The sequence below is a fragment of the Lissotriton helveticus genome, chromosome 11 (genome assembly GCF_964261635.1).
Source record: "Lissotriton helveticus chromosome 11, aLisHel1.1, whole genome shotgun sequence".
Lineage (NCBI taxonomy): Eukaryota > Metazoa > Chordata > Amphibia > Caudata > Salamandridae > Lissotriton > Lissotriton helveticus.
Genome location: NC_136072.1, coordinates 699,484,447 through 699,556,535, shown reverse-complemented (window position 1 = coordinate 699,556,535; position 72,089 = coordinate 699,484,447).

Genomic DNA, 72,089 nt, shown 5'->3' with positions numbered 1-72,089 from the left:
ACCGCTATTTTGGCGTATTTCAAGAATTGCCCTGATCCCAACTCAAAGGAGTCTACCACTTCTTGATATGTTATGAAGCGTAGTTCTGGCTAGAGGTCTGACAGCATAAGACAGCCTCCTACCTTCCATTTGTCGGTAGACATGACCCGCGCAATGAGCATGAAAGGCGGCATCAGCCAAAAATCTGCCTCCGGGGCAAACGGTCACACCTGGATAAGTCTTCTAACCACCTTGGCCCAGATGGCAGCCAACAGTCCACCCAGTGGAGGACATTGTTCCTGTCGCCCTTTCGTGTGCCATAGGAGCGCGCCCAACTGTCGATCCCCATATGTGCCCACCAGGAGCGATTGTTCCCAAGAATGGTCTGTATCGAGCCAGGCCACTGCGTGCTGTAAATGGGATGCAAAATAATAAAGTTCAAGGTCAGGGATTTCCAAACCGCCCCTACCCTAAGTGCGTTTCATGATTTCTAGGCTCACCGGACAGCGTTTTCCATTCCACAGTAGTTGTATAAGCATTGCATCGAGGTACTTGAATACTTGGTGGGGGAGTTCAAACAAGGAGCCCTGGATTGTGTAGAGACATCGAGGCAGCACCACAATCAAGGCAATCTTCCCCATCAATGAGAGCCTGAGCGTGTTCCAGAAGAAATACTGCCTCGGAGACCTCTAAGTATCCTCCCCATAATATGGTGATAAAAAACTTCTCTGTCCCTACTTATCCAGATCCCGAGATAGCGTAACGTATCTGACACCCATGGAAGCCCCATCTCTGGGAGTTGGACCTCGCCCCTCTCAGCCTCCCTCCCAACCAGATATAGTTGTGATTTAGTATTATTGACTTAAATTCCAGAGGCCTCGGCAAACTGACCCAGAGCTGCCAGCAATATCGGAAGCGAGTGGGTTGGCTCCCGCAGATACACCAGTGCATCATCTGCATACAGTGATACAATATGTTCCAAGGCCCCGATTTGAATACCCTGCCTCTGGAGGACCCTACAGAGATAGCACGCTAATGGCTCCATCGCCAGGGCGAACAGCAAGGGGGAAAGCGGACACCCCCGTCGCATCCCCCATGGCTATTGACATCGCATCTGAGACATAGCATCCTGTGCGGACCCTTGCCACCGGCCGAGTATAGAGGAGTCTCACCCAGTTCACAAACCCCTCACTGATCCCCATTTTTAGTAGCACCTGCCATTGATATTCCCATCTGAGCGAGTCGAATGCCTGTTCGATATCTAGGAATACCAAGGTATTCTGCTCGGCTCTGCCCTCTAGTGATTGTATGAAATGGACCAGACGGCGGATATTCTGCAGTGCGTTTCTTCCTGGAATAAAACCAGATTGGTCGTCATGCACCAATCTCCTGAGATACGGAAGTAATCTGTTTGCCAATACCTCACTAAAGATCTTAAGGTCGACATTGAGCATAGAGTTTGGCCTGTAGGAGGCAGGGAGTAAAGGGTCCTTCCCCGGTTTGGGGATCATCACAATCAGCGCTTCACGCATGGGGGCAGGTAATAGGCCCCTCTCACCGGCCTCCATAACACTGTCCAGGATCCTAGGAACCAGGACTCCCCCAAATTCTTTATATAGCTCCGCCGCTAGGCCATCTATCCCAGGGGATTTAGCTGTTTTCAAATGAGCTATTGCCACTCTCACCTCCTCCCCTCTAAAGGGTGCCCCAGGGATTCCTGACTTTCCATGTCTAGGCAAGGTAGATCCATCTCAGCAAGGTAGGCTTCCAAAGCCTGTGGGGCAACATTGGGCTTGGGCTCGAAATATATTTTTTGGAGGTGTGTGGCGAATATCACGTTAATCTCATGCTAGGTATAAACCAATCGACCCTGATCAGATTTAAGGGCCAGTATTGGGGTAGGCTGAGTCTCCTCCTTAATCAAGCGTGCCAGCAGGTGTCCGACTTTATCACCCTCAGTGTACCAACAACGTTTACTCGTGGACCTATTGTATTTGCCCAGTGACTCCCATAGATCCCCTATCCTTTGTCGGTGCTCCGTCCATTTGGCCGGTCCCCCTGGGTCCGTAGGAAGTTCTGCCGCTAGGATCTTTAAGCGTTCCTCCTGTTTTTTTAGGTCCCGCTCTATTACTCTCCTCACCCTCACCTCAGTGGACATACATATTCCCCTCAACACCACTTTCATTGCATCCCATTCGAACGCCCTCAAGCTGGCCGTGTTCCAGTTCACCTCAAAATAGCCTTCCTACCCTGCCGAGATCGTCTCTTTATAAACCGGGTCTGTCAAAGCCTCGGTGTTAAGTCTCCACAACGGTATTTTGAAGCGTATGTGGCCCAAAGTGTAGGCCACCATCAGTGGGGAGTGGTCGGACAGATATCGGGCCAGGTACTGTGTCTCTAGAATCCGACCGCTGCCGTTTCCTGTATAAAACAATAGTCCAGCCTGCTATATGTATTAGCTGCCAGAGTATTACAGGAGTATACCCGACTATCAGGGTTGCGGTGCTGCCATATATCCAGCAAGTGATAGTTGCTAATCATCTGTTGCAGGGCTTCCCGTGTCTTGGGTTTAGCATCCACTTTTGGAGGTGCCTGTCCTGTTCCCCATCAAAGGCACAATTAAAGTCTCCTGCTATATTCAGTTTCACGTCAGGTGCCAAGTCTAATTTTCCCAGGGCCGTACCCAAAAATTACCCATCGTCGGTGTTTGGGGCATAAATGTTCACTAAACACGTGTCTCCCATCCAATGTCCCCTCTACCACTACGTATAGCCCATCTGAGTCAGTACTATATTTTAAAACTTTAAAGGGGACTCCAGGCGCCACCCATATAAGTGCCCCCCTGGCAAACCCCGGAGGTCGCGAAAATCAGGCCCCTCCACCGCCATTGGACATATTTCAGGCAATCCCCCCAGAGATGTGTCTCTTGTAAAAAGGCCACACTTAACTTATAACGCCTAAGATATGTTGCTACCCGAATCTGTTTGACCCTGTTGTTGAGCCCCCTAACATTCCATGTTATAAGTTTATAGGTCTGTTGATCACCTGCCATAAGTAGAGAATTCTGGGTGACCACGATCCCTGATGTAGAAGTGGGCTGAACTGCAAGGTGTAGTGTTGGGAACCCCCCATTTCCCTCTGAAAGCTTTCATGACCTCTGGTGACCCGGCATAAAACATTCCCATCATAGAACAGTAAAACAAAACAATGTGAACATTCCCCCCTAACCCTCAGGCAGTAGAACCTCATTCTCGCAGCCCACCCTTGGTCTGAGGACTCAGGAATCCGCCCCATAGCCGCCACCCTCCCTTTAAAACCCCCCCGCAACATTGTAAGCAACAATGACAATCAGCAAAAAGCAAACTCCAGTCCTTGTTATACAACCAAGCTGCCTGGCACTGCGCAGCACCGCCCAACCAACTGCCTAACCAGGCCGACACAGTGCACTACAGTTGGAGTGTCTAAACTGCAGTGTGGCTGAATCACGCCCGCCCCATCAGCTACGCTCCCACTCACTCCTATCGTCCCTGAAATTGAGGACCCCCCCTCAGGCGCTTCGCAGTACAGTCAGGTTGCAGTACCGTTGAGGTCCGTACTTCCAACGTCTTGTGCAGCCCTGCTGACCAAAATCCCCCCAAATGGCAGTCCCCTTACTTGTATATAGATGGCTCACAAGCCACCAGCGAATGGGCCGGCACTGCCTTCCAGTTCCGATTGAGTTTCTTGGATGAGGCACAATGGGGAAAACTGGTTTTGTATCAGTATGCCCCCCAATTCTTCTATCTGCGTACCATCCGGCCCCACCATGATGCGACCTCCGTATTTTATATTGAGATCTCTCAGCCTTGACCCTCAGGAAGTTGTTCCGTAAGTCTGGTCCCTTTTTCATGTAGCCTGGGTAGATATGGATCTCTTGGTTTTAGAACCTGGGTGGACCGTTCTTGCGGATGAACTGCAGGATCATGTCCCGGTCCTAGTCCCTTAAATTAAACAAGTGGGAGATCAGAGTTCGAGGTGGCGTCCCTGGTTTCGGAGCGGACCAAGGGAGTGTTGAGCCCAATCCACCGCAAACATCTTGGATGGTCGAAGACCCGGGAGGGCGGAACCGATCCATTCCTCCAGGAATAGGTTCACCGCCGGACCCTCCGCCTTCTCCGGAAAGCCTAAAAAGTAAGGTTGTTCCTCCTCGAGCACACCTCAGCGTCTTCCGCCCTGTCCTCGAGATTAGAGGTGTGCTCCTTGAGTACAGACACCGTCGCTTGCAAGTGTTGGACCTCCGTCTGCAAGGAGGCCAGGTCCCCATCCGTGGTAGTGACTCGATCCGCCACCTTCCGTAGGTCCAGGCGCAGATGATTTATGTGCATGGCCATATATCCATTTTTGATTCCATTGCCGCTCGTGAGCCTCTAATGCCTTATCCTGGGCCGCCGATCTCCGCGGCAGTCCCTGTTCAGGGTTCGGTCCGATGCGCTCCGCCGACGTTGGGCCAGGCACTGTATACTGCATAATCTTGTTTGCTTGTGCTCCTCTAAGGGGCCTATTTCTCGACATTTCCAGTGCGGGCCTGCCAAGGCTGTCCCCGGGGCCCTCCACTCCGCTACCCCAGGCTCAGAAAACTGGCACGGGTCAATCTGAGCCCAGGAGGTATGTGTGTGGGTCCTTCACTGCACCCTAGTTTACTGGTCAGCTGAGTGTCATCTGTAGAAGTGTCCCACAGAGCTCTTCATGCCAGACTCTAAGGCAACCGAGGGCCGTCTCAGGAGTTGTAGTCCAGCAGGGGTCCACCTGTGGCCCCCCGAGTCTTCCCACCGTGAATACAGGGTGATTTCTTCACCAATCTCCAGGGCGCCTCCCTTTACCAACGGCTGTCTTTGGAGTTTATGGATCGGCCACCTTTGGGAGTGCGCCCTCAAGTAGAGGTCCAAACCCCTTTGCCCAGCAGCCTGCCCATGAGGACCGTCCAGCGCCATCAACGGTCCTCCCAGACGGGAACACAGCCAGAGTAGGCTAGGACCCGCCCTTCTGATGTGGAGTGCGCTCCCGGGTGTCGCCAGCCGCAACCCCTCGGATTTCAAACACCTCCGGACCCCCCACTCCACAAGGCAGGTGTCCTTGCCTTTGTCGGCTCCTCAGCGTAGGTGTCTCCAGCAGGGCATTGCCCCTGCCGCCGTCCGCCATCTCGAAGGGTAAGGCTCAGGCTTCTCTGTAAGTGGGCCCCCTGTAGGTATTCAGGCTTTACTTCACCAGAGTTCGCACTTGCGGACCATGCCACGATGTCCCCAGACCTCGCAGGGAGGAGCTCAGTCCAAGCCGGCCTACCTCTGCCTTCCCGAAGCCCCGAGGTCATGTGGTACTTGCCCCCCGTCACTCCGTCAGGAAGCAGCAGGCAGGTTTTTGCGGCACCTCTCGTCCGGGTCAGAGTCCTCCGAGGGCCCTTGTCGATGTGGCAGGAGTTCCGGCCCTCCACTCCGCTACCCCAGGCTCAGAAAACTGGCACGGGTCAATCTGAGCCCAGGAGGTATGTGTGTGGGTCCTTCACTGCACCCTAGTTTACTGGTCAGCTGAGTGTCATCTGTAGAAGTGTCCCAGAGAGCTCTTCATGCCAGACTCTAAGGCAACCGAGGGCCGTCTCAGGAGTTGTAGTCCAGCAGGGGTCCACCTGTGGCCCCCGAGTCTTCCCACCGTGAATACAGGGTGATTTCTTCACCAATCTCCAGGGCGCCTCCCTCCACCAACGGCTGTCTTTGGAGTTTATGGATCGGCCACCTTTGGGAGTGCGCCCTCAAGTAGAGGTCCAAACCCCTTTGCCCAGCAGCCTGCCCATGAGGACCGTCCAGCGCCATCAACGGTCCTCCCAGACGGGAACACAGCCAGAGTAGGCTAGGACCCGCCCTTCTGATGTGGAGTGCGCTCCCGGGTGTCGCCAGCCGCAACCCCTCGGATTTCAAACCCCTCCGGACCCCCCACTCCACAAGGCAGGTGTCCTTGCCTTTGTCGGCTCCTCAGCGTAGGTGTCTCCAGCAGGGCATTGCCCCTGCCGCCGTCCGCCATCTCGAGGGGTAAGGCTCAGGCTTCTCTGTAAGTGGGCCCCCTGTAGGTATTCAGGCTTTACTTCACCAGAGTTCGCACTTGCGGACCATGCCACGATGTCCCCAGACCTCGCAGGGAGGAGCTCAGTCCAAGCCGGCCTACCTCTGCCTTCCCGAAGCCCCGAGGTCATGTGGTACTTGCCCCCCGTCACTCCGTCAGGAAGCAGCAGGCAGGTTTTTGCGGCACCTCTCGTCCGGGTCAGAGTCCTCCGAGGGCCCTTGTCGATGTGGCAGGAGTTCCGGACCGCAATTGGCTCCTCAGTACGGGTCCCCACAGCAAGGCCGACCCAGAACAGGCGTCCGGAGGCTGTCAATGAGGCAGTCGCGGTCCGCGCCGCCATTTTACATGAAGGGAAGCTGCTGTCGCTCCAGGGGAGAAAGGTTGGCTTCCCGGTCCGCTGGCAAGCGGAACCGCACTCGGCCTGGATTCTCGGGGCCAGGGGGGGTTCCGACTCCCGATTGTAGTAGAATGGGCATGATTCAGCCAGGATACAGGTAGGATTATGCCTTACAGGGCAGGAGCTGCACTGACCAGCGACTAGCCCACCATGCATCCAAGCCACACCCCCAACTGGTAGAACTGTTATTTCTGCACCGCCTTCCTTTTTCTTTTGTGGAAGGAGTGGGATTCTTAGAATTTGTGGCAGCCATTTGCCCAAAATCAAATCTTCCAAATCAGACCTATTTTGCCAGAGTTGCTGTTCCAGTACTGCATCATGATGTGCTGCAATGGGTTGGACAAACTTTGCAGCAAAGTGTTGTTCACAATATCCACCTGACAAATGACATGTGGACCAGTTGTCAGGTGACTGATTACATTGGCATCACTTTACACTGGATCTCTTGCAGGGGTAAAGCAAAAGAGATCTACAGGTCTTGTCCCTGAAGAAATTTGTAAGAGTGTTCAGCAGCATGCAACAGTGATTAGATGTTGATACAACGCAAACCAATACTTCGTATGATTTTACAACAAAGTGTTTTTTACCAAATACCATTAAAACGCAAATTCAAGTTCACATACATTTATTTTGCAACTGCATAGAAATGCATTTAAATACTTTTACAATGTACTCATAAACAACGTGTACTTTTGCAACGCATTTTTTGTTCGTAATAACTATATATATTTTTTTAAATAACCTACCCACTGGAACGGAATGTTGGGGAAATAGGGGTTTAGGGTGGGGAGTAAATTAAATGTATTACTCGGGTATTACATTTATTACTCAGGTATTACATTTATTACTCGCGTCTTTTTAAAAATACCCCGGTAATACAATTATTGCTCCATTTTAATTGGTCTAGCATACTTTTAATAAATAATACCTCCAAAGTATGAATTAAAACCATTTACTTTGACACTAATATAGAGAAGTAAAAAAATATATATATTGGATATATTACTAGTCAAACAAATGAATCTTCGTTAATGCTATGTATACATTTTCAACGTAAAGATTATTCTCAAAGCATATTGACATATGATAAAAATCCAGTCTTTCAACTATTTTTACTAAACCTCATTAACCAATCAGAACACAAAATGGCTGACATTCCATGTGACAAAGGAATAAAAATAACATTTCACTCACTAAAATTAAATTATACATTTAGTCATAAAATTAATCGCATTTAAAAGCGGATTTCGAAACATATTTTACTTTAATTTTACCATTCCTCCCCAAATACATATAAAACCAGCCGTCCACTATTGTGATTTCAGTAGGAGTGGCATAGCTGCCAAGGTTTCAGATTACTATGTGTGACATTTTCAAAATTTCAGTGTAATTATGAGTGACATTTCAAGGACTATGAGTGACACTTTCACATGTGCAAAATCAAGCAATGAAGATGAGGGAATCATATAGATAGCAGAAATTATACCCATTTGAGTATAGCTGCTAATGTTTCAGATTCCTTATGTGACATTTTCATACATTCCGTGGATTTATGAGAGTCATTCAATGACTAAACGTGTGCCACTTTCTTACGACCAAAATCATGCAATGAAGTCCATGGAAATAGACAAATATCAGAAATCACACTCATTTGAGCAACAAGAAATTAGAACTGTGCAGTAGGTGCTTTTAAAGCTATTTTTTAATTTCTTAAAAAATCAGCACCCCCCACCACCTCAGCTTCAGGTGTGGCTGAACCACATGTAACAAATGGATCTCTCTGACAAAAGCTGCAAAGCTGCAACTCACTGAGCTATCTACATATAATACAGTTCAATAAAATACAATATGCTGGTAGACTTTCTTTGCTGTAAGCATATTAACCCTCTGGGCTACTTAATGGTTAGGGTGAAAACTGAAAGTGCCCCTCGATAAAACTCTGACCTCTCTCCAGCGGAACATTAATCACCTGACTTATCTCTGACATAACGAGTCTCCCTGCACTGTGAAAATAAAGGCTGCTGCTTCATTGCGCCAAACTGTCAAGCAAGGATATTAAACTTTGCTCTAATAAATCATAAAAGCTGCTAGTTTAGACAAAGCTTCCACCTTAGACGGCCCTACATTTACAGCAGACAGGCAACGTTAGTGTGCCCATTTCTAAGGCGCTATGCCCTCTCCCCATTCTCGTAACAAACATACCAAATGTCATCAGTAGAAGATTAATAAATTAATATCAGACTTGCCTGAATCTCTTGACGGCTGTCTGAATGATCCACGCAGAGGTGCTGGTGGGCTGGCACCGCTTGGATCTCTAGCCTGTCTCCTCTTCAGAGAGTGAGCGAGCCATGCTGACTGACGTGCCTCAGTCTGTGCCACCGGCTCTCACTATGAGACTCATGCTGGCGTGCTGAGTCTGGGGCACAAGTTGGGCTCTGCCTGGGCAGGGCACAGCAACAGAACATGTCACGGTCAGGGGGAAGTGAAGACCTGTAACTCTGGGCCCGGCTGGCAGGCAGAACATTCAACATCCTGCCACAGAATGCGCGCCGACCGGACACGGCTCCTCTGCAACAATGTGTCGATGTGGGACACCTGACCCCACCCGAGGAACTATAGCAGAAAGCAGGTTTGGCTGCGGTAGTTTAAAGAGTGTCTTAGTATAATAGAGAAAGCTTTCTATAATGCCACAAAAAACAGATCGGGTGTTTGATGTATTTCATTAGGAAGATAGATGTCTTTGCAGAGAGCAGGTAGAGAGGAGGTTGCAGCGTCACTCCTCAATATAGCATTGTCCGGGCACCGACCCTCCTGCAAGGAGAGAGTACTGGAAGTGTTTGAATCCTCAATCCGCCGCCCTTGCTTGCCCCTGATAACATGTCATTTCTATATTGAAAGCAATATGCTGCACTGACTATTTCACTACCTGGAAGTGCTGCACTTTTCCCAATCAAACGAGGGCACTAAAGCAGGCACAATCAATATTACCAGAGGAGCAGTGATAACATAAGGATGGGTGTCTGTCACTAAGTCGCGCCGTGATATCATTTACATCAATTATGTTGAGCGCGTGAATTTCTGTTACACACTGTAGCAGCTTATAGCTGCAGACTCGCCCCCAAGTCTGCCTGAAGCAGAGTGCACGGCACGCTGGCGTCAATCCGAGACTGTCACAGAAATTAAACAGTTACTGACACTGTCCTTGATCTGGCCTCCCCGCCAGTACGGCAACGCGAGGGGTGGGGGTGGGGGGGGGGGTTATTCTATGTGCAGACTAAGACAGTCAGCAACACAGGGAGAAGTTTGACTCTCAGATTGAGTCCCCTGCCGCTGCTAACCTACCTCACTCACTTGACGACGAGACACTAATTATGGTCACATCCAGATTTAATCCGGGCCCTCATGGTGTGCCGCAGCTAGTAGTAGCACCATGAGAGCAGGCGCCCCCTCTCTTGATAATTGGAGCAGTTCAGTCAGTCTCCGTGCTTTCTGAAAGCAACGCGGCGCCGCGGCCGGCGCAGGAAATATGCAGCCAAGCAAGAGAGGCTGTCTCCCGGTCAGATTTGTTACTTTGTACACTCACAGGCAATCTTGAGCTGAGAGTAGAAATTCAACTGTTAACTTACTGAGCCCAGATGCAGCTGGCAGCACGTCTGGCGGGAACAGTAGAGCCTGAACAGCACGCGCTGGCACCCTGCCTAGCCAGAGTTTCAGAGTGGCATGAATGCGTGACAATGCATTTCAGTGCGGTGATGCGGAACACCGCACTGAAATGTGTGAGCGTCACACCTCATGCGTGATACTTGACAGGCCTGGAGTGGGCGGAATTTGCATAGTCGTACTACATAAAGCTCCGCGAAACGGTAAAGTGGAGTACTGACTTTCACAGTGTTCACAAGCATTTTTGATGCAAGAGCGACATCAACCAGTCTGCAAGTTAAACTGTGCCATCTTCAGTCTAAAGTAAGTAACACCAAAATAAATACAAGAAAGACATTACATAAACTCGCTTGGTAAAAATAAGGTAAATACATATTTTATAATGTTTCTTAATTTTACATGGTTTGTCTGTAAGATCAGATGAAAAACAGCTGATTTACATAGGATTAGCCAAAAGACAAAACAACTAATCATTAAGTTAGTCAAGATAGTTCTTTTTATGATTCTATAAAAAAAAATGACACATTATAAATGCGTCTTGTTAATTTCTGGATATTGGGTATTTAAAGAAAAAGTCTTCTAAAATATCCAAATGATGAGCAGACAGAAGGTGATGGTTTCTGTTTTGAGTTAAACATCCGGGCCTCATTTATGAGGCCTTGCGTCACTTTTATGCCGCCGGTGCATCACTTTTTGTGACGCACCAGCAGCGTAAAAAATGTGCCTTGTTGCATCATATTTACAAAGTGACGCATCTAGGTAGATGCGTCACTTTGTAAACCCCTGTGCCACATTATACCTGCGCCAAGTATAATGTATGCAGGGAGGGCGTTCCATCGCAAGAAAGGGTCGTAGAAGTGGCGCAGTAAAATCTATAACATTTCACTGAGCCACTTCTAGGACACAAATGCGTCAATATTTTACGCCTGCCTCACAGCAGGCCTGAGACTGATGCAAGCCCTTTCACATTGGGCTTGCCCCATCTGAAAGGACACATTGCTGGAGTTGCGTCACTTTTGCGCCGTACAGATACGTCAGAAATACTGACGTGTCAGTAGCTCCTTGCGACATGATGCATCATATACTAAATATGACGCATCAATCATGTCACAAGGAGGGCGCACTGAGAAGTGACGCATCACTGCTTTCACACAGTGATGCGTCACTTCTCATAAGTGAGACCACCGATTTTTTGCAAACTTTAAAAGTGGATTTTTGGATCCCCAAAAATATAAAATATTTTAAAATCTAACCTTACCCATGGTACAGGATGCAAGGCAATTTGTTGAAGAGGGTAGACATCTAAATTACAATGCGTGTATTATAATCATTATTCATTTTAGAATTTTAATACCCAGCTATTACCTATCAAAACTCTTGCAGGTGTAGACGAGAAGGTAAACTGCAGAATGGTGGGGGGAAGGAAGGGGTGGGGAGTAGGGTGTGGGGGTTCAAAAAGAAACTCCATTTCCGACATATGTAGGGCACAGGTAAAGTGCTGGTATGTGTATGCTGTCAAAATTAGGAACCTAAATCCAACAGGCGTAGGACATAGAGAAAGTGCAGGATGGTTTAGAGGGATTTTAATTTGATATCCAAGTCCCACATGTGTTGAGCACAGGGAATCCGCTTGATGGATGGGGGACACACATTTACAATTGTAACTCACACAGTAGTGGCCCACAGGGAAAGTGCAGGATGGTGGGAAGGTGCTCAAAATTAAAACTTCCAATCTCCGAGAGGAGTTGGTCACAGTGAAAGAGCTGGATGGTGGTGGCGTGTGGTGTCAATCTGTCGCCAAATAGAATGTAATGGTTGTAAGTTGGTATTTAAAAATACAAATTCTAAATAATACATCTCTTTGCCATAAGGAAAGTGCTAGATGGTGGAGAGAGTATAATTTACATTTAACACCTCTACAGGTGTAGGGGACAATGAAAGTGGTATATCGCGGCTTGTTTGGGGGGGGTGAATAGTAAAAGTGTTTTACTATTCCTTATGCAACATCAGTTTGCAATAGTCAACATTGTGAATGGTGTTAGCGCATAAATAACCTGTTGCTCGTTGAGTCGATTATTATTATATTTACAAGCTAAGACATATCTCTTTTTTCACATTTAATATGGTTAGATAAACACAAATTTTAACATAATTTTTCTTGTTCTAAACAGAACACCAAAAGAAGAGTATAATCCCATTTCACAATAACCAAACCAGCCTTTCTATTTGTTCAAACATACCCAACCAAAAAAAAAGGTCATCTGATTCTATCTTTAGTTTTTCAAGTAAAAGATGGTAACATATCAATATATGCAAAAACTTCATTTACATTTTCTAAACATCTTAAAATGCTGCACACCAAGTGGACACAAATCTATTTGTCTCTCCAGAAAAGCAAACAAGAATAAAGGTAATACAACTAATTAAAAAAATTAAATACATTTTTAAATAAAACTATCAACTACATCATAGTAATTTTAATGTGCAAAGGAAATCTTTTTTCAACAACAAAAGCAATCACAAACAAGCTTAACAATTATCAAAAGTGGATCTTTTTTTATCATGTTGAAAAAAGGAAAATGGTAGTGTGTGTCCCCCAAAAAACAATTGGAACCACAACAGGTGTTTGTTACAGGGACAGTCCATGTTGATTTTAGGACTTTAAACTACTATTCCTACTCCGACTGGAGTAGGACACATACAAAGAGCATGAGGAAGGTTTTTGTAAAGTGCACAATGGTGAAGGGGTGATGTAAATTACTTTTCCTTCAACAACATGTATTGGCAACAGGGAAAGTACTGGATGGTGGAGGGGGTAAAAATTACTAATCTAGCTCCAACAGGTGTTGTCCAAAGGCAAAGTGCTGCATAGTGGTGAATTGTGAAATTACTATTCTTTCTCAAACATGTGTTAGGCACAGGAAAAGTGCTGGATGGTGGAGGTTGCAAAAATTACTATTCTATCTACAACAGGTGTTTTCCACAGAGAAAGTGCTGGATGTTGGAGGGGTAAAAATTACTATTCCATCTCCAACAGGTGTTGTGCACAGGTAAAGTGCTAGATGGTGGTGGTTGAAAAATATACAATTCAAACTCCAACAGGTGGTGGCCACAGGGAAAGTGCTGGATAGTGGTGGTTTTTAAAATTACTATTCTTTCTCCAACATATGTTGGGCACAGGGAAGTGCTGGATGGTGGAGGTTGCAAAAACTACTATTCTATCACCAACATGTGTTGGGCACAGAAACAAAACACCAGCGCACAACACATATAGTCTCTTGTATCCTTGTGCAGTCAAGACTTTTCTTCAATTCGTATTCTCGTAGAAACACTCCTTTCCAATCCAAGAGAGTCACGTTGTGTAGGAAATTAAAGGCATTCACAATGTATTGAGCACATTTGTCATTGAAGCACAGGTTTGCCAATGTACGAGATTCTTTGTACAAGATTCACCAAACTGTAATCAAATGTATCCGAGCAATTGAAATGAAAATTAGTCTAATCCTCTTTGTTTTCTATAGTCGTGGAGTCATGATAAGTTCCATCAAAAGCACCCGAAACCTGGTCACATCTCCATATCCGGCTTCAATATGAATTCATGTTGAATCTTGTACAAAGAATCTCATACATTGGCAAACCTGTGCTTCAATGACTATAGTGCTCAATACATTGTGAATAAGCCTTGAGGAAGCCCGCAAAGGGCAAAACGCGCGTCGGCTGTGGAGTATTGTGTTTTAAAAGAAATAAAATCTTACTTTTCTACACAACGTGACTCTCTTGGATTAGAAAGGAGTGTTTCTATGAGAATACGAATTGAAGAAAAGTGCTGACTGCACAAGGATAAAAGTGACTATATGTGATGTGCGCTGGTGTTTTGTTTCTGTTGTTGTGACATTCTGCCATGCTGTTGGTGGGCGGAAAGTCTTTTTTGATGCTTGAGGTGGACAAGCATCCAACACCAAAGTGGCACTCAATACTCAATACTTTGAACTTCGTATTCAAATGATTTTTTCTATAACAAGGGGACATGATTTGATGTGCAGATTTTTAATAGCAAATCCACCTTTCTTTGTTTATTATATTATGTGTTTGGCACAGGGAAAGTGCTGGTTGGTGGATGGGGTAAAAAGTACTAATCCAACTCCAACAGGTGTTGTCCACAGGCAAAGTGCTGGATGGTGCAGGGGGTAAACATTACTAACCTAACTCCAAACAGGTTTTGGCCACAGGGAAAGTGCTTGATGGTGGATGGGGCATACAATAACTATTCCAATTCAAACAGGTGTTGTCCACAAGGAAAGTGTTGGATGGTGGACGTTGCAAAAATACCTATTCTATCACCAACATGTGTTGGGTACAGAGAAAGTGCTGGATGGCGGAGGGGTAAAATTACTATTCCGACTCCATCAGGTGTTGTCCACAGGCAAAGTGCTGGATAGTGGAGGGGGTGAATATTACTAATCTAACTCCAGCAGGTGTTTTCCACAGGAAAAGTGCTGAATGGTGGAGGGGTACAAAATTACTATTCCAACTCCAACAGGTGTTGTCCACAGGTAAAGTACTGGATGGTGGTGGTTGAAAAATATACAATTCAAACTCCAACAGGTGGTGGCCAGAGGGAAAGTGCTGGATAGTGGTGGTTTTTAAAATTACTATTCTTTCTCCAACATATGTTGGGCACAGGGCAGTGCTGGATGGTGGAGGCTGCGAAAACTACTATTCTATCACCAACATGTGTTGGGCACAGAAACAAAACACCAGCGCACAACACATATAGTCTCTTGTATCCTTGTGCAGTCAAGACTTTTCTTCAATTCGTATTCTCGTAGAAACACTCCTTTCCAATCCAAGAGAGTCACGTTGTGTAGGAAATTAAAGGCATTCACAATGTATTGAGCACTTTTGTCATCGAAGCACAGGTTTGCCAATGCACGAGATTCTTTGTACAAGATTCACCAAACTGTAATCAGATGTATCCGAGCAATTGAAATGAAAATTAGTCTAATCCTCTTTGTTTTCTATAGTCGTGGAGTCATGATAAGTTCCATCAAAAGCACCCGAAACCTGGTCACATCTCCATATCCGGCTTCAATATGAATTCATGTTGAATCTTGTACAAAGAATCTTATACATTGGCAAACCTGTGCTTCAATGACTATAGTGCTCAATACATTGTGAATAAGTCTTGAGGAAGCCCGCAAAGGGCAAAACGCGCGTCGGCTGTGGAGTATTGTGTTTTAAAAGAAATAAAATCTTAATTTTCTACACAACGTGACTCTCTTGGATTGGAAAGGAGTGTTTCTACGAGAATACGAATTGAAGAAAAGTGCTGACTGCACAAGGATAAAAGTGACTATATGTGATGTGCGCTGGTGTTTTGTTTCTGTTGATGTGACATTCTGCCATGCTGTTGGTGGGCGGAAAGTCTTTTTTGATGCTTGAGGTGGACAAGCATCCAACACCAAAGTGGCACTCAATACTCAATACTTTGAACTTCGTATTCAAATGTTTTTTTTCTATAATAAGGGGACATGATTTGATGTGCAGATCTTTAATAGCAAATCCACCTTGCTTTGTTTATTATATTATGTGTTTGGCACAGGGAAAGTGCTGGTTGGTGGATGGGGTAAAAAGTACTAATCCAACTCCAACAGGTGTTGTCCACAGGCAAAGTGCTGGATGGTGGAGGGGGTAAACATTACTAACCTAACTCCAACAGGTTTTGGCCACAGGGTAAGCGCTTGATGGTGGGGGGTATACAATAACTATTCCAATTCAAACAGGTGTTGTCCACAAGGAAAGTGTTGGATGGTGGACGTTGCAAAAATACCTATTCTATCACCAACATGTGTTGGGTACAGAGAAAGTGCTGGATGGCGGAGGGGTAAAATTACTATTCCGACTCCAACAGGTGTTGTCCACAGGCAAAGTGCTGGATAGTGGAGGGGGTGAATATTACTAATCTAACTCCAGCAGGTGTTGTCCACAGGATAAGTGCTGAATGGTGGAGGGGTACAAAATTACTATTCCAACTCCAACAGGTGTTGTCCACAGGTAAAGTGCTGGATGGTGGTGGTTGAAAAATATACAATTCAAACTCCAACAGGTGGTTGCCAGAGGGAAAGTGCTGGATAGTGGTGGTTTTTAAAATTACTATTCTTTCTCCAACATATGTTGGGCACAGGGAAGTGCTGGATGGTGGAGGTTGCAAAAACTACTATTCTATCACCAACATGTGTTGGGCACAGAAACAAAACACCAGCGCACAACACATATAGTCTCTTGTATCCTTGTGCAGTCAAGACTTTTCTTCAATTTGTATTCTCGTAGAAACACTCCTTTCCAATCCAAGAGAGTCACGTTGTGTAGGAAATTAAAGGCATTCACAATGTATTGAGCACTTTTGTCATTGAAGCACAGGTTTGCCAATGTACGAGATTCTTTGTACAAGATTCACCAAACTGTAATCAAATTTATCCGAGCAATTGAAATGAAAATTAGTCTAATCCTCTTTGTTTTCTATAGTCGTGGAGTCATGATAAGTTCCATCAAAAGCACCCGAAACCTGGCCACATCTCCATATCCGGCTTCAATATGAATTCATGTTGAATCTTGTACAAAGAATTTCATACATTGGCAAACCTGTGCTTCAATGACTATAGTACTCAATACATTGTGAATAAGCCTTGAGGAAGCCCGCAAAGGGCAAAACGCGCGTCGGCTATGGAGTATTGTGTTTTAAAAGAAATAAAATCTGAATTTTCTACACAACGTGACTCTCTTGGATTGGAAAGGAGTGTTTCTACGAGAATACGAATTGAAGAAAAGTGCTGACTGCACAAGGATAAAAGTGACTATATGTGATGTGCGCTGGTGTTTTGTTTCTGTTGATGTGACATTCTGCCATGCTGTTGGTGGGCGGAAAGTCTTTTTTGATGCTTGAGGTGGACAAGCATCCAACACCAAAGTGGCACTCAATACTCAATACTTTGAACTTCGTATTCAAATGTTTTTTTTCTATAATAAGGGGACATGATTTGATGTGCAGATCTTTAATAGCAAATCCACCTTGCTTTGTTTATTATATTATGTGTTTGGCACAGGGAAAGTGCTGGTTGGTGGATGGGGTAAAAAGTACTAATCCAACTCCAACAGGTGTTGTCCACAGGCAAAGTGCTGGATGGTGGAGGGGGTAAACATTACTAACCTAACTCCAACAGGTTTTGGCCACAGGGTAAGCGCTTGATGGTGGGGGGTATACAATAACTATTCCAATTCAAACAGGTGTTGTCCACAAGGAAAGTGTTGGATGGTGGACGTTGCAAAAATACCTATTCTATCACCAACATGTGTTGGGTACAGAGAAAGTGCTGGATGGCGGAGGGGTAAAATTACTATTCCGACTCCAACAGGTGTTGTCCACAGGCAAAGTGCTGGATAGTGGAGGGGGTGAATATTACTAATCTAACTCCAGCAGGTGTTGTCCACAGGATAAGTGCTGAATGGTGGAGGGGTACAAAATTACTATTCCAACTCCAACAGGTGTTGTCCACAGGTAAAGTGCTGGATGGTGGTGGTTGAAAAATATACAATTCAAACTCCAACAGGTGGTTGCCAGAGGGAAAGTGCTGGATAGTGGTGGTTTTTAAAATTACTATTCTTTCTCCAACATATGTTGGGCACAGGGAAGTGCTGGATGGTGGAGGTTGCAAAAACTACTATTCTATCACCAACATGTGTTGGGCACAGAAACAAAACACCAGCGCACAACACATATAGTCTCTTGTATCCTTGTGCAGTCAAGACTTTTCTTCAATTTGTATTCTCGTAGAAACACTCCTTTCCAATCCAAGAGAGTCACGTTGTGTAGGAAATTAAAGGCATTCACAATGTATTGAGCACTTTTGTCATTGAAGCACAGGTTTGCCAATGTACGAGATTCTTTGTACAAGATTCACCAAACTGTAATCAAATTTATCCGAGCAATTGAAATGAAAATTAGTCTAATCCTCTTTGTTTTCTATAGTCGTGGAGTCATGATAAGTTCCATCAAAAGCACCCGAAACCTGGCCACATCTCCATATCCGGCTTCAATATGAATTCATGTTGAATCTTGTACAAAGAATTTCATACATTGGCAAACCTGTGCTTCAATGACTATAGTACTCAATACATTGTGAATAAGCCTTGAGGAAGCCCGCAAAGGGCAAAACGCGCGTCGGCTATGGAGTATTGTGTTTTAAAAGAAATAAAATCTGAATTTTCTACACAACGTGACTCTCTTGGATTGGAAAGGAGTGTTTCTACGAGAATACGAATTGAAGAAAAGTGCTGACTGCACAAGGATAAAAGTGACTATATGTGATGTGCGCTGGTGTTTTGTTTCTGTTGATGTGACATTCTGCCATGCTGTTGGTGGGCGGAAAGTCTTTTTTGATGCTTGAGGTGGACAAGCATCCAACACCAAAGTGGCACTCAATACTCAATACTTTGAACTTCGTATTCAAATGTTTTTTTTCTATAATAAGGGGACATGATTTGATGTGCAGATCTTTAATAGCAAATCCACCTTGCTTTGTTTATTATATTATGTGTTTGGCACAGGGAAAGTGCTGGTTGGTGGATGGGGTAAAAAGTACTAATCCAACTCCAACAGGTGTTGTCCACAGGCAAAGTGCTGGATGGTGGAGGGGGTAAACATTACTAACCTAACTCCAACAGGTTTTGGCCACAGGGTAAGCGCTTGATGGTGGGGGGTATACAATAACTATTCCAATTCAAACAGGTGTTGTCCACAAGGAAAGTGTTGGATGGTGGACGTTGCAAAAATACCTATTCTATCACCAACATGTGTTGGGTACAGAGAAAGTGCTGGATGGCGGAGGGGTAAAATTACTATTCCGACTCCAACAGGTGTTGTCCACAGGCAAAGTGCTGGATAGTGGAGGGGGTGAATATTACTAATCTAACTCCAGCAGGTGTTGTCCACAGGATAAGTGCTGAATGGTGGAGGGGTACAAAATTACTATTCCAACTCCAACAGGTGTTGTCCACAGGTAAAGTGCTGGATGGTGGTGGTTGAAAAATATACAATTCAAACTCCAACAGGTGGTTGCCAGAGGGAAAGTGCTGGATAGTGGTGGTTTTTAAAATTACTATTCTTTCTCCAACATATGTTGGGCACAGGGAAGTGCTGGATGGTGGAGGTTGCAAAAACTACTATTCTATCACCAACATGTGTTGGGCACAGAAACAAAACACCAGCGCACAACACATATAGTCTCTTGTATCCTTGTGCAGTCAAGACTTTTCTTCAATTCGTATTCTCGTACAAACACTCCTTTCCAATCCAAGAGAGTCACGTTGTGTAGGAAATTAAAGGCATTCACAATGTATTGAGCACTTTTGTCATCGAAGCACAGGTTTGCCAATGCACGAGATTCTTTGTACAAGATTCACCAAACTGTAATCAGATGTATCCGAGCAATTGAAATGAAAATTAGTCTAATCCTCTTTGTTTTCTATAGTCGTGGAGTCATGATAAGTTCCATCAAAAGCACCCGAAACCTGGTCACATCTCCATATCCGGCTTCAATATGAATTCATGTTGAATCTTGTACAAAGAATCTTATACATTGGCAAACCTGTGCTTCAATGACTATAGTGCTCAATACATTGTGAATAAGTCTTGAGGAAGCCCGCAAAGGGCAAAACGCGCGTCGGCTGTGGAGTATTGTGTTTTAAAAGAAATAAAATCTTAATTTTCTACACAACGTGACTCTCTTGGATTGGAAAGGAGTGTTTCTACGAGAATACGAATTGAAGAAAAGTGCTGACTGCACAAGGATAAAAGTGACTATATGTGATGTGCGCTGGTGTTTTGTTTCTGTTGATGTGACATTCTGCCATGCTGTTGGTGGGCGGAAAGTCTTTTTTGATGCTTGAGGTGGACAAGCATCCAACACCAAAGTGGCACTCAATACTCAATACTTTGAACTTCGTATTCAAATGTTTTTTTTCTATAATAAGGGGACATGATTTGATGTGCAGATCTTTAATAGCAAATCCACCTTGCTTTGTTTATTATATTATGTGTTTGGCACAGGGAAAGTGCTGGTTGGTGGATGGGGTAAAAAGTACTAATCCAACTCCAACAGGTGTTGTCCACAGGCAAAGTGCTGGATGGTGGAGGGGGTAAACATTACTAACCTAACTCCAACAGGTTTTGGCCACAGGGTAAGCGCTTGATGGTGGGGGGTATACAATAACTATTCCAATTCAAACAGGTGTTGTCCACAAGGAAAGTGTTGGATGGTGGACGTTGCAAAAATACCTATTCTATCACCAACATGTGTTGGGTACAGAGAAAGTGCTGGATGGCGGAGGGGTAAAATTACTATTCCGACTCCAACAGGTGTTGTCCACAGGCAAAGTGCTGGATAGTGGAGGGGGTGAATATTACTAATCTAACTCCAGCAGGTGTTGTCCACAGGATAAGTGCTGAATGGTGGAGGGGTACAAAATTACTATTCCAACTCCAACAGGTGTTGTCCACAGGTAAAGTGCTGGATGGTGGTGGTTGAAAAATATACAATTCAAACTCCAACAGGTGGTTGCCAGAGGGAAAGTGCTGGATAGTGGTGGTTTTTAAAATTACTATTCTTTCTCCAACATATGTTGGGCACAGGGAAGTGCTGGATGGTGGAGGTTGCAAAAACTACTATTCTATCACCAACATGTGTTGGGCACAGAAACAAAACACCAGCGCACAACACATATAGTCTCTTGTATCCTTGTGCAGTCAAGACTTTTCTTCAATTCGTATTCTCGTACAAACACTCCTTTCCAATCCAAGAGAGTCACGTTGTGTAGGAAATTAAAGGCATTCACAATGTATTGAGCACTTTTGTCATCGAAGCACAGGTTTGCCAATGCACGAGATTCTTTGTACAAGATTCACCAAACTGTAATCAGATGTATCCGAGCAATTGAAATGAAAATTAGTCTAATCCTCTTTGTTTTCTATAGTCGTGGAGTCATGATAAGTTCCATCAAAAGCACCCGAAACCTGGTCACATCTCCATATCCGGCTTCAATATGAATTCATGTTGAATCTTGTACAAAGAATCTTATACATTGGCAAACCTGTGCTTCAATGACTATAGTGCTCAATACATTGTGAATAAGTCTTGAGGAAGCCCGCAAAGGGCAAAACGCGCGTCGGCTGTGGAGTATTGTGTTTTAAAAGAAATAAAATCTTAATTTTCTACACAACGTGACTCTCTTGGATTGGAAAGGAGTGTTTCTACGAGAATACGAATTGAAGAAAAGTGCTGACTGCACAAGGATAAAAGTGACTATATGTGATGTGCGCTGGTGTTTTGTTTCTGTTGATGTGACATTCTGCCATGCTGTTGGTGGGCGGAAAGTCTTTTTTGATGCTTGAGGTGGACAAGCATCCAACACCAAAGTGGCACTCAATACTCAATACTTTGAACTTCGTATTCAAATGTTTTTTTTCTATAATAAGGGGACATGATTTGATGTGCAGATCTTTAATAGCAAATCCACCTTGCTTTGTTTATTATATTATGTGTTTGGCACAGGGAAAGTGCTGGTTGGTGGATGGGGTAAAAAGTACTAATCCAACTCCAACAGGTGTTGTCCACAGGCAAAGTGCTGGATGGTGGAGGGGGTAAACATTACTAACCTAACTCCAACAGGTTTTGGCCACAGGGTAAGCGCTTGATGGTGGGGGGTATACAATAACTATTCCAATTCAAACAGGTGTTGTCCACAAGGAAAGTGTTGGATGGTGGACGTTGCAAAAATACCTATTCTATCACCAACATGTGTTGGGTACAGAGAAAGTGCTGGATGGCGGAGGGGTAAAATTACTATTCCGACTCCAACAGGTGTTGTCCACAGGCAAAGTGCTGGATAGTGGAGGGGGTGAATATTACTAATCTAACTCCAGCAGGTGTTGTCCACAGGATAAGTGCTGAATGGTGGAGGGGTACAAAATTACTATTCCAACTCCAACAGGTGTTGTCCACAGGTAAAGTGCTGGATGGTGGTGGTTGAAAAATATACAATTCAAACTCCAACAGGTGGTTGCCAGAGGGAAAGTGCTGGATAGTGGTGGTTTTTAAAATTACTATTCTTTCTCCAACATATGTTGGGCACAGGGAAGTGCTGGATGGTGGAGGTTGCAAAAACTACTATTCTATCACCAACATGTGTTGGGCACAGAAACAAAACACCAGCGCACAACACATATAGTCTCTTGTATCCTTGTGCAGTCAAGACTTTTCTTCAATTCGTATTCTCGTAGAAACACTCCTTTCCAATCCAAGAGAGTCACGTTGTGTAGGAAATTAAAGGCATTCACAATGTATTGAGCACATTTGTCATTGAAGCACAGGTTTGCCAATGTACGAGATTCTTTGTGCAAGATTCACCAAACTGTAATCAAATGTATCCGAGCAATTGAAATGAAAATTAGTCTAATCCTCTTTGTTTTCTATAGTCGTGGAGTCATGATAAGTTCCATCAAAAGCACCCGAAACCTGGTCACATCTCCATATCCGGCTTCAATATGAATTCATGTTGAATCTTGTACAAAGAATCTCATACATTGGCAAACCTGTGCTTCAATGACTATAGTGCTCAATACATTGTGAATAAGCCTTGAGGAAGCCCGCAAAGGGCAAAACGCGCGTCGGCTGTGGAGTATTGTGTTTTAAAAGAAATAAAATCTTACTTTTCTACACAACGTGACTCTCTTGGATTAGAAAGGAGTGTTTCTATGAGAATACGAATTGAAGAAAAGTGCTGACTGCACAAGGATAAAAGTGACTATATGTGATGTGCGCTGGTGTTTTGTTTCTGTTGTTGTGACATTCTGCCATGCTGTTGGTGGGCGGAAAGTCTTTTTTGATGCTTGAGGTGGACAAGCATCCAACACCAAAGTGGCACTCAATACTCAATACTTTGAACTTCGTATTCAAATGATTTTTTTCTATAACAAGGGGACATGATTTGATGTGCAGATTTTTAATAGCAAATCCACCTTTCTTTGTTTATTATATTATGTGTTTGGCACAGGGAAAGTGCTGGTTGGTGGATGGGGTAAAAAGTACTAATCCAACTCCAACAGGTGTTGTCCACAGGCAAAGTGCTGGATGGTGCAGGGGGTAAACATTACTAACCTAACTCCAACAGGTTTTGGCCACAGGGAAAGTGCTTGATGGTGGATGGGGCATACAATAACTATTCCAATTCAAACAGGTGTTGTCCACAAGGAAAGTGTTGGATGGTGGACGTTGCAAAAATACCTATTCTATCACCAACATGTGTTGGGTACAGAGAAAGTGCTGGATGGCGGAGGGGTAAAATTACTATTCCGACTCCATCAGGTGTTGTCCACAGGCAAAGTGCTGGATAGTGGAGGGGGTGAATATTACTAATCTAACTCCAGCAGGTGTTTTCCACAGGAAAAGTGCTGAATGGTGGAGGGGTACAAAATTACTATTCCAACTCCAACAGGTGTTGTCCACAGGTAAAGTACTGGATGGTGGTGGTTGAAAAATATACAATTCAAACTCCAACAGGTGGTGGCCAGAGGGAAAGTGCTGGATAGTGGTGGTTTTTAAAATTACTATTCTTTCTCCAACATATGTTGGGCACAGGGCAGTGCTGGATGGTGGAGGCTGCGAAAACTACTATTCTATCACCAACATGTGTTGGGCACAGAAACAAAACACCAGCGCACAACACATATAGTCTCTTGTATCCTTGTGCAGTCAAGACTTTTCTTCAATTCGTATTCTCGTAGAAACACTCCTTTCCAATCCAAGAGAGTCACGTTGTGTAGGAAATTAAAGGCATTCACAATGTATTGAGCACTTTTGTCATCGAAGCACAGGTTTGCCAATGCACGAGATTCTTTGTACAAGATTCACCAAACTGTAATCAGATGTATCCGAGCAATTGAAATGAAAATTAGTCTAATCCTCTTTGTTTTCTATAGTCGTGGAGTCATGATAAGTTCCATCAAAAGCACCCGAAACCTGGTCACATCTCCATATCCGGCTTCAATATGAATTCATGTTGAATCTTGTACAAAGAATCTTATACATTGGCAAACCTGTGCTTCAATGACTATAGTGCTCAATACATTGTGAATAAGTCTTGAGGAAGCCCGCAAAGGGCAAAACGCGCGTCGGCTGTGGAGTATTGTGTTTTAAAAGAAATAAAATCTTAATTTTCTACACAACGTGACTCTCTTGGATTGGAAAGGAGTGTTTCTACGAGAATACGAATTGAAGAAAAGTGCTGACTGCACAAGGATAAAAGTGACTATATGTGATGTGCGCTGGTGTTTTGTTTCTGTTGATGTGACATTCTGCCATGCTGTTGGTGGGCGGAAAGTCTTTTTTGATGCTTGAGGTGGACAAGCATCCAACACCAAAGTGGCACTCAATACTCAATACTTTGAACTTCGTATTCAAATGTTTTTTTTCTATAATAAGGGGACATGATTTGATGTGCAGATCTTTAATAGCAAATCCACCTTGCTTTGTTTATTATATTATGTGTTTGGCACAGGGAAAGTGCTGGTTGGTGGATGGGGTAAAAAGTACTAATCCAACTCCAACAGGTGTTGTCCACAGGCAAAGTGCTGGATGGTGGAGGGGGTAAACATTACTAACCTAACTCCAACAGGTTTTGGCCACAGGGTAAGCGCTTGATGGTGGGGGGTATACAATAACTATTCCAATTCAAACAGGTGTTGTCCACAAGGAAAGTGTTGGATGGTGGACGTTGCAAAAATACCTATTCTATCACCAACATGTGTTGGGTACAGAGAAAGTGCTGGATGGCGGAGGGGTAAAATTACTATTCCGACTCCAACAGGTGTTGTCCACAGGCAAAGTGCTGGATAGTGGAGGGGGTGAATATTACTAATCTAACTCCAGCAGGTGTTGTCCACAGGATAAGTGCTGAATGGTGGAGGGGTACAAAATTACTATTCCAACTCCAACAGGTGTTGTCCACAGGTAAAGTGCTGGATGGTGGTGGTTGAAAAATATACAATTCAAACTCCAACAGGTGGTTGCCAGAGGGAAAGTGCTGGATAGTGGTGGTTTTTAAAATTACTATTCTTTCTCCAACATATGTTGGGCACAGGGAAGTGCTGGATGGTGGAGGTTGCAAAAACTACTATTCTATCACCAACATGTGTTGGGCACAGAAACAAAACACCAGCGCACAACACATATAGTCTCTTGTATCCTTGTGCAGTCAAGACTTTTCTTCAATTTGTATTCTCGTAGAAACACTCCTTTCCAATCCAAGAGAGTCACGTTGTGTAGGAAATTAAAGGCATTCACAATGTATTGAGCACTTTTGTCATTGAAGCACAGGTTTGCCAATGTACGAGATTCTTTGTACAAGATTCACCAAACTGTAATCAAATTTATCCGAGCAATTGAAATGAAAATTAGTCTAATCCTCTTTGTTTTCTATAGTCGTGGAGTCATGATAAGTTCCATCAAAAGCACCCGAAACCTGGCCACATCTCCATATCCGGCTTCAATATGAATTCATGTTGAATCTTGTACAAAGAATTTCATACATTGGCAAACCTGTGCTTCAATGACTATAGTACTCAATACATTGTGAATAAGCCTTGAGGAAGCCCGCAAAGGGCAAAACGCGCGTCGGCTATGGAGTATTGTGTTTTAAAAGAAATAAAATCTGAATTTTCTACACAACGTGACTCTCTTGGATTGGAAAGGAGTGTTTCTACGAGAATACGAATTGAAGAAAAGTGCTGACTGCACAAGGATAAAAGTGACTATATGTGATGTGCGCTGGTGTTTTGTTTCTGTTGATGTGACATTCTGCCATGCTGTTGGTGGGCGGAAAGTCTTTTTTGATGCTTGAGGTGGACAAGCATCCAACACCAAAGTGGCACTCAATCCTCAATACTTTGAACTTCGTATTCAAATGATTTTTTTCTATAATAAGGGGACATGATTTGATGTGCAGATCTTTAATAGCAAATCCACCTTTCTTTGTTTATTATATTATGTGTTGGGCACAGGGAAAGTGCTGGTTGGTGGATGGGGTAAAAAGTACTAATCCAACTCCAACAGGTGTTGTCCACAGGCAAAGTGCTGGATGGTGGAGGGGGTAAACATTACTAACTTAACTCCAACAGGTTTTGGCCACAGGGAAAGTGCTTGATGGTGGATGGGGTATACAATAACTATTCCAATTCAAACAGGTGTTGTCCACAAGGAAAGTGTTGGATGGTGGACGTTGCAGAAATACCTATTCTATCACCAACATGTGTTGGGTACAGAGAAAGTGCTGGATGGCGGAGGGGTAAAATTACTATTCCGACTCCAACAGGTGTTGTCCACAGGCAAAGTGCTGGATAGTGGAGGGGGTGAATATTACTAATCTAACTCCAGCAGGTATTGTCCACAGGAACAGTGCTGAATGGTGGAGGGGGTACAAAATTACTATTCCAACTCAAACAGGTGTTGCCAACAGGGAAAGTGCTGGATGGTGAAGGGGGTACAAAATTAGTATTCCAACTCCAACAGGTGTTGTCCACAGGGAAAGTTCTGGATGGTGGCGGTTGAAAAATATACTATTCAAACTCCAACAGGTGGTGGCCACAAGGAAACTGCTGGATAGTGATGGTTTTTAGAATTACTATTCTTTCTCCAACATGTGTTGGGCACAGGGAAAGTGCTGGATGGTGGAGGGGTAACAATTGCTAATCCAACTCCAACATGTGTTGTCCACAGGCAAAGTGCTGGACGGTGGAGGGGTAATCATTACTAATCTAACTCCAACCGGTTTTGGCCACAGGGAAAGTGCTTGATGGTGGAGGTTGCAAAAATACCTATTCTATCACCAACATGTGTTGGATGGTGGAGGGGAAAAAATTACTATTCCAACTCCAACAGGTGTTGTCCACGGGCAAAGTGCTGTATGGTGAAGGGGTAAACATCACTAATCCAACTCAAACAGGTGTTGCCCACAGGGAAAGTGCTGGATGTTGGAGGTTGGAAAAATACTATTCTAACTCCAACAGGTGTTGGCCACAGGGAAAGTGCAGGATGGTGGAAGTGGTAAAAATGACTATTACAACTCGAACAGGTGTTGCTCACAGTGAAAGTGCAGCATGGTGGAGGGGGTACAAATGTACTATACCAACTCCAACAGGTGTTGGCCATAGGGAAAGTGCTGGATGGTGGAGGGGGAAAAATATATTTAAATGTAACCTAACACCTGGGACGTGATGCAATGGAAATTGGGGTTTTGGGTGGGGGTGTTAAAATGTACATGAATCACTCGCACATACATTTTCAATTAACTTTTAAACACATTTTTTCCGCAAAAAGTATTAACCAAATAACTAATCTCTTTTTGCAGAACAAAATCACCAAATCTAATCACCATTTTCAAAAGGAAGCAACTTTATAAACAAAAAACAACAACACAAAGAAGAAATCTTCTTCAAATAAGCTAAGATAAACAACCAAAAGGTAAGCTTACAAAATAACATCATTTATTGAATTTAAAAAGTATGTTTCTTTTCTAGAAAAGTGAAATGTGAAACAAACTTCATATGCCCTTAAAACTCTGCTCGTTGATATATAGTAGATCTCAATACATTTGTGCCGTAACCTTTTTTTCAGATTCATTTTTTAATGTCCTTTTTTGTAATTACTTTCAGTTTGTATTTTCCAGATTAAGGCACAGAGAAATCTTGCTAAGTATCCTAAATTCCGTAAAGGAAACCGACTTCTGTAGCACTGTGTATATTTTTACTGTAAGGAGAGACATACTGAGTCCAGGTGTCATTGGAGGTGTGTTAAATTTTACTCATCCCATTGCAGAGGCAGAGTGGTTACTCTTGGTGACCCTGTAGTTAGAAGCACGGACCATAACCACTCTGCCTCTGCAATGCAGATTGAGGTAAGAGAAAAAATTAATGAAATGAAAGAACTGGCAACCACCTCACATGAAACCTGTGGCTTAGTACATGCACATGTAGCAAGTTCAATGCCTTCAATCCACAATCTACAGCGAATTATTCAGGGTAAAAAACAAGTAAGTAACCCCCAATGTGTTACCCCCAATCTTTCTCTAACATTACCATTCCATCTGAGCTTTCAGTAACTGTCACTAACAAACCCTTTATTTTGCATGACAACAAAAAACCTCTTAAAAGGAACCTTATCTTTATCACACCCCGTAATCTTGTTAAGTTAGAGAATTGTGATATTTGGATGATGGATGGGACGTTTAAAGCCACGCCTCATCCATTCACCCAAATATACACAATTCATGCCTACATTAATAATACAGTAGTCCCCTTAGTGTACAGTTTACTGCCTGATAAACATACTTCAACGTAGACGGAATTTTTGTCACTGGTTAAATCAAAAACAATGAACAAAAGTTCTAGAAAAGTGTTAATTGATTTTGAATTACCTATGAGTAATACAATTACTAAATTGTACATGGATACCCAAATTCAAGGATGTTTTTTTCACTTTTCATAGGCGTCTTGGCATAGAATACAAAAAGCATCCTTTGTTGAAGAATTTATTTCAGACAGTAAACTTCAATTTGAACTTAAAAAACGAACTGCAGTTTGTTTTGTTCCTCCTGACAGTGTAGATGAGTACTACACATCTATTACTGATTAGGACTTTTTTTTTTACAGGAAATGAAGATAAATTGGCACCCCTTCTAAATTATTTCAAAGACACATGGATTGGCCATCTAAGCAGGTCCAGTCGCAGGAGGAAGCCACGTTTCCATGTGAAGTGGTGGAACTGCTACACAACCTGCATAGAGGGAGGAGCAAAAACCAATAATGCCATTGAGGGTTGGCATAACTCCTTCAATAAATTACTAGGAAAACCTCATCCTAACTTTTATAATTTTTGGGAAATTTTGAGGAAGGAGCAAAGCTTCCGATAAATGAGAATTTTGCAATCATTAACAGGTAGCCTGAACCCACGAATATCTAAAAAAGAGACTATTGGGTGTTATTCAACAATTTTCATTGATGGTGGCTTCTGACTACCTAGATAATCTTTTACACATCCTCCATTATTAGTCTATCCTTACCCCACTAATAGGTTACTTGCCTGTTTTTTCCATCAAACTCACTTTTTTGATTCGCTTTTTAAAATTAATATTTATACTTTTTAAATCAAATAGCGGATTTCTTACCTTTTGTAGTCTTCTTTTTTTAAACTCTATATTTTTTCCACTTTTTCTCCATGATTCTGCACTTTTGGCACATTCCATTTTTTATAATCCTGTAATCCATGACCTGTTTACTTTCATTAACTTTAAAGGACACAGTTTGTCAGAATCTTTAATTTACAACCATAATAATGGGGTGCAATAAAGAAATCTGAATATCTTGCCTAAACTCGCAACCCAAGAAAAACAAATCCTGCGTTGAAATCCTCTCATTCAACGATAAAATTTGTCATCCTTAATTTTCAAAATGATCCAATAAATCTGTTTTTTCAAAATGTATAGATCCCAAAAACCTGTTTTATGAAACACGCATATGCATTTTAGAAAAAAAACTGTGTCCATGTAATCTTCTATAATTCAAAAAAGTGCTCTGTAGAAGTCTCTTTTTTCATCAAATGGCACTTTTCAAAAAAATAAAAATTTCTTTATTTTTACTTAACATAACAATGTGGATTGATAATATCTTTTAAAGTGTTACTAAACAAATAGTCCCGACATGTGCCTTGAACTTGCTACCTTGATTATTTTTCCTTTTCTTTTTTTTCTTTATTATACACACATCACTAATACTAGCAACCTCACTCCTCTCCCCTTACATTAAACTGTGTGTAACTTTTAAAAACACGTTTTGTAACCTCTTACCATAGATGCCTGTCTTCCATGATTCTCCCCTTTTTCGCAACGATCAACCAAGTCCAAGCTTCAAAATTCTGGATTTTCCTAAAAATTTGAAAAATGACATTTTTTCTTACTTTTCAATAATGTTTTTAAAATTCAAATAAAAGTTTTGAAAAATGCTTCCCTTTTTCTGTTCTTTATTGTTATTTGATATTACAATAAAAATTATTGACAAACCTAATTATCTGTCTTTTTTTTAGTTTACCTCTGGTATGTAAATACATATCAGAGATTTTTTTTAAATTGTTGTATTATTATTCCTTGTTTTATGCATATCTTTCATGCTTCCTTTCTCTTCTCCTTACCTTCATCCTCTACACTCGGACTATTTTTATCCCTCACAAACTTCAAATGACACTTTTGCAGAACATTACAATTATTTTTTTAATTACACTTACACCCTGCACTTTTTAATAAATAAACCCTTCACTTTTTTTCCTCTCTTTAAACTTTGGTATTAATTTTATTATTTTATTAGTCTATTTGAAATAATTGTAGCTCCCAACTACGCCTTCTTTTATCTTCTTTTCTTTGTTTTCTCTTTCATTTTTACTTAATAATATGTTACTTTTTAAACTTCACACTAATCCAACTAACCTCCCACAACCCTCCTTCCATTTATCTTTTCCTTGATTAACATTTATATTAAAGTTTTAAATCATCTTACCTGTTCACCTTTCCTCCATGCTTTTCGTCCTTACCACCAGGAACTTACATATGATGTTATTACATTCCAACTAACCTCCCGCAACCCTCCTTCCATTTATCTATACCTCTACTTACATTTATATTACATTTTTAAATCGTTTTACCTCTTCACCTTTCCTCCATGCTTCTAGTCCTTTCCTCGATGATCTTCCATATTATGTTATTACGTTCATGCATCTACGTACTTCATTTTGCATATAAATAATAAAAGGACAACTGTGTCAATTAAAAACAATGTTAAATTGTGGGAAAACGTTTTAAACATCCTTTTTTAACACACAATTTTTGTTCGGTAACACTGAAACATACTGAAATAATCATTTTATGTAATGAATCTTTTTTTACGAATTGTTTTTGTCGTAGGTATTAATACTTAAAGCTTTTATTAATGATTTAATTGATAAACAATTAATTAAATACTCTTTCAAATACTCCATTAATACTCTGGCCTGTTGTTAATAAACATTCATTTCAATCAAATATTACTTGCCTTTATTGTTACACTATTTGAAATCATTCAATTATTTTCCACTTTCTATAAATAGGTTTTAATACTCTTTTTCTAAATCTATTAAAAAGACTCTGTCATCTAAACAGAAAGCACCTGGTTAAAATAAAATTATAAAAGTGATTTTAATACTTATTAAATACTCAAATAATACTCTGTTTTTTTTAAAACATTTTTTTCGCTAATGTATTACTTACCTACATTGATACACTATTTGCGTTGTAACAGTATTTGCGTTGTAACAGAAATTGCGTTGTAGAAGCATGCGTTGTTAAAGCATGCATTGTAATTGGACCTGCAAAGTGAAAGATGCGTGGTAAAGGTATTGCGTATAATTGGTTGCGTTGTAATGGTAGTTTACCTTCAACAGTGGCCATGTTTGCCATGAAGAAATCACATTCAGCTGTATACATCATGGATGAATTTAACAACAAGGTGTCTGAATGGCTGAGACCCAGATGTCTCAGAATTGGATATGTTGCCACGGAAAATGGCAGTAACATAGTCAAGGCCATGTCAGGTGGTGGCTAATTTAGGGTCCTGTGTTTGGTGTAAGTCTTTTTCAAAAAAGAAGAAATAGTCAGCAACATACTGACCACCTACAAAAGAATCTGAACGCAATTCAGCCAATCTTTTAAAGCCCGGAAGCAGTTATTGATTATTCAACATGCTAATAGAGCACCAGTTACGCCCTGATACCAAAGGCACCAATAAGTTGGAACTCGACCTATTACATGTTGCAATGTCTGTTTGAGCAGTACAACCAGATCAATGACTATGTCTTTCAAAGAGGAACTGATTGAGTTGGGAAAGCTATGACCATGGACTTGCACAAATGGGGCCTAGTCAAATGCCTTACACAGATGCTATTCCCTTTAGAGGTTTTCACATGGGAGGTTAACAAGGAGACAGTACGATGAACCAAGCTATCCCATTGTTGCAACTACTCAAGGACCAGCTAAAGAAGGTGTCTGAAAGGTTTGTCTTTTCAGAAGTGCATGCCTTGGTTGAGAGCTTACTCTTTCGATTGGCTTCCAATGCAAGGCTGCAAGAGAAGATCATCTCATCCAAAGAGTACATCTGTGCAATACTTCTTGACCCATGGTACAAAAATATTCTGCCTACTTTCATTCCTTTTTCCGATGGTGATGTTTCAAAATACAAGAGGTGAATTGTTGAGCAAGTCAGAGACCTTGAAAGAAGAATGGCTGGAACTTAGAGTCCCACCCCGCAGTTCTGGAGTGCCACCTTCAACTTCTAGAGAGGGCAGTCTTGTCTCACATCAGCCCACCACACCATGTACCAGAACACCCATAAAAACAGCAACAAAAGGATCAGACCCAACTTCTGCATTCTATTGGTTTAAATTCGCAGTCCTTAAGTCCAGTTCAGAGGCGATCGCAATAGAGGTCTAGCAAGTGGCAGCACCAATGACCATCCAGAGGATGTTCCAGGAGTATCTGGATGATCCAAAAGAGGTTTATGTGGATCAAAACACATTATGTATTGGTATGGGAAGATGTTCCAATGGCCAGAGCTCAGCAGGCTGGCAATAAAGTATATGGCTTTTCTTGAAGCCAGTATGTCTGCTGAGTGTGTGTACAGTGCAGCTGGTGCAGTTGTTACAGTGAAAAGGACCAATCTCTCTGCTCAAATAAAATGTGGAGAAATTAACTATAATCAGAATGAACCAACATGTCATACTACACAATAATACCATTCCTGAAACAGCAAAGGAGGTCGAGGAAGATGTTGGGTCAGATCAAGTGTTTTTACTGCCTAACTTCTGGGTGAACCACTTGAGTTTGAGGAGGAACTCTACCTCCCGGACTGAGTATGCCTGTGCCACCATAGAACTTTTTAAATATTTCACCTTGAACTTATTTCTTTGCAACAAAAAAAAATTGTTAGTGGAACATTATGTTTGTGTCAGATTTATGTGCTGCCTCGCCAATTTTTTGTCACATATATTGCTGGATTATAGGTGGAACAATGTGCCATGAAGAAGCCTCCACAATTCCTTTTTGACATTGGAGACAATGCTTGCCTTTTTTTCATGCCTATCTTTTTGCATCACTTAGCAGGGCTGCTCCCGAAGATCATTGATTTACACGAGTGTCAATACCAAATTCTAATGTTTTGCTTGCCTCAAAGATGCAATTGTGTACCTACTACCTAACTTGCTTGTGCATGGATTGGAAGAGGTAACTACAATTGCAAGGGTGAGTGAATGATGATTGATGATTCATGTGGTGGCGGACAGTGAGGGAGGGTGTTCAACCATAATTTGGGAACTTGCTAGAGATGATTGGAATGTTTGAGGCCTGAATGATGGGCAATCATATTTTTGTGGAAGTAGTTGGCCTTTAAAAACCTACTTAGTGAAAATTAACCTGTACCATTCGCTCATATGATCCTTCTGTTTTTCCATCACCTATGAGGGCTGTCACAGATGATCATTTGATTCACAAGACTGCCATATTCATATCTGTTGCTTGTATCAAAGAGGAGATACTGTACCTACCACTGAACTTGCATTGGAATATGGACCGATTTCGACCGATTTCACCTATGAGTGAATATTGAGTGATTGTGAGTGATGATGGATGGTTCATGTGGTGGCAGACAGTGAGGGAGGATGTTCAACTGTAATTTGGGAACTTTTTTTCCTGGACAAAGTTTCCCTTTACACACCAACTTAGCAAAAATTAACCTGTACGGTCCACTCCTATTATCCTTCTAGTCTTTCATCACCTTGACGGGCCTCCTCAGATGATGTTCTGTTTCTCTACTTGTTCTTCAACAGCAGTACACTACACGTTTATCCTGCTCCGGTCATGACTGGGATGGAGTTACCCGGAGTCAGGAGAAGGATGGAAGAACTCGGGATGGAACTACCTCATCATGAGCTAGAAGCAAGAAGGTAACAACTTCAAAGGGAAACCATGATTCTGAGGCTTAGAACTCAGCTATTTGAAAAGAGAGAGATGCGTTGATTTATAAAATTGCTGCTGTGTGTGTGTGTTGCACTGTTGGCAAAAGTGAAACTCTCCGTCCTCTTGTTTTCTTTTGCTTTGCCTCTAATTCTTCTTGGCACACTCCTCGTGAAGCTTACCTTCCCTCTGTCCTTCTCCTTGACTCTAAAATACAGTTTCTGTTTTACCATCCGCAGGCCTACTCATCTCATGTACAATGAAAGGTGAAAGCTAAGCTCAACACTCCTGCTTACCTACCGGAGCAGTCCAGGCAGGTACCCAAGAGTGATGAGCATTACCAAGAATGCAGATGCACCACCTAATTTTGCAATACAGTATTCTTCTTCTTTTAACAATCATATTTGGAGAACTGGGTGGGGAATTCACTCCTCCATAATTTATTTTTTCCAACGTAGAAAACAGAACACTTGGATATCTGACAACTTGGGTCTTTGGGGCAGAATGACTGTTTGCAATGCATTTAACTGTACTGTGTCATACTCATTCCTTTGTTTCCTGCTCATCACCCAGATAAATGTTGTCCTTATGTGGTGGTGGAAGGTGGCTCTCTACATAGTGTACTAAGACAAAGTACAATGTGCAGATAGTCCAGTGAGTCCCTTATTGATTTACAGAGGCAAAAGTAGATAATACTAATGCTCTATTTGTGGTACTGTGGGCGAACAGTTAGGCTTATCAGAGGGTATTGCTAAGCATTTGTTGTGCTCCCAAAGGCAGTAAATGAGACACACACTCAAGAATATATCTGAGACCATTTTATAAAAATAGTATTGATTTCTATGTAATTTTTAAGACCAAGAACTTCAATCTACAGTAAGTACTTTCAATGTTAAGATTTTTTAGGGTTTTTAAAAGTGATTCCTTTCGGGCACAATTAAGCACCATTGAAGTCAATGGAGGAAAGCAGAAAAATGCATGTAAAATAAGGGAATGCTTTCACGAAGTTCACCTTCTTGTTTTAGGTCGATAGCAGGACCAGGTCCAAAGTATCAACAGCAGAAGATCGGGAGCATTCCGTATTGGGCCGGGAGAAGGGTGCTAAAGGTGACGGTAGCTGGTGCGCTGAGATAAAGTGGGCCACCTGGAAAGACTTTGCACCGGAGGAATTAAACGTAAGTCCGGTGGGTCCCATTCGAGGGAGAAGGTCTCAAGGGTCTCAAGACCCCAGGAGCACAGTTGGGAGATCGTAACCATGGCTTGTTGGGCTGGGTGTAGAGTAGTTAGGTCAACTGGGTGGTGAGTGTTGAGAGGTCCTCGCAGTCAGAACCAGACAACTTGGAGAGGTGATATCAGGACAGCTGGGCCACTCACGACATGGGTCTCAGGGGTCTCAACATCCCTCAATGAATGCTCGCTTTTTGGGTAGTTAGACTCTGGCACGGACTCTTCGTCTCACTGTTTGCTGAAGTGGGACTGGTACCCTGAGTATCGGTACAGTGTGGCTCTGGTAAATCCTGGTGTCTCCAAACTTTGTAGGGAGACAGGTCTAACCCTCCAGAGCTGATGTACCTCTTTGTTGCAGGTGCTGTATCGGAGTTGTCAGGGAGCAGCACATCAACAAACTGGACTTAGTGGAATTGGTGCCTGAAGTGAGCAGGAGTGTTTAACCTTCACTCCAAGAAAGATTCTTGGTGATTTTTCCCCGAAGGCTGGAAGAGCTCCAGGATTCTTGGAGCCTTCACAGCTTCAGGATGATAATGCACATCCACGATTGTCTAGTCCTTGGAGCAGCAGGCAGGGGCTCTTCTTTGTCTGTGTCTTTCTCTTGTCTATTGAATCTACTGTTCAAGGTCTAGGGATGTCACCTAAATATTACTATTTGGGGTGTTACTGGGGGAGACAGGTAGTAGCCTTCGGGTTACCTACCTTTATGGTATCTACAACCTCTAAGTGACCACTTCCTGTGGGAAAGGGCACTACCCTAGCCCTGATAGGTTGGTTTCCCACCATACCAAGATGGTGGATTTTCAGGAGAGGGGTTCACATCGTCTGCCACACCTTAGGGGCAGTCCTAGCTCAATGTTGACACTCCTCCTCATCTAACTAATTTTCTCTCCTGTCTTCCAACCAAATGTTTAGCAGGACAGGGGGGTTGGCATCCCCCAATATCTGGGGAAGCCTGGGCTGAACTTCAAAGGCAGCATCGCCTTTGAAGTTTCCTGCTTTGGAAGACCATTCTGGCCTGGAGGATGTGTAAAGCACCTCCGTTCAGAGCAGGGTTAGTTTCTGGCCTCTGAGAGTGCGGGCTCTCGCCCCATGAGGTCAGAAACATGTCTGGTGGAAGCAGGCTGACTATGACTAGTCAGACACCACACCAGTGCTTGGTAGGTTTTAAGGGCACCATATAAATGAATCCAGTGTGCACAAATTAAAAATCAAGCTCTGGCCTCAGTAAGGATTCATTAAAATGAGATGTTTGGTTCCAAACATCTTAGGGTATAGTGAAACCATCATGGAGTTAGGAAACTTGCAATGACAAGTATACAGGCCATGTACTCTTTATGCCTTACCTGTGCACTTACAATACCCAAGAATGGCTTAGATATTGCCGGGGTCATATCTGCTCATGGAGTTTGAGTAGAGTTTTTATGGCTTGAGGAATATGGAACTTTAGTTTTAACTAAATAGTTGCTCTCCATTGCTCAGAAGTTACTATTACTATTTTTTGTTATTTTATCACTGTAAGGATTTTTTTGTTGTGTCATGTAGAACTTTGGTCTCAATTCTTTGTAAAGCTTTGATTTAATTATAACCCACTAACTCAGTTTTTTTATTTCCATTTAGTTGCTTGCGATTGATAATCCTTCCGATTAATCCTACAGATGGAGCTCACCTGGTTGGTAGTGGGACATCGCTTGTGAAATTGTGATGCCTTCCCTGTTATTGCTTCATCTATATTCATGAAATACACCTATGCAGTGAAGTGAACTAGTTAAGTTAATAAGCAAGGAACTAACTGCTACTGCAAGTAATCATTTATCTACATTGTTTTAGACAAAATAGGCCATGGCAGCATCCCTGCATTGGCGGCATCCCCCTACTAATAGTCAAGATGGTTACTGAGGTATAACTAACTATATCCGAGCGGTATACACTCCTACAAGCAGATAAATAGGCTACATAAAAACTATAGGCAGTGGAGCAAAGTACAAGCAAAGCACAAAAAAATTACTTCAGGCATACATTTTGATGAAATATATTAATTCTCCCCCCCTTTTTTTTTTACAAACAAACCCACCCTCTCCACCCACAGCAAGCCCACCCCTCTCCCCAAACATATTGACCCACCCACCAATGTCCAAAAATGTCCAACAAATAAAAAGCCCAGTTCCAACTCCCCACCCTCTCCAGCCACAAGTCCCTTCCACCAAAACAACAAATTTACACAAAGGACTAAAGGGGATTATTGACCATTTGGGACTGGAACTGGTCCAGGCTCTTCTTCATCCTGATGAGTCAGCTCTCCATAGTGGCCAGTCACTGCAGGATGTGCCCCAACGAATGGCCTGTCAGAGTGGGAGTGGGCAGCTGCAATTGTTGGCAGGGCCCCGGTCAACTGGCACTGGTGCCAGCGATGGGATGACCAGGAGGCTGGAGGCTGGACTGGGGCCCAACTGAGCAGAAGCGGTTATTGCCTCTTCTTCCAGGACCACAAGCCACCATATTCTCGTTTGGTAAGGTCTAGTCTCTTCAGCCGCAGATGGGCCACTATCTCCTGCCTGGTGAGTAGTACAGGTGGACCAGCAGGAGTAGCTGTATTGAGAATAACAAAAAGAAAAATTGCAATGCTCTTTGCAAACAATTCATTGAAACTAGTGGGCGGCACAGGAGCAGTATATTGCTGGTTCAAAGTTCTTTTTAGTGTCTAAATTAAGATACAAATACACTCTATTTTAATGAATTGGTGTTGGATTTCTCTTGAATTGTGCCACTACACTGGTGTAAGATCACTGGAGATCATGAACCTGTATTTCACAGTGCCACTTGGTCGTATGTGGTTTTGCACAAGAAATCCACTTAATTTACTTTAGCTAAAGAAATATAGCTTTTTCTATTTGGATTGTTAGGGCTCCATGTAGACCTCCATTCAATTAGTACATTCAAAAAGGATTGGTTATTTAGGAAAAGTTCTAAAAGTTTTTTTTAACATTTTTAATAAGGTCCCAACTATAGTAAAAGGTTAGGTACAATGGACGCTGGTCAGAATCTCAACTTGGCAGTCGTCGTAGCCCTGAGGATCATGGATCTAAGGGTATTTTGCAAAGCAAGGGGCATTAGCTACATTGTGACAGCTAAAAAGGAGGAACTGGGGAAGTTCCTATGAAAAAGAGAGATTATAGAGTTAGAGCCATGCCTCAGAAGATGATCCTAATTAGGATGAGGATGATTTCCTAGTCCAAATTGATAACTATTGGGAAGAAAGTGAGAAGGGTCAAGATGGGCCTTAGGACCAAAGATGGTGGCAGGGAGACAGAGTACCAGGGAGTACCAGGGAGAAGGAGGAATCCTTTGACCCTAAATTCCCTAAAGGTATTTTCTCTGAGTTTAGTGATGGCGATGATGTTGACAAATTGTTTTTAGCCTTTGAGAGGGCAAGCAGATTGAGGAGGATATCACACCAGCACTGGGACTCTACATTTTGGGAGTTATTCTCAGTGAAATGCAGAGATAGACTTCAGACCCTTAATGAGAAGGTCTCTGAGTCTTATCAGCTTATGAAGGAGACCTTTATAGAAGGATTTTAACTCACTACAGAATAGTACAGGGTAAAGTTCAGGAACACCCATAAAGGTTACAACAGGACATGGGTAAACTTTGTGGACTCTTTAGTCAAAGAACTCGAAGGTTGGATAAAAGGCAATGAGGTGACACTTATGATGGGCTGTATAATTTAATCACAAAGGAGTACATTTTAAATAAATGTACCAAAGTGAAAATGCATCAGCATTTAGTGGATTCTAAGTTGTCTTCTCCCAGAGACCGGGGGAAGATAACTGACAAATATGTTAGAATGAGGGTGTTCTGAAAGACCCATGGTGGAAGTGACCAGAAAAATGGTCCACAGACTTCCCAGCAGGAAAAGGGGGTGAGCAAAAAACTAGACAAAAATATAGGAGTTCTCTGAAGGGCCCCAGGAGAGTGGGTCCAACACCTGTCCCAGTCTAAAGGCAAGGGGTATGAGGGTAGAAACTGGGATCCAGCCAATGCTTCTAGGTTATGTTATGAGTGTCATCAGGCAGGTCATGAGAAAGTAGATGCTGCATGTTTTCAAAGCACCACAGTGGTGAACAGTCAAAGGGATTGGCTAACATAGGAGTGGGTGTAGAGGTATATGCTGGATAGGCTAGAGGTTACACAGAGGCTACTTTAGTTTCCTTGGATTGGGTGGATATTGAAGCCCTGGCTATTTTGTCTCCAAGCTTGGAGAAGTATTGACAAAGGCAAGAAATCAATGTGACAGAGGTAGAGTGTCTGAAACATGCAGGTGCCAGTGTCACTATGGTGACAGCTAGACTGGTGTCCTCAGACCAAATGTTGACTAGCAGTCACCAGGTTACCAATGCTGACAATGATGCTAAGCTCCGTCCAATGGTCTTGGTAAGCTTACAATGGGGAGGGGTAACTAGTCCAAGGAAAGTGGTGTGTACCCTGCAATTCCAGTGCAATATATGTTGGGAAATGATCTTGAGACTTCTGCATGGGCAGAGATGGAGAAGCAGGCTAATGCAGAAATGCCGAGTCTCCCTGAGTGGGTGTGTAACAACCAGAGCACAGGTAGCAAGTCAGGGAAGACATGGGACCTTGGACTCTGAAACAGTCCACCAGTGACCAGTGACCCAAATCAATAATAAGGGCAAGAAGTCTACCAAGGCAGCCTCTAAGAGGTCACAGGACCAGAATTTCCACTGAGGGATATGCCCTGGTGCCTGAGGAGGGGACTGCAGCTCATAGAGTCTCATGGAGTCTGGCCTGACCTGGAACAACTCTTAAGACCCTGCAAAGATTACCTATGGCAAGGGCAAAAGCAGGGCCCTACTCTTGCTGCAAGGCAAGAAGAAGATGATGCCATTGGACCCACAGGGTCTACTGGGAGGACAGGCTTCTATACACAGGCCAGGAATCCCAAACCAGGGCCAGTCAGGAGAATTGTGGTCCTTCAAATGTATAGAGAGAGTTCATCATTACATTTACTCATGATATTCCCCTAGCTGGACATCTGGGACAAACCCAAAACCTGGGACAGGTTGGTTGCCCATTTTTATTTACCCCAGATATCTGAAAAAGTGAAGGAGTTTTGTCGCTCCTGTGTGACCTGTCAGACATGTTCTCAATACATATGAGTAGGCTATCTGGTTTTAGGTTCAAACCTATAATAACGGATAAAACCCCACCGAAAGGAAAATAGCCCTCACCGGTGTAACCATATAAACACTGAAAAAACACCTTTGCAACCATAAACCAAGTGACATTCAAAGAAAGGAAAAGATGAGTGAAAGACATTTTTATTTCTTCCTGAAGGGGCCAATACAATGTAACATTTTTATACAAGGTAGCATCAAGAAAGACTGGGCTAACATTATTCTGCGTGAGTTTTGTTGTTTAGGGATGTCACTAAAACATTGTCTCTTCTTCCTTCTGCTTTTTTCAGTTTTGTGGTCTTTGGTCTAAAGATGCAGTCTTTAGACGCATGTTTTAGTCCTATTTAGTTATTTTATAAACTGTAGAGAATCAGGGAAATATCAAAATCATATTTGATATTTTGACTACATTTGATTTCACTGATGGGTAAAATGGCTGGTTTCATTAGAATCTTTCCTAATATGTACTATCAAATTTACCCACAGACAGAGAATGGGTGAAATCCTTTGATACATCAGCCCCCTTTTCTAGTGAGTCAGTATTAATTGCAAGTGAATTGCCAAACACCCCAAGCTTTAAACATTCAATGCAAGATGTAGTGACAGGTATATGTGAAAAGAATGTTCTCACCAAGCATCTGAGATAGTGGTGAAAACAAGACACCAGACGTTTGGTAAAAATGGAACGCATCGTCACTTGGGATGCTGCTGAAAAAAGTTCCTACCAAGTTCAATAAAGATTGGAGTGATATTGTTTGTATTTGCAGTAATTCAGCTACGTATGGGAAACAGTTGTATGATGGTCTGTCAAAATCGATACCTGAGCTGAACTTCTTCCCTGTAAGAGATCCTTGTCACTTGCTAGATGGTATGCTGAAAGCATCTTTACAATCTTCAGAGTTAATGAAGAATGCTATTGACTTTGCAGTCCATTCTGATGCAGTACAAATTTATTTGAACCTCAAATACCCTGTGCACATGCTTATTATACACATGTACTATCACTGCAAAAAGAAAGCAATAATTTTAATTAAAATTTCATAAACACTGGAAAAACACTGTTTCTGTTGTTTTTAATGGCGCAAAAATGTGTAACCACTGATAACCACTGTTTTTAAGGTGTTGAAAAAACTGAAAAAACCCCACCAGAATTTACCAAAAATAGAAACTGAAAACAGGAAGGCCTACATATGAGGGAGAATGGATGCATATAGGTCCAACATACAGGCCCAATTAAATACAATTTAGCACTGACGGAGTATGCAGTTCATGTAGGGTGGGGAAAGAAGAAGGAGGCTAGGTTGGTCAACACCCTTACTCAGTAGTGGAGTGTGGGTGTCTACCAATTTGGGATGAGGGGCTCTCACACACCCATTTGGGTGTCATGCTTCATCATAGAGCTTGCTCCTTGTCAGGCCAGCGCTGCAAAGCCTGACAGGCACCCGTTGAGGGGCTCTTTATCGGAAATATTTTTCTCAAACCGTATAGGTGAGGTGTGTGTGAGGGGCCTAGTGGTGTAGATGAGAGGTGATAGTGCTAATGCTAGTTTATGTGTCTCACATAATTATACATAATTACACAAGTTACTCCCACCACTTTACATGGCTTACACTTGGCTGGCTCTCCTTGAATTATATTTCTACTAGTTAATGTATATGAGTAGAAATCTCATACAATGTTGAGCTGGTTGGACTTTGTGATATAGTGCAATGCATAGCTCAACATGTGTTTTAAGCATGAATGAACCTTGTGACATAATTGTAGGAAATTGGAATATTATTTGGTATGGTTGGGTAGCCTTACCATGTAATATTAATACAATACCCCAAAGATGGTCCTTGGAGTCACACTAATAAATCCTTAGTCAGCCCTGGTAGAGTGGCAAATAGCAATCAGGCTTTACATGATGAACACGTGTTAAGCATTTCAGAGTAAGAACATGGATGAAAAGTATGTGTCAAAAATGGACCCAAGGGTTCATATTGTGCTAAGAAAATAGCATAGTAACGAACATGAATAGCAGTAGACATTTGCCCATCCCTCCCTCTAAGTGTATTGTTCCTGGCTTCCTGCTGTAGGTTTTTTGTCCCACGTTCCCCTTAATTACTCAAGCTGGTGTAATTGTGTAATTATGATAATTTCACATCACAAGAGTAATGCGTAGTACTGAAATTACTCCGATTAACCCAGCATAATTAGAATTTCTCCCAGGCCTAATATTTTACTTTCATTACACATTACACTCAGGAAAATCATTGAATATTCAACTGGTCCCTTATTTGCTCATCATTTTAGTTGGAGTTAAGATCGCCTGCAATTCCGGATCGTGCAATTTTATAATCCTTGGCGTAACTGAAAAACTGTTTGTCACCGCCAGGACTTCCTGAAAGTAGAAATACACTGTTTTTTTCCTTCCCTAAGCCTCCGAACATAGTGACTGTTAGACCTGGCATCCTTGGTGTGGTCTTCCTAGTCTTTTTGCCTCTGCCTCCTGTATTTTGCTGTGCGCTGAATTTTGTTTTTGCAGGTCTAAATGGTTTGGGCACTTTGCCACTGCTGATCAGTGCCAAAGAACAAGTGCTCCCTGAATAAATTATGATCATGGATTGGTGTTTCCATGATTGGCTTATTGGATTTACTACTAAGTCCCTAGTGCAATGCACTGTGTGTGCCCAGGGCCTGTAAATAAAAAGTTGCAAGTGGGCCTGCAGCACTGATTGTCGCAACCACACAGGTAACCTTTCAAAGGTGTCTCAGACCTGCCACTGCAGTGTCTGCACGTAGTTTTTACTGCCATGTGGACCTGGCAAGTGCACCCACTTAGTTAAGAAATGGGTAGATTAGCACTTCTAAGTGAACAGTTTGTCAACATCTATGTTCATGTGATGTGTATGAATGTAAAGAAATTTTCGCGTGCAGACACGTAATTGGGAGAGTACCCTCCTAGTCTGGAAAGACCTGGAAGAAATCAACTACACTGTACCTAAACATTCAAACCTAACGAAGCAAGAACGAAGAATTTTGAATAAACCAAGACAAGACACATCTATTACTGTTCAACCGGCAGACAAGGGGCGGAGCCCTTGTGATTTTAGACACTGAATACTATGAACAAAGTGTGAATGCGCATGTCAGAGACGACAAAACATACATTTGCCGGGAACAAGATCCAACTTTAGAATTTCAAAACACCTTAAAAAGCATCCTACAAAAAGCAATGGATAACAATACGTTGGATGAAAATACACGGAGATTTCTAATGAATGCATATCCAAAAATTCCTAAGATATATATGCTACCAAAAATACACAAGGACAGAAAACATCCTCCATTCCGTCCTATTGTGGCGGGATGCGGTTCCATTCACGAAGCATTGGGGTATTTTTTGGATTATCATCTTCAACCACTCGTACAATCTTAGGTAACATATGTCAAGGATACCACAGACTGTTTGCTTAAGTTGGAAGCCATAAAGGATTACTTTTTGGAAGACATCTGGTTATCTACCATAGACGTAGTAGCTTTATATACGTCAATTCCTCATAATGAAGGGCTTGAGGCAGTTGAGTGGAGACTTTTACAGTCGGACATACCCCAAGATAAGAGCATATTCCTTCTAGAGTTGCTACATTTTGCGCTCTATCACAGTTATTTTCAGTGGCAAGAAGACTTTTTTGTTCAGAAGACGGGCACGTCCATGGGCTTTCCGGGGGCACCAGCCTATGCAAACACTTTTATGGCTCATTTCGAGGATCAGTTCATCTTAAAAAATGTTGACTCGAAACATAATGCTGTGATGTTTGTACGATACATAGACGATATCCTAGTGGTGGGGATAGGATCAAGGGAGCTACTGGAATCTCATATAACAGATCTCAATAGATGCAATCAACGCATAAAGTTTACTCATGAAATTGATGCGCATCGAATTCACTTTCTGGACATTGAAATAATGAAAACTAATGAGGGTTTAGTGACAAAAGTATACACAAAGCCTACTGATGTGAACAACGCGTTACACTACTCAAGTGCTCATCCCATTTCTCTAAAAAACATTTACCTATCTCCCAGTTCATGAGGATCAAGAGAATAACATCTAAAGTGGATACATGTAATGATTTGATAAAGGAACAATCTGTTAAATATCAAGAAAGAGGATATCCTAAAACAACGTTGGAGGAAGCAGAACATCAAGTCTTCAAAAAAAAGAGAGAAGACTTATTAAAAAAACAGATGAAACAAACAACAAAAAGGGAAGTTTTTGTATTGAAATATTCGGCACAGTCATCAAAAATAAAAGACATAATTCGAAAAAGATGGGAACTGGTGGAGAATGAACAAGATTTTAAAGGCATTTTGACTGGTCCACCACTATTCGCACATACTCGTTCACAAAATTTACGAGAGTTACTAAAACCACCAAAACAACCAATGAAGATCAAACATAAAGGCATGAGAAATTCTGTTTATTTTAATAAAATTCTACTTGAACTTAAAAAAAAAAGGCATGAGAAAATGCTACAACTGCGGACAATGTGGAAACGTTATGGTTGGCAATGAATTTAGACATTCACACACAGGCAAAGCCATTAGGTTAAGACACACATCGGATTGTACTACAGAAGGGGTGATATATGCAATTAAGTGTCCCTGCGGTTTAATATACGTAGGGAGAACCAGCAGGATGATTAAGACAAGAATTGTAGAACACAAGAGTCGTATTCGGAATAGGAATATGAATTCATCCTTAGCAGCACATTGGACAACCACCCCTCATACAATACCACAATTGCGTTTTACCATTCTTGAACACATAGAAAAGCGCACTGATACAGACATTAACACCATACTTGCACGCAGGGAAACATTCTGGATAAAATACCTAGGACTCTTATCCCAGGGGGTCTCAATGATCATTATGAGTTACTGTGTTTCCTGTAAAACGATCATAACGATTAATCATTGTGCTCCTGTAAATTGTCTGGAATAACATTAGATTGTGAGGGAGCTTACTGATGCACATTCCTTTTGGAGTCTATCTTTTTCATTTCTCTTTATTTATTTTTTTCCTTGGTTTTGGTTTCTCTGTTTCATGTTTATTTACTAATAGGTAATTTTGTTACACTTTAACACTAAGATACGTGGTTAGGATAAGAGTGGCCGATTCCCATTTTGGGAACAATAAAGTTACAACTTGAAGTTCCTCCTTGAATAGTTATATAGTTGCGGGTCTACAGTACTCTTTCCACTTTTTCTGATATCTGCAGTCCATTGTCTATCTTCAGGTTTTTATTCGCTACCGATAGGTGAATACAGTACACGTGATCCCGAGCACTACACGCATGGCGGCAAGATTGAACTTCACCAGAGAAGGACAGAAGGGTAGGTTTAAGCTTTATAAAAAGTCTAATGAATTGTTGGAGTCCCTATATGGGATCCAGTATTCATTAGAGTTATTTTTTACAGATATCTCGACGAGGAACACGCATTGAAGCACACAACTTTTACGTGGGCGTTTGAAACTAGCGGGTAAGGTTCTTCACCGGTGTGAGATCACAGTGGTTACTTAACTACTTGGTAGATAACACATTAAGCCTACCGTACTTTTTGGCAGGTTTTTACCGATTCTGGCACAAGAGCCCACATTGAAAATACGGAAGGTAGGGTAGCATGTGTTTGAATCAGTGGTAGGCATGTCGGGTCACCATTTAGGATACAACCATCCACACTCGAGGAGAATAATGCATGACGGGTTTTCAAGCCTTTCATTCCACTCAACGGACGATATAATGTTTTTCTGGACACTTTTTGTTTTTGTGGTTTAGTGTTTTCCGTATTTTTGTTTTGTTTTAGATTCCTTTGGTCATATCAGTTTACCTTGAATTTATATGATTTTCACCTCTTGGTTTCATTTGCACAAGTCGGACATTGGGTATTTACTACCACAGTAATGCTCTCAGTAGTAACTACAGAAATTTTATGTATGAATCCAGAAATATTAAGAACACTGTTTTTGTGTTGTAGATCCGGACAAAACTGTCTTGAAAACTATTTTGAAAACCATTTTGGATTCTTCGACATTATATTGTGTTTCATCCTGTAATTCATTAATCCCCTGACGAAGGGTTCAGTTTGAACCTGAAATGCATTGGGAGGAACTGAAAAAATGGTATTCCTTGTTTGCTAAAAACGACGTTATTTAATCAAAACATGTGTCTTTCGTTTTGTTGAATTTATATTATGTGTTCACAAAAAAGTGATTTCTGCAGTCTCTAAAAATTGATGATGCACAAAAATTAATGATGCACTACAATGAGATAAAGTGGAAAACAGAATTTTGAGTACGTTTGTAATAATTTTTGATAAGGTTGAAGAAATACTTTTCAGAGGTCAAATAGGCCTAATGTTTGGGCCAGTGAAGCTGTGCGATACATAGTCTTTGGGTTGCAAGGACTCATTATTCATACTCAAGTGCACCCACTTGCCAGGCCCAAACCTTACATTTTCATACATCTAAGGCACCCCTCAGGTAGGCTCAAGTTACCCCCATGGGCAGGGTGCAGTGTACATGACAGGTAGGACATGTACTGGTGTGAGTGAGATATCCTAATAGTGAAATACTGTGTAGTACGTTTTTCACTATTGAAAGGCTATCTGCCCCATAAGCTAACATGGGAGTTACTTTGTAACATCTTACAAGTATAACTTCCCATTGGGACAAGATAGAGAAATGGAGTTTAGATGCCCTGAACTCAGGATTTAAATAACACATCTTTCTAGAAAGTTTTTTTTTAATTATGCGTTTGAAAATGCCACTTTTAGAAAGCTGGCAGTTTCTTGATTAACCATCCTATGTGCCTCTGCTGGGTTGTGTATTGACTGTCTGATTTTGGAGTGACAGAGGCTGGGGATGTGTGTTCTCTGTAGACAGCCACTGGGGGGTTGAGGTGTGCCATGCCTTTCCTGGGTGACCCAGAGCTGAGCTGAATAGACCTTGGCTGCATTTAGAGTGGTAAGAGGAATTTCACATACACCTGAATTTCAGTGACTCATCTGCACAATACTGTCTCCACCTCCTGTAGTGATGCTGCACTAGAGAGGACAGAACTGGTTTGGACTGAGCTGAGAATCTTTTTGCCCCCAGAGAACAAAGGAAAATGTGGTATAACTATTGGGGCCCAGACCCCAGAACTTTAGAATACTTTTGAACTCAAGAGGAACCTCTGTCACTGAAGAAGCTGAAGAAGGAGTACTGCCCCATTGCCATGCTGATACTTTGCTGGGTTGGACTACAGTGGCTGCTTCTGCCAAGGTGAGGACAAACTCTGCAGTGTATCCTGCCTGAAGATGATGTTCTGAAGTCTCAGGGACACAAAGACTTTGTTTCCTCCTGTACCTGGAACTGCTGTTTCAGTTATCACAGAGGGAGAGCTGGTGAGCGACACCACGACCTTCAACAAAGCCATGGGCACCACTTGTGAAGTGCACGATGCACTGCCCAGACTTGCACCGCAGCCGGACACCTGCTGACACCACACTGCATCGACTCTGACACAGTCACCAAGGCCGCTGCCTGCAACCGAGCACACAGCTCATGACGCTCACAAAGCACCACCCCTACTCGCACCACAGCCCCAACCTCTCAGACGCTAGAGCTTCCTCATCAGTGGAGCCAATACCTGACGTGTGTGTACTCCCACACCCATCGACCCTGCACAGTCGTAAGGAACCGACGCATCACCACCATAGTGACGTCACACAGTAAGGAACTGATGCCTCACCTTCCCTGCCTCGCAGTAAGGAACCATCGCTTCACTTTCTCTGTGATCGTAAGGAATTGACGTTGGCTGGTGCCAACGATGCCTCTCCTCCCTGATACTGTGCACCGTCTTTGTTTTCATTGTTTGCCAAGGAACTGTTCTTGAGGGTCTGTATGACTCCTTGCCTGGCCTGCGCACCACAATGGTCCACACCGTACTTTGGGATTTTCATCTGTCATGATGTCATAATAACCCCAGGGAGAGCTATTTGTTGCTACATGCTGTATTTTTGTGAATAACCTATTTTTGATGATATCATGACATAAGGATGGTTGATATTTGTCATTTTGGTCTAGTTTGGTTTAGATAAAGGTTTCTTATTATTCTAAACTGGTGTGAAGACCATTTGTAGTGTTTTCACTGTTTTGCTGTATGTGTGCACAATTCCTTTACTCATTGCCTCTGAGATAAGCCTGACAACTCGCGCCAAGCTACCCGGGGGGGGAGCAGGGGTTGTTTTAGGTCATAACTCCCTTACCCTGCCTAGAAGCCCACCATTGCCAACCATTGCCAACTAGAGAACCCTATTTCTAACAGTGACTGTCTACATAAAAAATCCCCAAGCACCATCATTTGTAGAGATAGTCCAATAATACTGTCTAAGTGGCACCTCTATATTAACTAAGCTCTAACCCTGCAACGCCACCTCCACAATTGTGTAATTCTCATCCCCTGTACTCTACCACTGGAATCCTTTACAACTGAACTCAAAGATTGTTCCTCTCTACTCGCCTGCAAAAAGAAACTGAAGAAAAATCTCACCAGCTTTAAAGTTGCTCTCAATTAAGTTGACATATTTATGTTGATATGATATGGGATGAGGGCACCCACGAGCACTAATGTAGCTGAATAGAACTATGAGTTAGGTTCCTGCTGTTGTTGTCATGCATGTCACATTTGCTAGCCCCAACCACACAACCCAATTTCTACACCTACCTTCTGTCATGTTGTCGTTTACCATTATCTATTTCTGCTGTACATTATCGTAGAAGCAAACACGCAATAACTACATAAATGCAAAAATTATTAACACTGAACGGCACAAACTATGAGGCAGCTTCTAGTCTAGACTGGTAAAGATTTCAGCAGGGACAAGTCGAAGTGGGGCATGAAAGTATTGACACATTTACACCTTAGCCTAAGAGAGGCTGAAACAAGCAATTTTGGATTTTGGCTCTTGTTGAGTGACTTGGCTCAGTCAGCCTTTTCTCATGAAAGTATTCTTCGCTTTCTTCGGATCAATGTATAAGGCTGTCTCCCATTTCCTCTCTTCTCAACCTTCTGCAGATGCTGTTCTGCTCCAGCTGGTAATGTCATTACTGATATTGTAAATAATTTGCTGACACTGTCACATATAGAAAGTTATAAAAAACGATGCTATGAATCAAGTTTCCACTAGACTGCTGCGTAAGCTTTCAGTAAAGTGAACTTCTTCCACAGAAACACCATTGGGACCACAGGAAACAAAATATTTTACACAATGCAGAAAAGCATGAGTTTGTCTCAACTAAAAACATGGTCATTTGTGGGTACAGTACTTGCAGTAATGGTACTGTGTTAGTTCAACTAATTTTCTTAGAACCGAAAGTATAATTTTCATTAATACCCACTATTTTTGCAAAGAGACGATTTAGTGAGACGCTCTCTGTTTTATTGGTTTAGGGCATTTAAATTAAAATGTTAAATCTTTGTTTTATTGCATAAATGAAAACTCAACCACGGACATATAAACTACCTTGGTAACCCTTCCAATAAAGGGTGAATTGAATTAAATACAATTTTAACCAATTGGCTGCCCTCATGATACAAACATACGTCATTAAAGGGAGTCATCGGATACCCTCATGATTATAAATGCCATGAATTCCTAGAGGGTCACAGGGCCTGTGCTCACACTGACGAACTCTTAAATGAGGTGCCCGGTGCTCGTTTTCCAGCAGCCTCATTAATATGTAGGCGACATACCTAGTGATATCACACACATATTGGAAAATCCTGAGAGGAATAACCTAGACCGTCTCAAGTTCATCAGAGGAAACACCTGGTGGGTGGGACTAAGGAAGGGGAGTTGGCAGGGGAAAATATTACTGCCTACAGCTCCTCTCTTGCCATGGCAATCAGTTGTCCACTTTTTTCTGTTGGTGAAAGGGAGTTCGATGGTACCAACCTACCTCCCACCACCATACCCACCTCACCAACCGAATAATTATACCAGTAGGTGTTCCATGCAGTTTCCCCAGGTTGTCATGGTGGTGTACACGGAGGTGGCATTTATCTCTTTCCTTGTGACACGAACTCTTCTAAACAGTGCTAAGGTTTCATACATTTCTACAACTGAGGGATGTCAGTGTAGTATGCGGAAATATTTTTTCCAATCTTTTACCCATCATGTCATTTAGCCCATAGATTCACCTCTCATCCAATATGCCTTAAAACAGCGTGGCAGCCAATTTATAACTGTCCTGTTCCCTTAGGGCTGGCATTCCAAAATGCACCTGACTTTTAGAATGTCGTATGGCTACCTAGTGGTATTGCATATTCTGGCTTTTACTCTGTCTCGAGTGTTATCACACATGGTACTTGTGTAGTGCTTACGGTAAATCATGTAGCTCGTGCCTAGCCGGGGGCTGTCCCCAGACATTCTCACCGTCTTTATTATAATCCTATAACTTCATCTTCCAGAGTCCCTTACTGCTCTTACACCAGTTCACTGCTTAAATAAATACTTTGGAGGCTGAGATACTTGCAGTGATCTTTTGTTACTTGTTTTATGTATTCAACCAACATTTAAATTCTGTTTCCTGCTACCTGTTTTTCCTCTCACATTTTCCTCTATCTATGAGTGATCTAAGTCTTCCATTTCTGGAATTCTGTAAAACCCCTTATACCAGTGGAAAACAACTATGGGACTAGTCACAAAGGTAAATCTACATATGTAGGGCCTGATTGACAAAGGTAACTTAAACTTCTGTTTAATTCACACTTTTGACTAAGTTTATTATGTTTTACTTATTCACAACATTTGAGAGTAAGTTACTACTAAAAATAGAAATAACAAAAAACAATAGTAATGAGCCACACATGGTCAACAGCTGGTAATTGATGGAGGTAGGGAATAAAATAAAACCCTAGAGATAAAAATAATGTTAGTTTAAATACAATTCTATAAAGTAGTTACAAATATTAGAAAAAATGCAGTTGAACATGATTTAAAAAAACAAAACATATTTAATATTTTATTTTAAAGTAAAAAAAAATAAAGTTTTTAAACTTGACAAAATTAGTGAACATATTTATAGGTTAAATATTTACGTAAATTGTACAAAATAATACATACAACAGCCATGAACTCAATTTTCAATTAAATATTAAATGATTTTAGATGCAATAAATTAACATTATTTTTCTGATGTTTAAATAAGAAAAATCCCACTGGAAGTAAATGAAATAATGTTTTTAATGTGTCAATAAATATTAAAGGTGATATTTAGAAACTATGTAAAGTAATTTAATTGTATATTTGCAAACAGTAATGTTACTTTTTTAGTAAAAAATGAATGTAAATATTTCAATACATTAGTTCAAGTGTATTTATATTTTTAACTAATCTAAATAATTTTTTTTAGTGTCCTCATTCTGCCACATCTCTTTCTGGTAACGCTCTTTCTAAGTTGTTGTAAGTGCCTGTAGCAGAAGGGAACTCAATCATCGGACCTCCTGGAATGTTGGGTCCATTCAACCAGCAATGCCCAAAACTTCTCCTGGCTTCTAGAGTCACAGGCCATGTTGAACTGACTTGTAGAAATTATGGGGAGATGTAGGTGGCCAAATACCGAGCAGTAACGCAGTGCAATGTAGGTGACTTTAAACCTACATGCAAAATAAGGAATCGCAAAATAGCGATTCCTTATTTTGCTCTTGCATTTAAGGAATCGGAAATACCGATTCCTTCAATGCAATGTACGTAGCACTAAAAACAGTGCACTTCAGCCTTAAGGAATCGCTATTTACCACCAACTTCAAGTTGGTGGTACTGGTAAGTAGCAATTTCCTTTCAAAAAGCACTTTTTTGCTTTTTGAAATGTGCCATGTGGCACAAATCAATGCCCTTAGGGCATGTATGTGCACCACATATGTACACATGCACATTTCAGGTGTGCAACAGAGTGTCCTTTGGACACCCTGGCACCCTTGAAAAAGCTCCCGCTATTAGCTATTCGGTAATACCCAATCGCTAATAGTGAATCTCTTCCCATTCATTCCTACGGGCCTCCTAGCACATAGGAATGAATGGCTAGGTATTCCTTAATAACGAATCTCAATTACTGATTCGTTATTAAGGAATGTTAAGGAATCGCTAATATTTTAGCGATTCCTACCTATATTCCATTTAGCGAGCCTTTAATAGGAATTTGGTAAAAAAACGTTATTAAGGACTCGCTAAATGGAAGTTAACTACATCTGGCCCTAGTCCAGTAACCGGTGATCTTGGAGCATGTCATAATTATATGAATATCATCCACCAGAGGGTGCTTTCATCTTGCGGATACGTACTGGATTCCTGTAAGCCTTGACAATTTAGCTGGAGACCAATAGACTCTTTGTGTGGTAAAAAGATGGTAATCTAAATAATTTAGTTTATTTTAACATTATTTCCTAAGGCGTTTTATATTATTATTTATTTCTCTACCACCTTGATTTTCTACAGAAGGGCAGTGAAGCACTAGCAGTTGGCCATATGTGATGTTGAACCTTCTCCAACGCTGAGCTGGAGTACATTTACTATTGTTTGGGTTATTTTTGGCTGTAGTGACTTTAGAAAGGAAGTTGGTGAATAGCAATGTACGTATTCTTTTGTGAGTGGCTGCTAGTTCCTCCCTAAATCCTCACTCCTCCCTAAACATGTACCATGTAGTAATAAGTATGCCCCTTTGTCCAGTGATTGATCTGGTCCCTCCCACATCTAATACTTAGTGGCCGATTCCGATCTGGGTCGGAAAGCACTCTGACCATGCCTGATCCGGGGTGTTTTTCGACCGATCCAGGCTCCTGCAGTCTGACCGAGCAAGTACGATGTGGCCGTATGCCGTCGGACTCCCATAGAATTCAATAGGAGCCGGTCGTACGATGTGTACATGGGCTCCCATTGACTGAATGGGTACGTCGTGGACAAGTGCGCCCCCTACAGTGGGTACGTGTCGGTGCCATCTGCACCATACATGCCTGTGTTGCGGATACCCATGGGTCTCCCCCTGTGTCCGAGTCGTAAGGCTGTGGGTAAGAGGAGGTCCAACGCGGACCCCTGAAGTCCAACTCTGTGAGCTATTGCAAGCCGGATGCTCCAACTCGATCCGGCTGTCTGAATCGTGCATCGTACTAACTCAGTCGTGAAACGTCTCCATTGCTCGCCACGGTTTGCTTGTGACTGAGTCGTACGGACCGGTTCGGACCCGGAAACGATTCGGACGGAGATTTCGCGCTTGTTCGCTTCGTACTTTGACGCCCGGACCTGTGAACGACTCGGACGGAAATTCAGCCTCTGAATCGGATCCGCTAATGCCGAACCCTATTCAGTGCCCTTCCAACCGAGATTGGAATTGGCCCTTAAGTAGTAGCCTTACTTTTGATTTCCCCATAGAAAAATAGGACAAATGGAGGCTGACATTTACACTTGTTGGTTTGTGAATAGTATATTGTAGTTACTCGAGTAGTACCATTGTAGTACTAATAAACGTACTACAAGGAGTAGTTTGTGAATAGGCCCCTATGCATGCAGGTTTTATGCACAGAAGATACAAATGTATAATATCTTCTTTATATAGTTACTAGTCTCCATGATTCCATAATAGAGTTGTCTGTTATGCTGTGCTATAAAATGCATCTTTCAGTGTTGCATCCCTCATGCTTTCTGTTTGACCTGCAGAGTATGCGCTCTGTTATCATATTACTGTCATCAACAACCATTGGTCAGAACCCCTATTGGACCTGGGCCTTTATGCTGGGTCACCCCAAAACTGTTTGCCTCCCTCCTCCCTTTTTTTCAGAATTCGTTTTGTTGGCACTTTACCACTGGTAACTAGTGCTATAGTGCATGTGCCCTCACCCTCAAACATGGTAACATTGGCATGTCCGCAAGTAACATATTTGATCCATTTATAAGTCCCTCATAAAGTGCACTTCATGTGCCCAGGGTCTGTAAACTAATGGCTACTCGTGGCCCTTTGCCACTGGATTCAAGCTAGCCTGGCTGAAGACGGCTGGAATGCCAGAAACCGGTCCTAGGAAGCTTGTTTCCGGTCCAGGGAAGGCATGGCTTGGCAGTTCGGTCTGGACTGTTCCCATGAGGCACAGGGTCAGACTGATTTGCATATGGCCATGTCTGAACTGGGGTGGCAGAGTGGGCTAAAGAACGGTGATGGATTAAACCGAGATCTGTTGACTGGGTGTGAGTGTTTGATTGGTTCAGATGCTCCGTCCATCACCACCCCCTTTTGTACCGCTTTGTTCGCCATAAGTTGGCAGGGTATGCTCAGACGTGAGTCCCTTGCTCACTTTGCCACTGGATTCAAGCAAGCCTGGCTGAAGACGGCTGGAATGCCAGAAACAGGTCCTAGGAAGCTTGTTTCCGTTCCAGGGAAGGCATGGCTAGGCAGTTCGGGCTGGACTGTTCCCAAGAGGCACAGGGTCAGACTGATTTGCATATGGCCATGTCTGAACTGGGGTGGCAGAGTGGGCTAAAGAACGGTGATGGATTAAACCCAGATCTTTTGACTGGGTGTGAGTGTTTGATTGGTTCAGATGCTCCGTCCATCACCACCCCCTTTTGTACCACTTTGTTCGCCATAAGTGGCAGGGTACGCTCAGACGTGAGTCCCTTGCTCACTTTGCCACTGGATTCAAGCAAGCCTTGCTGAAGACGGCTGGAATGCCAGAAACCGGTCCTAGGAAGCTTGTTACCGGTCCAGGGAAGGCATGGCTTGGCAGTTCGGGCTGGACTGTTCCCATGAGGCACAGGTTCAGACTGATTTGCATATGGCCATGTCTGAACTGGGGTGGCAGAGTGGACTAAAGAACGGTGATGGATTAAACCAGATCTTTTGACTGGGTGTGAGTGATGCTCCGTCCATCACCACCCCCTTTTGTACCACTAGTGACCCTGTGGCACATATTGTGCCACCCACTCAAGAAACCCATTAAACATGTCTCAGGCCCGCCATTGCGGAGCCTGTGTGGGCAGTTTTAAACTGCCATGTCGACCTGGCAAGTTAAACCTCTTGCCAAGCTAAAACTTTCCAATTTAATACATATCTCACCCTTAAGGTAAGCCCTTGGCAGCATAATGGTAGGATGCAGTGTATTAAAAAAAAAGGGCATATACTTTTAAGTTTTTCATGTCCAGGTAATGAAAAACTCTTAAACCCATGTTTCACTACTGCAAGGCCTTTCTCTCCCATAGGTTAACATTGGGATTACCTTATTACATTTTAGAAGTGTAATTTCCAATTGGGAAAAGAGAGATATTTTGAGTTGGGGGTCTCTGGACCCACAATTTCAAGTTACAACTTATGGTAAAGTTGGATATTAAGATGCAAGTTTGAAAATGCCACTTTAAGAAAATTTACATTTTCTTACTTTAACCATTCTGTGCTTTAAACATAGCAGTATCTGTTAGATAAGTATCTAGACAGGCATATTCTTTGTACATATAATCTGCATCTTCCCCTTGTTCACTAAATCCCTTGAATACCATCCATATTCCCTAGGTAGAGTTTCAGCCTCCAACATTGCACTCTCAGTGTCAGGAGTTACTATAGCCTCTAGCCACCTATATTCTTCGAGATTCTTAACCCATCATTTGAAGTCTGGCTTATGGGTTCATGTACATTATCTTAATGGCTATGACCAAACTAGGAGCAAAAACATTTTGGCCCAAAACTCCCCACAAATATTGCCATGCCACTTAATCAAATGCTTTTTCAGGGTCGAGGAGGATCATAGCCATCTGGCAGCTGGTCACTTTGGAAATATCAAATAGGGATATAGCACCCCTCCTTGAATCAAGAAATGTTTTTATTGTGGATTTTACTTTTCTTTAGAAGCCTTTAAGGTACCTCTAATTAGATGTCATTGTGTTTACTACGCATTACAAGCATATGTCTGTGAGTAGGATTGTAACATCTGTGTGACAGTGGAAATCTTTTTATCACCAGGATGTGAAGAATGTCAATGGACTTGGAAAATATGGGCCAATTGTTTTCTAATTTTGTTTTTCATGTTTTCTTATATAGTGCAGAATAGGATTCGAATTTTGGGAGCTATTATATCTTTTCCTGAAGAAGGTGGCGGTCGAATATTAGTACCCACCGAAACACGTCGATGCTCTGATGAGAATTCATTCCCTAGATCTTTGGGGACAACTGTTATATGACACAAATGATAAGAAAATAAGTTATCTTAATATATATCAATTGATTCATGTCAGACTGGGGTCGTGCTTGTTCTCCCAATCCGTATTGTTGTTTTAATATTGTGTATTGTTTACTCTGTGATTTTTCTTTTTTTGACAATGTATTGATGTGCATGACTTTTTATTGTCTCTTTTTTAATAATAACATTGAAAATAATTAAGTTTTTATGCGTATGTAACTTCACATTTTTTAACATATGAAAAATGAATGTTTACTGTCCAATTGACCCATACTAGTTCCCTGGTATCTGTGGGATTTATATTGTTTATATTTTGGTGATAAAAGGTCCCTATTCTTTGGTATTACTGTGATGAAAGTGTAGTTACCCTAAGGGGACTATTTTTGTGACTCAGCTCTGTGACCAAACGAGGAACAAAGCCCTTTTGTCCCAAAACTCCCCACAAATATTGTCATGACACTCAATCAAATGGTTTTTCAGGGTCAAGGAGGATCATGGCCATCTGGCAACTGGTCACTTCTGAAATATCAAATAGGTATATAGAACGCCTTATAAGATCAGTTGTTCCCCTTCCTGCTATAAATCCATGTTGCAATGGTGTAACAAGACAGGCTATGATCCTCCCTAAATGCACCGCTAGAATCTTAGAATATAACTTGGCATTCAGGTTTATAAGGGAAATAGGTCAATACAAGGCTGGGCTATCCAAGGGTTTATCTTTTTTCAGGAAAATTACAATATCTTTGCCTTGCCAAGATTGAGGAGGAACCAACTCTGTTGTACTCCTAGGAACAAGTGTACGTGGAGGGAAGCTTGTTCTACTTGGAACACCTTATATAGTTCCAAAGGAATCTTGTTGAGTCTGCAGCTTTTTCTGGAGCCAGCAGATGCAATGCATTTAATACATCTTCTACTGAAATGGCAGCTTCTAATTCCTGCCTTACTGCTGAATCGATCTTTCCAAGGTTCCTCCCATTACTTAACTCTCCCCCAAGCCCAGAGGCTAGACAACCCTCCTGATATAATTATTGATAGAGTTCTTAAAATACTCAAAGAATATCAATGGGATTGATTACTGATGACCCGTCTTACCTCCTAATTGATGTAATATTGTCCCTGGTCTCTTTCTGTCTTGTACATAGCGCCAAGAGTCTCTCACCTGACTCGCTATATTCATAGCTCTTGTTCCTATATACATGAAACCATTCTGCAATCTTCTGGGTGTAACAATTATTTATCTCTGCTTTTACCAATGCAACTTCTAACTGAGTGTGTGCCTCTTTCAGTCCCTGGTTTAGTATTGCTGTATGCTTTTTTCCAACATTGCTAAACCTTTCTAACATCCCTCTAATCTCGACATTTTGTTTTTTCCTTCTCTGTACCACAAACCTAATCTCCCCTCTTAGCGCTGTTTGAAAGCATCCCAGAGTGTACCCCGATAGGCACTATACCTATTAATATCAAAAAAGCCAACCACACAGTTTCTCAGATACTCAATACATGTTTTTTAGGGTAATTTTCTATCTAATATTTATACTGACCCTTGAAATTTAATTGAACCACAAAGCGACACAGCTCCAGGGTAGACTTTAAAGAGGCTTTATTAGATGTATTGCGCTCGGCATAACAAAGGTCCTTGAAACGCTTGGCAGATGCATTTCAGTCTCCAAATGGCTTTCATCAGTGCCCGTTCCAAGTGGCTTTTCTTGTTGGCTGGTGGGCCCCACACCGCTGCAGGTGCCTGGAGGAGCATAAACCTCTTCAAATCCCCCTTCTCAGGCACTAAAATATTGCCTTCTCTCTCCCCATGTACCTGTAACATCCGAGTGGGAATCACCAGTACCGGGGGGCTCCACTCTGCAGATGCCCGCACAACCAGAAATGCAGAAATCCTGTGGTGCTCCAAACCGGGAGGGCGTATCGTGAACCAGCTCCTGCTTTGCTGGCCAAAAATGAGGACCAAGGGGCATATTATCAAGGGGGTTTATCTCCGCTTTTTTGGCTTTAAAAGCCAAGAAAGCGGACATAAAATTATCTCCCTATTACCTAGCTGTCGCTAACACCAGTTAGCGACAGCTAGTAGGAGATAGCGACCATCTTGGGCCCCACTTTGCACGTCAGTGATATTTATCACTAATGACATGCAAAGTGGGCGTGCCAAGATGTTAGCGACTGGAAACAGTCGCTAACATCGCTATCTCCTATTACCAACTTTTGGAGATATTCGCGCTAAGCTCTATATCTCCAAAAGCTAACACCTGCCCTGAGCAGTTCTTAGCCATGTTATCCAATGGGAGGTGGATAACATGGCTAAGAGCATTAGCTCGGTAATGCATGAATATCGCTGACTTTTCAGCGATATTCATGCATTGCGGCTGTTTTTTATCGCATTTGCGATAAACCTTGGTAGTACCAAGGTTTATCTGCGATAAAAATCGCCGCAGCTCAGCGGTAAAATTTTGTCTCTAACCAAGCAATAGCGATAATTATCGCTATTGCTTGGTAATATGCCCCCAAGTTCTCTCCCAAATAGGGAAGAAAGCGACACAGTTCCGGGGTAGACTTTAAAGAGGCTTCATTAGATGTATTGCACTCGGCATAACAAAGGTCCATGAAATGCTTGGCAGACGCCTTTCAGCCTCGAAATGGCTTTCATCAGGACCTGTTCCAAGTGGCTTGTATTTTCCCTGGGGGTCAGCTGTTGCGATGTTTTAACTGATACCACTCCCACTTAGGTGGTCACTTGCCCCTCCTCCACCTCTGAGATGCAAGGCACCTCGCGCTTCTCCTGCAAGACCACTGCATGCTGGAATTTGGAGTCCTCCGTGAAAGCCTATTGAGTAATGAGGCTTTTCAAACACCATGTGATGTCCCACACTTTGTTGGCTGGTGAGCCCCACACTGCCGCAGTTGCTTGTAGGAGCCATGGCCTCTCCAAGACCCCCTTCTCAGGCACTAAAATAATGCCTCTTTCCCCATGTATTTGTAACATCCGAGTGGGAATCACCAGTGCAGTGTGATGCTTCCTTTCATCACATGCCTTTTTTCACGTCCCCCACATGTTGGCCGAGATGGCATGATCAGACTGTTTTCCCTATGTTGGTACAACTTCAAGTTAAATAGCAGAAAGACTTTGCAGACAATGCACTGTTTGCACACAATACAATACTGGAAAGGGCACACCAACTGCACCTCATCAGTACTCTCCTCCCCACAGACCATTTGAAAGCCTACAGATGGACTGCACAGACTTGCCTCCCACCCACAAGTACAAATATGTTTTGGTATTAGTGTGCATGTTCAGCAAGTGGACAGAAGAGTATCTCATCAAGAACTGTGATGCAGAGAATGGGGCCAAATGCCTCCTAAAAGAACTCATTCCGTGATGTAGGATTCCATCCCTCCTGAGCTCAGATGATGACCCTCTGTTCATCTCCCATGTGATAGCGGAACTATGAAAGGGGCTTGGGGTCACACAGAAATTACAGCGGGTGCGGTGGAGAGGAAGAATGCGGTGTTGAAGAATAAGATTGGAAAAATTTGTGCATCAACTGAACTTTCATGGGTAGATGCACTACCACTAGCCCTGCTGGCAATGAGAAGAACGCCAGATGGGGTAACAAAGCTCAGCCCCCACGAAACAGTATTTGGCCACCCTATGAACATTGTAGGCCATATGTTCACAAGCTCCACTATCAATAACAGACAACCTGCTTTTATGTTTTTGCAAGAAATTAACAGAGACTTTACGTTATCTTCACCACCAGGTCCTGCAGGCTCTTCCAGAAGCAACAACTCCACCGCCATATGACCTGCAGCCTGGTGACTGGATCTGGGTAAGGGCCCACACCCGACGGCACTGCCTCCAGCCAAGGTGGAAGGGACCGCACCTGGTGATTCTCAGCACAGCAACAGCAGTCAAGTGCCAAGGGCTGACATCCTGGATCCACAGCTCCCACACCAAGAAAGCAGAGGGACCAGACAGCACAGAACCAGCTCCACCAGCACCACCAACGACATCTGAAGCACCTCGTAGGTACAACCTCCGATCCACCACGCAAGACAAGACCCACGGGAAGTAAGAGGCATATACCTTCTTGGGGCAGGCTAGGCCTCCAACAGAAGAACAGAAGACACCAGAGGCAGATACCTGCTCGGGGCAGGCTAGGCCTCCAACAGAAGATCAGAAGACACCAGAGGCAGATACCTGCTCGGGGCAGGCTAGGCCTCCAACAAAAGCCACAAGATACCAAGGGCTGTCACCTACTGCGCACAACAAATCCAGGTCGAGGCCTCTGGGTATCAACACCCCAAAGACGCCTGTACCAGCTGTTTCCAAGGGAGTGCCAACTGTCATGTGCTAGTAACCTCTGACAGTAGACCATCAAGGCACCAACGTTTTCTTGTAAATGGTTGGCTGGCGTCTGCACCAATAGATCCCTAGGAGGTGCAAAAGCCCGCTAGTTAGAGATGGTGGTGATGCTCCAATTAGGCACATAGCTGTGCATCACCCGCTAGTTACATATCAAAGACAAGACTTTGGAACATCAAAGAACTGAATTGAACACTTGGTTAAGGGCATGCAACGACCTAAGTAAATCACATTTACGACAGCAACAAGATCTGGAAGGCTTAGATCTATACAAGTGAGGGTTGAAGAGTCACAACTAATAATTCATATAAGGTTATTATGTCCTGCAATCCATTTATATAGTGTGCTGGAACTAACTGTGCCAAATACTCCGCTATTGAGTGGTTTAAGAGACCTTATCTTGCAAGACATCGTTCCCCGCTTTTGGACATCAAACAACAGCACAAGATATCGCAGACATGCGACTTGACATTTTGGATTGCGTGATTTATGCAATAGAAGAGATCGGATCTGGTCTTATCAAAGACATTAACTGAACAAGTGAAATAAAGGAACAATGCCAAGTACTAGAAGAACGGCCTGAAAATAGCCATCATTGTTAGGAGCAATATTGACACCTGTCCCAGGGAAAGTAGTAAAAATACTGCCAAGACTGGTAGTAAACGCTGCGCACTGTGCATGAATAGTCCTAGCGGACTGTATTGGTACACTTAATGTGTGAACAAAAGAATCTTGTACATACTTTGTTTTTCAAAAAAATGATATTATAGATCATCACAATAATTCCTATATTATACAGTTAATGTTACACTACAGTTTTGTCATAAACTCATTAAATCACATGAAAAAAATTATTTTCTGCAGGTTCATTAATACATGAATCCATACATTGGTTCATTGAGCGCAATTATCTATACATGAATCAATATTATCTTAACAGCAACCATCTTGGAAATGCCTGATGCATTTCTTCTTCAGGGGAAATCTGTGGAAGCAAAACAATTTTTCAACATTTATGTTTAAATATCAATGTTATTAATCACAATAACTATGCGTAAAGACACACCATGCATGTGTCAGAATGCTCAAAAATGCAAAAATGGTGTTATTGTTAAAAACAAGCAATGAATCACAAATGTAAGTACACTGAATCTGTCTCTTAATGTGTAATAAAGAAAAATGCAAAGAAAATAAATTATGCAATGGTGACCAAGTAATTATAGGGTAGTGTGCACCTAATAAAAAGAGTCCCCGAGGACCAGAACCCATAGTGCTCAGTTATGTGTAAAGAAGTGCTGACACTGAGTGAAAACTGAACTACCTGATGTAAACCACGATCTGCCAACTGTGGAAAAAACGAAAAAACTCACTGAAACAACCTGTGACTGATGGTACTAAGCCAGCAACTTCAACACCAATAACCGCAAGTCAAAACGCCGCCTACCTGCATGTATGTAACGTGGAACACAATCCAGTGATAACCTGCTGTTGTAATGCTGTAGATTATGGAAATGATCTGCAAAAATAATACCGTGCACCCATTAGTAAAATGTCTTTTGATTCAATTACTAACATCACTGATAATCGAGCTACCACAAAAGCATACACTCCAGATGAAGCAAGTAACATTTATGCTTTGATAGAGGAGGTTAAAACAACTGACACCCATGGTGGGTCCATCACTCAACAACTTAGGCAACTAGAATTTATCACAAGACGACACTTGAACCAGAAGCTACATGCCTCTACTCTAGTCCAGTACCACAAAGCAAAGCGCATACCGCGAGGACTGCGGCTAGCTATCAAACCACTTTTATTTCGATTCCAACTGAATTCCGTTTTCATGGAGAAGTGGTATTCAATTCTTAATAAGTGTTCTTTGGACCTTATATTATTAATTGTTGAGGAGTTGTCAAAAACCATTCGAGATCTGGAAGAGGAGATCTACACTTTGAAGAGCGAGTTAGAGATGCGACTTGAGTCCAACGCATGGAAATTACAATTGGAGGTCATAAACCAGAAATTGGAGAAGTATGAGAAAGAATTTCAAGAAGGCAAACTCAGGAAGTATAAGCGAGACACTATTGATTATAAACTCAACGATCCATACATTGGTTCATTGAGCGCAATAATCTATACATGAATCAATATTATCTTAACAGCAACCATCTTGGAAATGCCCGATGCATTTCGGGACAATGATGTCCCTTCTTCAGGGGAAATCTGTGGAAGCAAAACAATTTTTCAACATTTATGTTTAAATATCAATGTTATTAATCACAATAACTATGCGTGAAGACACACCATGCATCGGTCAGAATGCTCAAAAATGCAAAAATGGTGTTATTGTTAAAAACAAGCAACGAATCACAAATGTAAGTACACTGAATCTGTCTCTTAATGTGGGCATTCAGTACTTATTGTCTGCCACCATGCTGCGCGTACCTTTGCATTATTTGTTGTTCCCCAATAACTCTTGCTAGCAGTTGTGCTGACAGAGACTTGTGTTATTTGTATTATTCCTTATTATTATTTTTTCAGCTTCTACAGGTGCAGATGGGGTTCGTTTCAATGTGCTATCATTGTAGCACAATCCTGGGACGTGTGTCTATGAGGTCAAGCTTCTCACCCCCGCTCACAAAGCAGTCCACAATGCCGGGCCAGCATACCTCAATGTACGACTCTCCTTCTACACCCCGAGCCGCCAGCTTCACTCCGCTGACCTCGCTCTCGTCACCGCCCCCCGCATCCGACGAGCAACCGCCGGTGGCGGATCATTCTCCCACCTCGCCGCAAAAACCTGGAACACCCTCTCCATCCGCCTGCGACAGACCCAGCATCTACTAGCCTTCAGGAGACTCCTCAAGACCTGGCTGTTCGAGCAGTAGCAGCACCCCCGCCCTCCAACGCCTTGAGACCCTCACGGGTGAGTAGTGCGCTCTACAAATGAACTGTTTGTTTGTTTTTATGAGGAGATCAAGGAGCCGTGGCTATTTTTGGATGACAGCAAAGCCCTGCCTCCTTTGTGGAAGTATGCTATAGGAGACTGAATAGTTGCTAGCTTTAGATCCAAGAATAAGAAATACAAGCATTGGCAATGCAATAGGACTCGTATCTATGTGAGACCTATTGCACTGGAAACGGAAGTGCGTGTGGGAAAGAAGGCTTGAACAGGAGTGCGTGGGGGGCAGGGGTGAGAAGTCACGGACTGTGGGAGAGGGATGGGGAAGCAGGGGAAGAAAATAGTGTTGGAAGTAAAGGGGCCAGTAGCCATGGAAGGATACATCTGACGACATGGCATCATGAGGAGGGACTAACAAGCCTCAAACCAATTGGAAGGCAGCATTTAAGAAAAAAGCCAATGAAAAAGATGGGTGGAGAGTGGGCGGTGCTTCCACAGAGTTTCCACGCCATACTGAATACTGCATGCCTTGCAAAGCGAGCAGTGCATGCGCTGCAACGCTAGGCTGTCCTAAAAAACGAGTAGGAAGTGTGAATGTCTTGTTCTGACTATTCACATTAGTTACATATTTGCATAAAAGAATAAAAATACCGATTGTGCTATGGAAAAAGACTCTAAAGCGAAATTTCTCCATTTAAACATTGAGGCAGACAGTAATCAAAATACTGTCACATGGTAGAATTCACATTTAGAGATGAGTTTCACCTACTAGTGCCATTGCAAGGGTTTAAGTAGCACTTGTATGCAGACCTCACAGCCAATAGTCCTCCTTGATATTTGACCTGACATTATATACCGACTCAAATGGTGGCAGTAGGGATCTACTATTCTGTGATTCCTCTCTAAGGTCCTGATTCACAAAGAGAAACTCACACCTTTGTTTAAATTTACCATTTTTGGGGTATTCACAAACTATGAGTTTAATTTTACAGACAGTAATTTTGTAACTGCGAGGACAGAGAAATTAGGGCCTCATTTACAAAAAAATTATGCAGTGTAACACTGCAAGCCATTTTGCTGCGTTGAGCTGCTTCATTTTAAAAACACAGGGATGCGGCAAATTAACAATACAACACATCTCTGTGCTTTCCCCTGCGCTGGCGCACAATTGCTTGCCATGCACCAGTACAGGCACCCTTGCATCATGTTGCATGGGTGCCTATTTTGCAGGGATGATTGTTTTTCTGCAGGAAGAGATACCTCATTGATGTAATTTTCCTCTTTCTATGCATGTTGCAGCATTCATGGAAAGAGGAAAAAGCGAGGAGAAATAAAAGTACTTCTTCTCATTGTGCTACTTCTACGACATCCCTTGGGAGGCGTAGGATTCTGACGCATTCCCAGCTTTACAAAACTTTGTAAATCTGGGAATGTGCCAGGTTCCAAGGTTGTTGCATCACAACTTCCATAGCAACACAATGGAATGCCACTTTTATGCAGAGTAATGTGTGAAAGGGGCCCATATTTACAAAGTCATGAAAAGCAACTCAGGTTGTCTTTAGGTGGCCTTGAAAATATGGGAAGGCACACTGTGCTGCTGGTGCGTCAAAAAAAGTGACGCAGCTGTGGCGCAATGACCTTGAAAATAAGGCCCATTGAGCCCTATCTTTTTGTGTGAGTAGTCTCCTCCACGAGTGCGGAGGCTCCACAGTTGTTAAATTATTAATAGTAAACGTGTGGGACCTGTTTCACAAAGGTAAACTAGCACTTTTGTGTAACTTTACTACTTTAAGTATTCACAAACTATATGCAGAGTTTTATGACTGCACTCCCAATACTTGTGTGTGTGGATTTCTCCACACCTGGAGACTCGGGCGGAGAGCTCTTCCCTTGTTAGAAAAAGTAGTGCGGAATCATAAAACTCTACACTTAGTTTGCGAATATCTAAAAGTAGTAAGCTTACATAAAAGTGTATGCCTACTCTTGTGAATCAGACTCTAAATGATTAGAGTCATGTACAACACTATTTAAATAAATATTTTTCTCTATATGTTTTTTATAAACAGGGACCCACAACCAAAACATGTGTTGCCAATAGGGTATTTTATACAGGGCCGGCTTTAGTAGGCATGTGACGAGTGCAGCAGCACTGGGTGCTGACCTGGCTGGGGTGGACTGACCTCAGGGGGGCGCTGTGTTTGGCAATCACATAAAATTTAACCCCTCCGCCAAACGTTCCGCGCTGGTGCGGAACGCTCTATTGCGCGGGCGGGGCTGGAAGTTTCAGCGGACGTGTGCAGCACTACCGAGGTAGTGCACGCGACGTCCGCTGAACGTGCGCCGCACGGAAGGAGTTCAAGGCACCTGCTGCAGAGGTCCATGTGCATGAAGCTTTCGGGCAGCAATAAAAATGTCACAATAACACTTATAATTAATGTTCCTGCTAGAGGGAGACAGATCGGAGTTTTGTCTAGTGGCAGTTTTGACTCGACATAAAGTAGCCCAGAGGGTTAATATGTCGGTTGCAAAAAAAAGATCTGTATTTTATGTGGCTAGCTGTGTGGATTAGTAAAGCCAGCTTTTACCAGTGCTTTAAAACAAATGAACTGTATTTGAGAGAGGCACCATGGAGACATGAGGGCACTTTTGCCGAGTGATAGTGAGGGAATTGTTGCACTGGGCGCCACCAGCGCTAACGCCGGCCTTGCTATTATAGATGGTACTCTGTGGTCATTGGTGGTTTACCTGTAGGGAGTTCTGGAGCAACGATGTATTGCACTGTGTGGGATATTTCGAATAGATAGAAATGTGTTTAAAACTGGAAGGTATTTTTCGACTACCACAGGATGGACACATTCTATAATACCAAAAAATGACACTAAACTGTTGGAATGCTGGTTGAACAATGAGTTTTGGACACTTGCCTTTCACTCTATTACTCTTTTGCATGATAATTTTAATAAGGGCACCCTCCATCATTCTGATAACGGCTTCCAAGCTTTTAATAAATCATTAAATTAAGATTTAGCCTTTATCTTTGTGTCTGTTTGGTTGTCATGGGAGCGAAGGTATCAATGGCGCTGTTCAGCGCCGTACAAAAAGCGTAAAATATGGAATCTGGGCTCAAATCCAGATTTCCGTTTATTACAACTTAGTGTAAAATTAAAAGAAGTCAAAAATGTAAAGCATGATGCCGGCTGCCTTTTGTATTTCTCACCTGGATATATTTTGGAGTGTCTGTATATCGGAATGCTTTGCCTATTCTCCATTTGCTTTTCTTGATGTAGGTCTCCGTATATTTGTGTCACACGTTATTAACCTTTTTAGTGCACGCTTGTCAGACACCGTTGGGTCAAATTTAGGGGTGGATTTCAGGCAAAGATAAGTTGGCAGCTTGTTACTGTATTGGAAACGTATGACACAAAGAGCCAGCACATGAAAAAAGTCCTTGCAATGTTCATTTTATTTCAGTATTATATGTTCTAGGTCAGGAGCATATGTGGTGAGGGGGAGGGGGGCTGTGAAATAGTGTTTTTTACAGTGCAAACCTAGCCAAACCAAGCCAACAGTAACTAACGTTCAGGAAACATATTTAGGGGTTGGAATGGAGCTGCAGTGTTTATGGGGAACTCTTTATGGCATTAGAATGTGTTCTCGAGAGATGTAAGTCTTCAGGTGACTCGTGGACTGAACAGGGAAAGAGAAGGCCTTGTAGTTGTGAGGATGATGTTTCAGGTAGTGGGTGCCTAAAATGGAGAAAGCCTGTTCGGTGTTTTCCCTTTTGTACACGTTTCTGCTAGTCTGGTTGTGTCAGGGGAGGATGTACATTGCAGGCCACTGTATATGGTGACAATGTCAGTCATATAGGCTGGGATGCCACTAAGGTAGCACCAAATATGATTTTTAGTTAGAGTGTGTGTCGTAATATGGAAGATTTTTTGGCAGGAACGGTGTGAACGTTTTACGTGCACTACTTCCCTAAGGGGTGTTGGATATGCAGTGCCCAGATGGAATCTGGCAGTAAAGCTGCAAAGCGACTCCTTACGTCACCTCATAGAAACCCAGCTTTAAGTTTAGTTAGGTCTTGTAACTAGACATGAAGGAAATCGTCACCTCAAACAGATCTCACTCACTTAATTTTGTATCAACTCATGTTGTGGTTTGCTGCCCTTGAGCGACCATGCTCTGATTTCAGTATTTCAAAAGCAATATTTAAATATTTTTCCTCAAACCTAACCACAATTTGGAGTATGCTTCGTAGATTGCCCAATCTACCTCTCAATATATATATATATATATACATTTAACATTTGGTAAAGGGTGGTGTAGAGAAAATATCAGTCTACGTACCTGGGGTGCATACTCGGGTACAGAACCAACACCAACTCTAAAGTTAACAGCTATTGGCATAATATTGCATTTAGACCAATGTGTTGTCCCACACTCACACAACCAACAAATGTGGTGGTCAAAGAATATTAATTTTCAACTATAGCTTCAATGAGAAATTGTTCTTTTTCTTCTTTCCTCATACCATCCACAGTGCAGTCCAGACTGAAACCCTCAATAATTATTTATTTAATGTGTTGTGACACACGTGCTTGTGAAGTTTACCACTTTGACTTAGTTCCACTGGACTGTGGCAAAATTGCCTACGTAGGTATGCTCAGTTCCTACAAACATAGGTGTCAAGAGTGAACCTCAACTTCTAGAAGCAAGAACATATGAAATTCACATTAATAGTATTGCACAGACATCTATAGACATATAGAATAAAGTTAAAAGTCTTTCACACATACATCAGAACTTGATTTCTTGTAAGGAATTTGTGGTCATCATGTGGTGATAATCCACCGCATTAAGGGGCCGATTAGGATGGCGGTGAATCCATATCCTCCGGGCCGGCGGAAGCCACCGCCGGCCTGGCGGATGCGGATTCCCCGCCGCGGACATTGGAAACACCCACCGCCACATTAGGATGGCGGTGGGATCAGCGGCGGATGGCAAGTCCGTCCGCCTTTCATCCGCGGTGTATGCTGGCAAATATGGTGGCAATGTCTGCAAGACACCGCCAGCCATATTAGGATGTAGGCTGAAACATGCTTTTCCACGGCGGCTTTACCGCCGTGGAAAAGCATGTGGTCTTTTGTGTTTGGGGGCCCGTTGCGGGCCCCCCGGGTGTCGAGGGGTGGAGGGTGCACATGGGGGTACCTATGGTACCCCCCAGCATTTACATGCACTAAGTGGCAGGCACCGCGCGGTGCCTGACGCTTTGTGCATGTAAATGCAAAGCATGCATTTTTTACCTTGCGGCTGGTGCTGCTTCAAGCAGCACCCGCCGCAAGGTTAAAGATACGGGATGTGACCGCCAGGGTGGCGGTCACATCCTAATTGCACCGGAGGGACCGCCGCTGCCCCTGCGGACGGTTCCTCCACCTCGGGGGTGGCAGACGGACGCAGGTCCGTCCGCCATCCTAATAGGCCTCTAAGTTCAGATTGGCAGTCCCTCTAAGAACAGTACTTCTTGCACTGGAAAAAAATCCACCCATTATTTCGAGATCAACAAAACACCCTGCTCCTCAGAATGGTCCCAAAATGACTTACCTGATTTTACAGTACACAATACCGGCCTTGGTCACCAAAAAGCATGGATGTAGGCAAAATGATATTCTGTCTGTACTGATGTGTTTTTTGCATAAATTGTCCCACCTTATTACACACAAAACATAAAAATCATATTTTTAACTTCCTGCCAAGTTTTTGCATGCATATGTCTTAACTAACATTTGTTTCTCTAAATGTATCTCACATCTGTCAACTGAGAACTTGAAGTTTTCTATTGTGAGGATTTTGTGAGGAGCTGTCTGAAGGTGTAAGGATTTATCAATGATTTTTTCAACAACGCAGGGTCGAGGTAAAGGACCATCAGGTTCAAGAGACCTTGGGGGATATTCACAAAGGGAAAGATGCTTTAGCCTTCTTGATGTCATTATTCTCTCCGCCACTTCGGAAAAGCAAGGCTGCACCATATTCACAAGGACATGGTGCAGCCTTGCTTTTCCCCCTGCGATGACGCTAAGTTTCACAACTTAGTGCCAACGCTTGCACCCTAACACCAGAGTGCAAGGGTGTCTGCAAGCAGGGAGGTTTGTTTAGGTACAGGAAGCTGTCCCGTCCTGCACATAAACAAACCTAAAATGCCAGTTTGTAACTTTCATTTGTGCTGCATCATGCAGCTCACATGTAAGTTACCTAACAGCATTTTAAAAATAAGGTTTGTTTATGTACAGGAAGGGGCTCCTTCCTGTTTTCCTGTACATAAACAAACAATGGCATTTTGCAGTTTCCATGCGTGCTGCACAAGGCAACACACATGGAAAATGCAAAAACGAGGAGAAATAAAGCATTTCTCCAAGTATCGCCAACTTAAGACCAGGGTTTTCCTCGACTTAAGTTTGGTGTTAGCTCCTATTTACGCTAACCATGTGAATAGGGGGCAACGTAAATATCAATGGGTGTTGCGGTGGAATGCCTAAACAACACCCACTGCACGCCCCTTTCATGCTAAACACAGCGTGAAAGGGGGCCTATTTACAAGGCAGTGTTAAGCCACGTTAAGTGGCTCAACGCTGCCTTGTGAATAAGGCGAGGCCCCTATAGTCACTACAATGTCACTGAAAGTGACTTTGTGGTGGCGATAGGGGCTAGTGAATATGCCCCCATGTGTTCGTTTACAAATTCTACCACATTTTAGAAACCCTAAAGTCTCTTGTAAAATACAACCAGATCCAATTTACCAATGTGTGCCAGGAAATCTGGGAAACTGTAAACCACAAACCAACTACGCAATACGTGAGGATGGTGCATACAGGGCAACTGACAGTTCTGTGAGACAACAATATTATTTGTTTTATTGGTGAGTTCCAGAACTCTTTTCACCATAAATGGACACACACACATGATATCCACACTGTAGGCCCGATTCACGAAGGTAAACTACTTGGATCTAAAGTCCAAGTTTAGTCCTGAAGTCTAAGGGACTAATTCACAGTGGTAAACTTAGACTTCAGGTCTAACTTACCTTTGTGAATTGGGCCTTCAGTATTTAAAAGACTTTAAAAATAAATGCCCTAATCTAGTGCAGATTATATGAATAGATGTAGCTAAATATAATAAAATATAATATAATATAACATAATATAATATGATATGATATGATATAATATAACATAATATAATATGATATAATATGATATGATATAATATAATATAATATAAAACAAAATAATATGAACACAACAGTGGTAGTAAAATATTAAACAGAACAAAATCAAACTAATTCCAAAATTGTGATGGTTTTCACTAATTCATTGCACATAATAATTAGTCAGTCTTTGGCAACCACCTTTCTCTTCTATCTTCTAGCTGAACGTTCTCAGTATCGGAGTGCCATTCTAAGTTTCTTACATAGCTTGCACAACTCTCCCAAGAAGACCTGAAAATGCCTCTCTCGGTACTATATGCCTATAACAGGCCTAAATAATACTTTTTGGTTAATTTGAAAAGATGGTGCCTCCTTATGAGTGATATAAAATGTAAAAAAATAGCATATGTATTCTGTTGCACTTGTACTAAATTCTATCACACATTATACATCACAATAATATATATATATAAATAATTGATGCACTGTAAACCAATAATAAAGCAAATGTAATATGTAGTACATGATAAATGAAGCTTGTGTTTATACAGGAAAAATATGTACACACATACCTAAACTTATGAAATGCAATAGGGGACTCTTAACCAGAAAGCTCAAAGTTCAGGTCAACCTGAGCAACAGAAAAAATAAGCACCCTCAGTGTAGTGGCAAACTGTCAGC